Here is a 62,892-nt window from a genome sequence, read left to right on the forward strand (position 1 = left end):
CTTACGACAAGTATGGGTTGCGGAAGACCAATTCTAACCAGGATCTTCATGGCTGTACCCCGATCTTGATAATATCCAAGAATTATGTCAGTCTGTCAGTCAAAAGACATTTCAGTTCATCATGGGTATAATTATGAGGAGAGAAGGTGTCTATTTTGAACAATACTTGTTTGCTTCCTGAATACAGTGTATGAATCAACTTGATCTGCTTCACTCTGTGTCAGTATGTTGAGGAGCTGACAGAGCGTCAGACAGTTTGTTGAATCTCATGATTCCTGATTAATATGTTTAATTCAGCAGCGATTGTATATGACAGGATAAGTTTTATCATCATGAAATATGTGAACGTCTTCAGAATGATAGAAACCCAACTTTTCGCCCTGCAGTAATATGAAATAATGTTATTCAATGTGGAAAGAAAACACCTGATTAATTCAGGTTTTGGTTACCATGGTTACTGATGATTCCTCCTGTTTGGTGTTGACAGGTGAACAGCGTTCAGGGAACGCCCAAGCTGCCAACATGATCAACATCGTCACTGGAGGGGCAGGACAAGGAACACTGGGGAGAGGTGAGTGTTGATGGAGGAAGGGTCAGTAAGTGACTAGATCTTGTTCAAGACTGTTACCATTCTCAGTTTCTCAGGGACAGAATCTGTGCATACCACCATGTTGTTTCCCTGGTCCTACCTGTCACCCACATGGATTGAAATGTTTGATAGAAGAATACATCGTATATAAACTCCTGATGTATTGACATATCTTGCAAAACTAATGAATCTTGAATCATGTATCTGTATATAAAACAACTAGTACACACCCTGTGTCAATTTTGCTGTGCTTTCACAACTGATACCACAAGCTTTTGTCAGTGAATAAGCATGTTGGTGTTTTGTGTTCAGTTCAAAGTAGTCTTAAATGTGGAGTTGAAATATCACTTTCTTTGGATGAGACTTATAACAACTGAGGGATGTTCCACACACAACAGAAATAAGTGAATACTTTGTCGTTTTATGTTTACACCGAAGTCTTTGCGGGGATGGTAAAAACTTTTTTCCCCTTCACAGATAACCTTGATTTGCGCACAGATGAAGCAAGGAAGATTTTTGCTCCAACTGAAGCCTACAGAAAAGTGAAACAGAAGTTGAAGGAATTTGGTCATGTGACTATCTGTGGCGCTTCAGGAGAAGGCAAGACAACAATGGCTCTGATGCTGGGTTCACAGTATAGACAAAAGGGGTACGAGGTCGTGTTTGTGGACAGCCTTAAGAAGTTTGACTTTGACCGATGTCTTAATACTTACTCAAGAGTATTTCTGATTGTAGACGATTTGTTTGGTACAGTTGGAGTATCTGCTAATACTTCACAGGTTAAAAACTTTCTGAACAATCTTCTCCCCCATTTAGAACAAAAGCAGAGAGCAGAAGAGAAACGGTCAGAATTGAGTGAAAACAGTGATGCTGGTGAAAATTCAGAAACAAAGTGCAAAGTTTAACAGAATCTCAAACAAAGGACATTCATGTTGTCTTCACATCAAAATCTTACAATTTCCATGATGGACTTGCAAAACTGCAGTATGAGGGTTTCAAATTGTTCAAGGGTCAGACAGTAGTGGACTTAACAAAACAAGAACAATACAGGCTTTCTGACAAAGAGAAGAAATCAATATTTGAACGACATAGGCATGCTTTTGGTGACTACTCTGTGCAACATATTCCAGATTACAATGAGCTGGAAATCTCTTCCAACATCTTTGGATTTCCTCTCATTTGTAAACTTTGTTTTGAATTTTCCTCTTTCTTTAAAATGCAAAATCATTTTTCAAGGAACCACTCTTTTATCTTAGGTTAGAACTGAAGCAGTTACTTGAAGATAGAAATGATAGATCGGCCAGTTTGGTTCTGATGCTGCTGTGTGAAGACAAATTGAACCTGACCAGGTTAGACAGTGGAGATGAAGACAAGGAAATGGACAGGATGGTCAAAACTGTTCAAGACCTGATGCCAAATGCTACACGTTCAGGCATGTACAAAGCCGCTAAAAGTTTTAGAGGTACATTCTTCACAAGAGGAGACACTGTTGGCTTTTGCCCATTCTTCAATCTATGATGCTTGTGCCTGTGCCTTGTTCAATATCAGTCCAGTCTTTGTTTTGAAGAACTGTAGTGATGACTTTCTGTTTGAAAGAGTACAAGGTGAAAAGGTTGAAGAAACAAAGTTGATGACCATATCCATCTGATATATGTCTCAGATAATTATGATGACCTACTAACCACAAGGTTTGCAGATTCTATTAAACAAGGAAAGTTTTCTCAATCAGTGACACATCCTGTTCTCAAACGAGACACAACAGCTTTTAAACTGCTCAACAAACTTCAGTGTGATGGGACAAAGCACCACCATCATCATAATCAAACTGATTCTAAAGATGAACTTTGGTTTCACAGGAGAGAGAAAGGAAAATGTTTCCTGTACTGGGCTGTTCTTGGACATAATGCACATCTAGTTACAGATGTAGAACACACAACAGGTGAAGTGTTCTCTCAAAAGGAGATCAGTCAAGCTATGGAAGGGTGTGCACAAAGCAACAATGTGACAATATTGAAATGGCTCTTCACTCACTCTGAAAAACCAGTTCAACAATTGACACTGAACAGACTCTTGTTGCAAGCTGCTGAAAATGGCAGCTCCGATATTCTAGTGTATCTGCTCCAGGAAGGTGCTGACGTTAACACTAGAGACAAGAAGTTACAAAACATCTTCCATCTGGTTTGTAAGACAGGAATGGAAAAATCCCTGAAAATCCTGTTAAATAGGAAACCTGGAGATAATGTGATAAACTCTGTTGATGTGAATGGCAGAACCCCTGTCATGGTTGCAGCACTTTCAGCATCACAAGGTTGTTTTGAGTTACTATGGAAAAAATCGAACTTGTATGTGAAAGATAAATATTGCAATGGAATTATTCATCTTGCCTGTCATAGTGGCATCAAGGCTGTCGTGAAACATCTCCTCTCTCCTTCTAACATCAACAGTAGAGGGATATATGGCTGGACTCCAGCAATGTGGGCAGCTGTCAGTGGACATCAAAGTGTGTTTGACCTCCTTGTGTCCAAGCACGCTGATCTGACACTGGTGTCTACATCTGGTGATAGTTTACTTCATCTTGCCTGTCAGGGTGGGAACACTGCTATAGTACAACACCTCCTGTCTCCCTCTAACATCAACAGTAGAGGTGAGTATGGAAGGACGGCAGTCATGAAGGCAGCTTTCAGTGGAAATCAAAGTGTGTTTGACCTCCTTGTGTCCAACCAAGCTGACCTGACACTGGTGGATACATCTGGCGATAGTTTACTTCATCTTGCCTGTCTTGGTGGGAACACTGCTATAGTACAACACATCCTGTCTCCCTCTAACATCAACAGTAGTGGGAGACTTGGCTGGACTCCAGCAATGATGGCAGCTGTCAGTGGACATCAAATTGTGTTTGACCTCCTTGTGTCGAAGCAAGCTGACTTGGCACTGGTGTCTACATCTGGTGATAGTTTACTTCATCTTGCCTCTCAGGGTGGGAACACTGCTATAGTACAACACATCCTGTCTCCCTCTAACATCAACAGTAGAGGTGAGTATGGGTGGACGGCAGTCATGAAGGCAGCTGTCAGTGGACATCAAAGTGTGTTTGACCTCCTTGTGTCCAACCAAGCTGACCTGACACTGGTGGATACATCTGGTGATAGTTTACTTCATCTTGCCTGTCAGGGTGGGATTACTGCTATAGTACAACACCTCCTGTCTCCCTCTAACATCAACAGTAGAGGTGAGCATGGATGGACGGCAGTCATGAAGGCAGCTGTCAGTGGACATCAAAGTGTGTTTGACCTCCTTGTGTCCAACCAAGCTGACCTGACACTGGTGTCTACATCTGGTGATAGTTTACTTCATCTTGCCTGTCAGGGTGGGAACACTGCTATAGTACAACACCTCCTGTCTCCCTCTAACATCAACAGTAGAGGTATCCATGGACGGACAGCAGTGATGAAGGCAGCTGTCAGTGGACATCAAAGTGTGTTTGACCTCCTTGTGTCCAACCAAGCTGATCTGACACTGGTGTCTACATCTGGTGATAGTTTACTTCATCTTGCCTGTCATGGTGGGAACACTGCTATAGTACAACACCTCCTGTCTCCCTCTAACATCAACAGTAGAGGTGAACATGGATGGACAGCAATCATGACGGCAGCTGTCAGTGGACATCAAAGTGTGTTTGACCTCCTTGTGTCCAACCAAGCTGACCTGACACTGGTGGCTACATCTGGTGATAGTTTACTTCATCTTGCCTGTCAGGGTGGGAATACTGCTATAGTACAACACCTCCTGTGTCCTCCTAACATCAACAGTAGAGGTGAGTATGGGTGGACGGCAGTCATGAAGGCAGCTGTCTGTGGACATCAAAGTGTGTTTGACCTCCTTGTGTCCAACCAAGCTGACCTGACACTGGTGTCTACATCTGGTGATAGTTTACTTCATCTTGCCTGTCAGGGTGGGAACACTGCTATAGTACAACACCTCCTGTCTCCTTCTAACATCAACAGTAGAGGTGAGCACGAATGGACGGCAGTCATGAAGGCAGCTGTCAGTGGAAATCAAAGTGTGTTTGACCTCCTTGTGTCCAACCAAGCTGACCTGACACTGGTGGATACATCTGGTGAAACTTTATTTCATCTTGCCTGTCAGGGTGGGAACACTGCTATAGTACAACACATCCTGTCTCCCTCTAACATCAACAGTAGAGGTATGCATGGACGGACAGCAGTGATGAAGGCAGCTGTCAGTGGACATCAAATTGTGTTTGACCTCCTTGTGTCCAACCAAGCTGATCTGACACTGGTGGATACATCTGGTAATAGTTTACTTCATCTTGCCTGTCAGGGTGGGAATACTGCTATAGTACAACACCTCCTGTCTCCCTCTAACATCAACAGTAGAGGTGAGCATGGATGGACGGCAGTCATGAAGGCAGCTGTCAGTGGACATCAAAGTGTGTTTGACCTCCTTGTGTCCAATCCAGCTGACCTGACACTGGTGGCTACATCTGGTGATACTTTACTTCATCTTGCCTGTCAGGGTGGGAATACTGCTATAGTACAACACCTCTTGTCTCCTTCTAACATCAACAGTAGAGGGAGACATGGATTGACAGCAATCATGAAGGCAGCTGTCAGTGGAAATCAAAGTGTGTTTGACCTCCTTGTGTCCAACCATGCTGACCTGACACTGGTGGCTACATCTGGTGATAGTTTACTTCATCTTGCCTGTCAGGGTGGGAATACTGCTATAGTACAACACCTCCTGTCTCCTTCTAACATCAACAGTAGAGGGATGTATGGCTGGACTCCAGCAATGGTGGCAGCTGTCAGTGGACATCAAAGTGTGTTTGACCTCCTTGTGTCCAACCAAGCTGACCTGACACTGGTGGCTACATCTGGTGATAGTTTGCTTCATCTTGCCTGTCAGGGTGGGAACACTGCTATAGTACAACACATCCTGTCTCCCTCTAACATCAACAGTAGAGGTGAGTATGGGTGGACGGCAGTCATGAAGGCAGCTGTCAGTGGAAATCAAAGTGTGTTTGACCTCCTTGTGTCCAACCAAGCTGACCTGACACTGGTGGATACATCTGGTGATAGTTTACTTCATCTTGCCTGTCAGGGTGGGAATACTGCTATAGTACAACACCTCCTGTCTCCCTCTAACATCAACAGTAGAGGTGAGCATGGATGGACGGCAGTCATGAAGGCAGCTGTCAGTGGACATCAAAGTGTGTTTGACCTCCTTGTGTCCAACCATGCTGACCTGACACTGGTGTCTACATCTGGTGATGCTTTACTTCATCTTGCCTGTCAGGGTGGGAATACTGCTATAGTACAACACCTCCTGTCTCCTTCTAACATCAACAGTAGAGGGAGACATGGATTGACAGCAATCATGAAGGCAGCTGTCAGTGGAAATAAAAGTGTGTTTGACCTCCTTGTGTCCAAGCACACTGACCTGACACTGCTGGATACATATGGTGATAGTTTACTTCATCTTGCCTGTCAGGGTGGGAACACTGCTATAGTACAACACCTCCTGTCTCCTTCTAACATCAACAGTAGAGGTGAGCATGGATGGACGGCAGTCATGAAGGCAGCTGTCAGTGGACATCAAAGTGTGTTTGACCTCCTTGTGTCCAACCCAGCTGACCTGACACTGGTGGCTACATCTGGTGATACTTTACTTCATCTTGCCTGTCAGGGTGGGAATACTGCTATAGTACAACACCTCCTGTCTCCTTCTAACATCAACAGTAGAGGGAAACATGGATGGACTCCAGCAATGAAGGCAGCTGTCCGTGGACATGAAAGTGTGTTTGACCTCCTTGTGTCCAACCAAGCTGACCTGACACTGGTGGCTACATCTGGTGATAGTTTACTTCATCTTGCCTGTCAGGGTGGGAATACTGCTATAGTACAACACCTCCTGTCTCCCTCTAACATCAACAGTAGAGGGAGACATGGATTCACACCCGTATTGAAGGCTGCCTTCTATGGACATAAAGATGTGGTTGACCTCCTAATACAACACAAAGCTGACCTGACACTTCTGACAAACGATATCAGACGTGTAGCTGAGATGGGAGGGCATCCTTCATTAACCAGTTATCTACAAACTGTTCACCAGCCTCACTAACTACACCAATCAAACAGCACCACAGGACTGCAGTGTTTGAATTCAGGAAACAAGAGTCACAGTGATCTTCTATTCAACAACCTATTTAATGCCTAAAGGTCATTTGATATTCAAGTGGGGTTGGGCACTGGAATTTCTTGAAATACCAGATAATATGTGGAGAACAAAATCAGATATTACATATGATTGCAATGAAACTTATGTTTTTGCAGGACAAGTTCACCTTTCTTTTAGAATGTTTATTCTTCCTCATCAGACTGCTGCCACTAATGGCACAAGGCCTCCATTTTGTCTGCCACCTATGGCTGTTTGATTTCCGGTTTGCTCAAATTCTGTTTCTTGCTTTGTCAGCACGATTCCTGTACTCATGGGTTTCCCCAAAGTAGTAACATGTGCGACCTGCCTCACTTCAGGATTTCCTTCTTTTCCAACCTGACATGCCATGACATCTAGCTGATACGCCATGACATCTTGCTGACCTATATAAATTTGTACTGTCAATACCCAATATCTGTGTACCATATAAGAGCAATAACCCATTCATTCACTCACTCACTCGTTCATGATGTAACTGAATTATTGATCTAAGCTGTTTCATCTACATTCTTACGATTAATTTGCATATTCGGTGAATCAAAATTTACCCTTCATATATTTGATATGTTATCCGCAATCATTAATTCAATTAATGTTTTATTGAGGAGTGATTTTTATACTGAGTCGAAAAAGAAACTTCACATTATTTCTCCAGGGCACTAAGAGATGGTAAGATGGTTAAATTGTTATTATGTCATTGCTGAGATCTGTGTGATGTACTCGATACACTGACAGTGCCATAATCAGTTCCATTAGGCTACACCGCAGTTCCAAAACATGGGTATACAGAATGTCAAGTCACAAGAATAAAAATGCGAAATTTCTCAGTTCAATATCGTGTATGGCCGCCCCGCGCATTCACCACTGCCAAACACTGTCTCCTCATCGACTGCCAGATGCTTGTGAACACGTGGTTGGGGATTCTGCGCCATTGCTCTTGCAAGGCAGCGCCAAGTTCCTGCAAATTCTGCGGTTGGTTCCTAAGACCACGAAACCTTCTCCCAAGTGCATCCCAAACGTGCTCTATTGGATTAAGGTCAGGGGACCTCGATGGCCAGTCCATGACGTTGATTCCAGCGTTTTGAAGGAAATTTCCTGTCAACATCGCAGTATGCGGCCGAGCATTATCATGCTGGAGCTGTAGACCATGAGCCGCCATGAAAGGAACGAGTTCAGGGGTGAGCACCTGGTCGCGTTAAGCAGCAGCTGAGAGGTTTCCACGGATGACCAGAAGTCGGGAACGGTTGTTCCCACAGAAAGCATCATGCAACTTCCGCCCCCGAATCTGTCGACTTCCTGTACACAACATTGGGTATACCGTTCACGACGTCGTCTCCAGACTCTATGCCTGCCGTCCGCGAAACTGAGGGTAAACCTGGATTCATCGCTAAAGACGACTCGATTCCAGTCTCTCTAGGTCCATGGGAGGTGACGTTGGGCCCACAGCAGACGTTGACGTTGATGAAACGGCGTCAATATTGGCCCACGATATGGACGTCGAGAATGGAGATTGGCAGCCCGCAAACGATTTCGAATGGTCTGTGAGGACAGTCGACCTCTAAACATCTCAGCCCTGGTTCGTGTAGCCGGCAGAAATCTGTCACCTAGGTGACGTATGACGATTTGACGGTCTTCTGCTCGTGACGTCACACATGGACGACCCGACCTTGGGCGATCAGAAGTGGTGCCAGTTTGTTGTAGACGACCTTGCAAGTCATACACAGTACAACGGCTGCATCCCATTGCTCTTGCGACATCAGTAACTGATCTTCCCGCTTGCAACATGCCAACGGCACGTTCACGCTGCACATTTGACAATGGTGGCATTTCAAGTACCGTTAGACCTGTGGTTTAAAAGCGTTTTTTCAATTCTTGAGGGCAATGCAAGCACGTGCATATGAAGAAAACTTTGATGCGAAGATCACGTGATCGACTGCACGTGCAAAACCTGCACGATGAATGGATGGGTTTGAGTGGGTTTTGCTAACGTTTTTCTAGAGTCGAAAGATAGGGATCCCATTTCGGATACATAGATGTATCATCAGAGAAAAATTATTCTTTATTTTTCAAATTACATTTTGTGAAGTTTCTTTTTTGACTCAGTATATATTAATTTATAGATGATTTATCAAAGTGATATGAGGTATGCAAGCCAGGCAATATAACAGTCTACACTCTTGGGTATTTAATTCAACATTGATGTGGTCACTGGTCATCGGGATCAATTTGCACTGTCCACATGGTCAAGAGACAAAGAACACATTTTGTTATTGTTTCCTGAATGTAATGACTGAATCAGCTGCTGCCATGTTATTGTATTCATTACCTAATATTTGTGTAATGTACCATATTTGTCTCATAGTGGATTCATTGCTATTTGTGTCAAAAAACAACTTGAGGATTAACTTCCGCAGTTCAGTATGGATTTGTTTATATTGTACCTACAATGACTGATCACCATGATGAGACCATACAGCCTATGTTCCAGACTTTTGATACCGATTTTAAGGATCAAGACATTTTATAGATCAAGATAGACATATGCAGTGATACATGGCATTGATTTAACCATGGACCTGTAAGTTGAAATAACAAATGTTGTAATATTCAATTACCATGTGAAAGCTATTCTTAACATTGTAAGAAACATGACCCACATGCGTTCTTCTTGGACAAGCCGAACACCCACCCGTGCCCATTGGAATGATGTCATACTGGTAGATGAACATCAGATCTACTTCACACATGGAACTCTATTTGTGTTGAATTCCATCAGTAATAAGCATTGCTGGTGCACTAGAAGCTGCTACTTTAGAGATATATTAACCTGTTTTATACAATACATTTGATGATGATGATGATGATGATTTATTGATAACACGGTCAGTGTAATTATTACCAGCTGTTCACCTTATATTTGCAAATGTATTTTTCTGAATACAGTTTAATAATTGCAAATGAGATTTTTGTCTTGAATATATCATGTTAAAGATTTTTCTCAGCTGTGATGATGATGATCTGTATTTAGTCCCAAAATGGACCCACAAAAAGAAGTCATTGTGAGTTCAAGTAGTGTCTTCCAATTGCCTGAACTTGCATGTAACCTTGCTGCCAAATATACACTGTTTTTTAAGAAAGTAGTCAAATGTAATAGATTTGGGATTACACTTTCTCAGTAAAGTACAGATTCTAGTACTTTTATTGGCTTGAGTCCCATCTGGGATTCAAACCCACACTCACTCAGGCACCTAATCACCAGCACACAGTCAGCTGCCTAACCCATGTGGGGAAGCTGCAGTGGCTGGGTGGGTTAGATGGCTGACATAGTCAGCTGCCTAACCCATGTGGGGAAGCTGCAGTGGCTGGGTGGGTTAGATGGCTGACATAGTCAGCTGCCTAACCCATGTGGGGAAGCTTCAGTGGCTGGGTGGGTTAGATGGCTGACATTTGGTACATCAAAGAATATGTTCATGTTCATAAAGAAGAAAAGAACATAATCTGAATGCACAAAACAATATGTTTAATAGTAAATATACTAGAAATTGTTTAAATATCAACAAGTCATTCAATCACCCGTGCAGATCCAGGTTAGAATATTGTCGTAAGAGGCGACTAACCGGATCAGGTCAGGCTTACTGACTTCACATGTCATCGGATCCCAATTGGCTAGATCGATGCTCATGCTGTTGATCACTGAATTGTCTGGTCCAGACAACTAATTACAGACCGCCACAGAGAAAATACATGAAGCAGACTTTTTTTTATTGTCAATCATAACCATCATCATGACACTGGTGGGGACAATGACTGGTTGATTCGGAATGTAAACGTGCCAGGAATGAAGCAAGGCGTAGTCTGAGACAATTAATAACTGTAATAACACACAAGAAAACAGACTACTTTCTCTGCAAGAACAGATGAATAGTTAGCTTGTTTTTATGGCAAAGATCTTTATAAAATGTACGAGTAAACTGTCTCCGCCTACCCTTTGCTTCATTCCTGGCACTTTACATTCACGATGAGGGTTTCCAGTGGATCGAAATTTGTACGCTTCAGTGAGTCCTGAAACAGAGTTATACGCTCACAAGGGATGAATATTTCTGTGTCAAAACTGTGAAGGATCTTTATTAGTAATGTTAATTATCATTTAATCATTGAGTTTTTAAAAGAAATGAAGTTGAGTGATAAATTCTGATTTATATGTTTTGTGAATAGATCAGTGATATTTTATAATTGGTAGAATAAATTAGCAACTAAGATAGTTAGTGGCTGTATCCTCGAAGGGGGTTAAACTGCTGCAAAATGATTGTCCTCCTGAGAGGGTAGGTAAGTCCCAAAACTTTCAAAGTCAATTTAGCTCTACACACGTTTTTAATCGTAGAATATTTGTTGTTTTATTATGGCTAAATATCAGTACAATCGCCAATGGCTGAAGGGATGGTATAAATCCAGCTAGGGTCCATGCAGGTAGCCAAAGTACTGTAAGTCCCCATGGTCCCTAGAGTGGTGGTTTACCTTCAGTTGTTGACCATCCTCAGCCCTTTTTGATGTTGTATTGTCCTAATCTAAAATCCTATTTTAGAGAGAGAGATGGTAGTTTTATTTCTTGATACTGTGATTTACTAGTTGGTTTTACTGTCCTTCGTCGAAAGGTTTTAAGAGTTGTACATTTATAATGAATTATTAACTATTTTAAGTCACGATATGGCTGAAATAATGCCGCTGTGACTATAAAGTTTAACTCACTCACTCAAGAGTTAAACGCTCATGCACATCGTCACTGTTGATGCGCTCGTAAAAGTTCTGAATTTCACAAGGACTGACTTGATTCCACACAATACATAGTTTTGCTTTAGTTCGGGATTCCATATTCTTTGTCTAGGTGTGGCTTACTGGTGTGTCGATCATAATTGGATATTCTATGTGCATGTGCGTTGATTCTGGCTCTTCCCCCACACGAAATTCTGTAAAGTTACTGAGCATGCATTCATTACAAATGATAGTCAACAACATGAATACATGACACATTTATGGATAACAACTTCTTTTATATTTTACACGACGTTTCAGAGCTAATTCTTGCTCCTTCATCAGGTGAATACTGAGTCAGTACAAAGAGTGAATATATATATAGATAAAACAAGTTTACACAATGCAAGGAGGGAGAATGTACAAAGATAACAATATAATTACATAGCCAACAATATAATTACATAGCCAACAATATAATTACATAACCAACAATATAATTACATAACCAACAATATAATTACATAGCCAACAATATAATTACATAACCAACAATATAATTACATAGCCAACAATATAATTACATAGCCAACAATATAATTACGAAGCCAACAATATAATTACATAGCCAACAATATAATTACATAGCCAACAATATAATTACGTAGCCAACAATATAATTACATAGCCAACAATATAATTACATAGCCAACAATATAATTACATAGCCAACAATATAATTACATAACCAACAATATAATTACATAGCCAACAATATAATTACATAACCAACAATATAATTACATAACCAACAATATAATTACGTAGCCAACAATATAATTACATAGCCAACAATATAATTACATAGCCAACAATATAATTACGTAGCCAACAATATAATTACATAGCCAACAATATAATTACGTAGCCAACAATATAATTACATAGCCAACAATATAATTACGTAGCCAACAATATAATTACATAGCCAACAATATAATTACATAACCAACAATATAATTACATAGCCAACAATATAATTACATAGCCAACAATATAATTACGTAGCCAACAATATAATTACGAAGCCAATAATATAGGATTAATGCATAAAGAAAACAATGTATTGTGTACATAAATCCAAGAGTGGGGGTAGTGTGATGTACAAGAATAACAACATGATAGGAAACCAATTGGATAGGCCCTTCATTGGCGAAACATGTAAATGTACCTGGATTACCGTCATATAGCCTGCCGTACCAAAGTCCTTGTTTTCCCTACCAGAACTTCCTGAGCCATGTCAGCAAACGTTTATAAACAGAATAAATTACAGAATTACACTCAGTCTGTAATTCCGCTACATGTATTATATAGTAGTTGAAATATATACATCGTAGCACTTTTTTACATTGCCATATGCAGTCATCATTGAGAATCGCACCCGGGTCTTTGCCATGACGAGCAAGCACTTGTTTACACCGCACTCAGCAATAGTCTAGCTATAAATAACCGAGTGAGTGAGTTAATATTTAATGTCACATTGGCAATGTTTCAGTCATATCGTGACGAGAACAAACGTTTACAAACAATATGTATATTTTATAACCTGTCGTCAATGAACCATGGGGACTTACAGCCATGCTACCTGCATGGACCCTAGCTGGATTTACACCATCCCTTCAGCCGCTGGCGATTGGAGGAAAATTTAGCCAAAATTTAAAATAACAAAAATACTACGTTTACGGCACAAAGGGATGCTACAATTACTGAAGGGTTTACCCTGTTACACAAGGATTGGTCAGATTACTGAAGGGTTTCCCCTGTTACACAAGGATTGGTGAGATTACTGAAGGGTTTCCCCTGTTACACAAGGATTGGGAGTGAGTGAGTGAGTTTAGTTTTACGCCGCACTCAGCAATATTCCAGCTATATGGCGGCGGTCTGTTAATAATCGAGTCTGGACCAGACAATCCAGTGATCAACAGCATGAGCATCGATCTTCGCAATTGGGAACCGATGACGTGTCAACCAAGTCAGCGAAACTGACCACCCGATCCCGTTAGTCGCCTCTTACGACAAGATAGTCACTTTTTATGGCAAGCACATGGGTTGCTGAAGACCTATTCTACCCCGGATCTTCACGGGTCTCAAGGATTGGACAAATTACTGAAGGGTTTACCCTTTTACACAAGGATTGACCAAAGTACTGGAGGGTTTACCCAGTTACACAAGGATTGGACAAATTACTGAAGGGTTGGACAAATTACTGAAGGGTTTACGCTGTTACACAAGGATTGGTCAGATTACTGAAGGGTTTACCCTTTTACACAAGGATTGACCAAAGTACTGGAGGGTTTACCCAGTTACACAAGGATTGGACAAATTACTGAAGGGTTGGACAAATTACTGAAGGGTTTACGCTGTTACACAAGGGTTGGACAAATTACTGAAGGGTTTACCCAGTTACACAAGGGTTGGACAAATTACTGAAGGGTTTACCCTGTTACACAAGGATTGGACAAATTACTGGAGGGTTTACCCAGTTACACAAGGGTTGACCAATTACTGAAGGGTTTACCCTGTTACACAAGGATTGGACAAATTACTGAAGGGTTTACCCTGTCACTCAAGGATTGGCCAAATTACTGAAGGGTTTACCCTTTTACACAAGGATTGACCAAAGTACTGGAGGGTTTACCCAGTTACACAAGGATTGACCAAATTACTGGAAGGTTGTCAGTCGTATTATCCGTTTTGATTAAACATTTATATTATATGTATGTGTATACAATGGCACATTGTATTTTATCCAAATATGTGCATGTTTTTTATATCATTTTGTATGAGTTATGAGAAAAGAATCCTGTTCTGAGATGTCAGAAAACAACACAAATTCCCAAATATTAAATAATGAAATGCACACTGAAAAAGGCTGCACAAGCTCTATAAATTTCAGATAGAGTAATAGTTAAAGGGAAGCAACTCCGTATGGCTTATTCTGCATGTAAACTGCACATATTTTATGAGCGCTTCAATGGAGCAACTTGAACATGAAAGTTTGGCAAACTTACACCTAAATGACTTACGCATTTAACAAGAGTGCAAACTGTGTTTCTACAATACCTAAAGCATAAAGTACTTAAAATATCACATGCTGTCACAGAAGTCTAAGGCAATATACGCCATAAAGTGCAGTACGTGAATTATGCCTGATCGAAAGCTGAACAGCGCTACTTCTTAGATTACAATAAGAAACTTATAATCGCTTTAACATGCCTCAACTGATACTTATGCATCTAGATTTACATGAAATACAAAATAAAAGACTTAATACATACTCGCTCGTCGCTGTGTTACTCCTATATTACGCAAAATGATGAGGATTCCTTAGTCTGTTGTACAGACCCTGAAGCAAATATATCCAAGAAAGCCCACACAAGTCTAGAAAATGTGGCAAGTCTAGATTTCCTCAGCCTCTGAAAATGAAGAAAGTCTTAGGGCTCCTTCTCATTATATTTTATTTTTTTGGCTATGGACTTTTTTCAGTAAAATATGTTCATTTCAGAGACTAGTTGTTAGTCTAAGGATTCCTGAATATTCGGCCATGCCGCCTGAAACCTACAAACTGGTCCAAACCGGATAATAGTTTTTAGACTGGTCATTTATATAAATTACGCAAGAAAATAAACCACCAGCCTAGGTTTCAGATGGGTAAGAAATAAAGAGCTGTTTCACACATGAAACAGAACAGGTTAAGTCCTTTTTTGACAGGAGAACTACTTAATTTGATGAGTTTGACATGGTGTAAGAGAACTCAAAATAAAAATGCAATGCAATGAAAACAACAAAAGCCAACAAATCAAACATCCATTTCTATGAAACAATCCAGCGGACTAACTGCCTGAGTAAGGTAACTTCGTGTAATAAAATCGATTTGTTTTAAAAATGTACTTGTTTGTCATTACATTGGTTCGGCTGTAGGCGGCGTAAATAACCCAGTCTAGACCAGACACTTCAGTGATAAGCTGGTTCCCGGCTCCCTTTGCGCGCGCTAACGTTCGACAAAGCTAGGAGCCGGTATAGGCTGCCATTAAGCTGGGCCCCGTCTCGCATATCGCTCCTAGCTTTGTCGAACGTTAGCGCGCGCAAAGGGAGCCGGGAACCAGCTTAAGGCTGCCATTTAAAACGCTCTTCTCGTTTATTTGACGTCACATCCGGATTGGTCAATCTGGATTCCGTCGCGATGAAAGATCTGGGAATCATAAGACTTGAAAAGTGAACGTAGTGCGAGAATTGCGCTTACGTGGTCGTGGATCTGCGTATGGCTATAAAATTACATAGAAATGTAAACTATTAAATTTCCTATCCGTTGGTATTAAATATAAGTGGACCTACCTCGGCAGTTTGAGAAATAGACACTGTTATATGTTGTCCAAATCTTTGTTATGCGTTAAAAAGCAGTAAATATCTCCGCTTTTGATTGTGTATTGATGAAAGCACTGAGCTACGATTTTTTTAATTTGGCATCGTTACGGAAAGTGTGAGCGAAGAAAATACAGCCTGATATCTGAACGACATAAGTATATATGAAATGGGTGTGTGTGCTTATGCATAACGGTATACGCTCAATCTTAAAAATGACTCGCAATAAATGTCGAAAAAGGATTTTGTTCTATGACGTCAAACGACGACAGAGAGGCCATACACGTATAAAGATAAGGGGTCATAACTCCCACATGCTTAACACTAGGTCAATGTAACTCTGAATACTTGGAGAGAATTTTTTGTGGATATGGACGCTATATTTTCGTTATTTTTTGTTCACCATGAACCAAACTATACTAGTACAAAGTTCCACAATGTGAGCGGATATGTTTTGATAGTTGCACAATTCATAAGAAAAGATGACAAAGTACTACATGAGAAAGCACGTAATAGCGATTTGGATGGCCCTATCTGATACATAATTTGGTTCTTAGATTCCCATATTCTCCTGTTAGTGTACATGTATTTTGACTAATTTGCATCATTATTAATAGAGTACTAGCCATATCTTCAAATGTAATGAAATTACTGAAAATAGTACCACTGGATGCGGAAGTATTTTGTGACGCAGTTTCACAGGATCTGAAAAGTGAACGTTGCATTGGATCTACGGTCCTCCGACTATAACATTATGTTCAGATGTAGAATACATTTAGATCTGCTGACACTTGTCTAAAGGTACGAGGTTTTGTATACAACACCAACATTGTCAATTTCCTATTAAAAGCATGTTCAAACCAACTAATTATCAAACGTTCATAAATCTATTAAGTACACAGTATAATATCTGAATTGTGATGATTTGTTTACATTATAAAACAAGTAGAGTTTGCTGCGCCTTCGTTTTCACACCTTATCTATATTGCTCAATTTCATATAGCCACTTTGTATTGATGACAAGACCATGTTGGCTTAAAAAGCCTACCCATGTTGATTTAATCTTTGCCATTTGGTGAAAATTGATGAACAAAGAGTTTGCCGCGGTGTTGATGCATCGCCTCAAAAGTTTTCTTGTTGCTGTACTTAAGTGTCTTCAGGACACATTCAGCATTTTCTAAGTGAATAATTCAATACTTATATACCGCCACAAAATATTATAAATTCATTTACCGCCTTACTACTGATTTTGTGCCAGTGTTGGCACACCTACCCACTCTAAGACACATACCTTTCTAACGTCATCCGCAAGGAAAGTTTGAATATTTGCAATACGAGATTTAATTTGTATGCGTGTCTCGACCGATGTCCACATGCATAAATTACCTGCATATTTGTGTCGTTCATACATCAGTGATGATTTTATTCGCTCAGTTTTCTGACAAGCTTATTATAAAAATCTTTGTCGCATAGGGAAATTTGGGTGTGCATTTAAAAAGCGACGGTCCTTTCACGCTAATAAAACGTATATTTACGTTTACTATTATTTTTCGTGAATATTGATATCAAATATGTACAATAACAGAAAGTAAGATTTTGAAAAAGAAGTTTCCAGAAAATATGAACAATTTATATTTTCAAAAGTCTTTAAAGCGCCTGCATGACCGATTTTTGAAAACGATACAAAATGTGTTTTGGACGTCTTCCGATGAAGGACAGCGCGGCCGTCTAAAAATAGCAACCAATGGAAAATGACATAACATTGTCAATGTTGGCTTTTCGTAGGCCTTCTCAGCCATCGTCTCTTTGGCCTGTACCGGCTCGTATATTGCGATATGAGAGACGGGGCCCAGCTTACTTCAGTGATTGATATTATGAAGCACAGATCCACGTGCGCAAACACCATGCGATGACAGGCAAACAGCCAAGTCAGACTACCTGACCACACTACCCGCGAAGAGGTGGTGGCGTAGCCCAGTGGTTTAAGTGTTCGATCATCACGCCGAAGACTCGAGTTCGATTTCCCATATGGGTACAATGCGTGAAGCCCATTTCTTGTGTTCCCCGTCGTGATATTGCTGGAATATTGCTAAAAGTTGTGTGTAAAAGCAAACGCCCTCACCACCCGTGAAGATGCGATGAGACTAACGGGATCGGATGGTCAGGCTCTCTGACTTGGCTGACTCATGTCATCGAATCCCAATTGCGTAGATCGATGTTCATTCTGTTAATAACTGGATTGTGTGATCCAGACTGGATTTTTTACCGAGGCCGCCATATAGGTGAAAGATTGCTTTTTTATCATTTGTTTACTATCACATCCTATAACCCTGTTGCTGTTTGCCATTAAACAACAAACCAGCAGCCCATATCCCCATTAACGCAAAGATATTGCAATCAATTCTCAAATGATTCAAGCCTACCTGCTGGGTCAAACTGACATTGAAAGAAGCACATTTTAAACACAACGTTTTCCACTAACTGGATCCAGATAAAATGGAGATTTGACCGGGGGTCTTTCCCCGTTACATGACCTTTAGGATCATAGTTCTACATTCTTCCACCATGTATTGTCTCGTTTATATTCCATTACTGTAAGCAGCATTTCAAGTTGATTTAGTTAATCCAGTAGTTAGTGCTCTCATAAACAACCTTGCTTGGCAAGCAGAAGTCCATTAAAACTGCCTGATAAGCGAAAAAACTGGAAAATATCATATTGAATTCTAAACTAGTACAAGGGGTTTCATTCTCTTTTATTATAATTTAATATACTCTCTCCAAGGAATGTTATGTTCCGATGGCTTAACATAATACCATATTCAATCCAGCAAGAATCCCCAGCCTTACAGAACTTCTTATCGCCCAGTCAGATGTAACACAGAGACTATCTCTGGATGTAGCAAGCATTCCTTTTTACATTATCAAATGAAGACTAGCAAAACATATATGATTATGGTATTAAGAAACAAATATAGTGAAAATTAAAAATATAACCCAAATGAAATTAGAACTATAGTTATTTTAGCTCAATACTGACACGATGGAGCTATGCGGCACTAAGCAACAGCCAGCCAGGTTCGGCTGTAGGCGGCGTAAATAACCCAGTCTGGACCCGACACTTCAGTGATTGATATTATGAAGCACAGATCCACTTACGCAATCTCCATACGATAACATGCAATCAGCCATGTCAGGCAGTCTGACGGTGACCACACTACCCGTGAAGGGGCGGTGGGATAACCTAGTGGTTAAAGCGTTCGCTCATCACGCCGAAGACTCGAGTTCGATGTTCCATATGGGTACAATGCGTGAAGCCCATTTTTGGCCACCATTTCTCGAAACAAACTTAAGTTTTTCTCAAATTTCAAACTGAGTTTGACAATTTGAAACAGCTGAATTTTTAACTCAACTACATTTTTTAAATAAAAAAGTAATCTATCCACCAAACTCAAAGTGTCTACTAAGTTTGAGTTTAATATTGATTTCATTTTATTCTGGAAATGCATTTCCTGCGTTTTCTCAAATTTGAGTAAAAACTCTGACTTATGTTTGTTTCCAGAAATCGGGGCCTGGTGTCGTGATATTGCTGGAATATAGCTAAAACCGGCGTAAAAGCAAACGTCCTCACCACCCGTGAAGATCCGAGGCGACTACCGGGATCAGGTGGTCAGGCTTTCTGATTAGGTTGACACGCATCATATCCCAATTGCGTAGATCGATGCTCATGCTGTTAATCACTGGATTGTGTGATCCAGACTGGATTATTTACCGAACGCCCCATATAGCTGGAATACTGCTGAGTGCGGCATTAAACAACAGTCAACCAACGTGACCACAGGATCCCCAAGTCACCTCCAACGGTCGGCATGCTTACTGGTGACCAATTCCAATCTGGGTTATATCCTGATATTGAAGAATGCTTTGCTCTGATTGGTTTAAAAGCGGTATTCCTTTTGTTACTGAAAGGTCTTTAACAATCGGCCTGACATACCGCCGCTTACAGTCTGTCTCACAGTCTCTGAACCACCTTATTTTCCCTACTACATAGCCCTCTCTGCTATTTAAAACCTTAAATGAAACAAGTCTAGATTTCCTCAGGTTCAGGATGTCTGGTCTCCCTTGGTTCAGGATCTCTATATATATTCAGAGACTAAGCGTTAGTCTAACCGCCGCCATATAACTGGAATATAAATATTGCTGGGTGCGGTGTTTAACAACAAATATTTTAGTGTGGAAAAGAAAACTGACATCTCGAAAGTTGTCTTGGACCAGGACTATGCGTGTAAGTCCCCCTTCACGTCACGATTGTACACAGCCTGAAGTACTTATATGTAGTTTTCGAAAAGGGGAACGAACGAGAACCAATCGAACTGCAGTGTCACGCGGCATTTTTGGGGTATGGCGTAGATGAAGCTCCTGGAGAGGCGAGAACCAGCTTCATGGGCGGATGCAGTAATTTTGAAAGAGGGGCTTCAAGGGTCGAACCCTGAACACCCCTTGGCTCCGCCAACAAAAAAAAAATCATCAATGGAGCCTTTAGTCATTTTCAAGAGGAGGGGTGTGTCGAACACACACCACCACCACACACCACCCCCGATCCGCCTATGAGCTGAAGATTAATTGTAATAACAACCAATGGAAATTTGTTTTCTATTCGCTGCGGGACAAAACTATAAATAGCTTTGGTTTTCCCGTTTTCATACTTCCCGTTTATAAAAGCGTGCATGTAAATGGTGTAGTTACAAAATCTCACAAAATACCTTTATATATCAGGGACAGAAAGACAATCGATATGACAGGGTCATAATGAAGACGGGGCGGGAGCTCGTTTTGCTGTAGATCTACGAAGTCACTGAAAGTGAAAGTGAAAGTAGGATGACGGAAGTACTGAAAGAAGGAGTGTGCGCTAAGCTGGGCCCCGTCTCGCATATAGCAATATAGCTTTGTCGAACGTCAGCGCGCGCAAAGGGAGCCGGGAACCAGCTTAGGGTGTGCGCTCGATCGCTTCAGGTCGCCGTCCACCATGTCGCAACATTTTGAAGGCGTGCAACGTGTGCCTTGACTTCATGCGCCGTGAGTATATAGGTTCAGTGGTGTGTATGTAGTTAGCTGGTAATGTCTACAGTGTTTTTCAAATCTGTGTACCGAAGATTATGCTCTGCAGACAAACATACGCCCGAGGTGAAGCAGATCATACAGGCATGAATTAATGTTCAGTTAGTGAGTAATGTCGAGGTCAGACAGTCCCACTATAGGCTCAATTTTGTGTCCGTCCGATTGTACACCTGTAGTGATATTATCTACCTGTTTTAACCACAATGACTATTAAGCTGAAACTTTGAATGAACGATATTGATTATACAGTGTCTCTTGTTAAACGCTCACTGAATGTTCACCCAGTTTCAACATGGCTGCAATTTAAGCTCTGTTCGTCTTGTCAGAAAGTCGTTTGTGCTTCACCAATGCCTTTTCTGGAAATACACAAAGGGAGTTGAAGCTTCATGACATCCCAGTTTTATTGGTGACATGGCAGACAAACAGAAAAGACTCTTTTATGGCCATTATCATTATGATTATTCAGCCACATTTTGTGTTACCCCTACCTTGACAGGTCGAGGGTATATATAGCTGTACCCATGAACCTGTCGGTCGGGAAATATTTTTGTTCAACCAATAACAAGAGCGCTGCAAGCTTTGTGTTAGCCCGATGGGTTGCAAAGTTTTATATTTAGATAGTATTGAGGGCTTGCCCAACCTTTTTAGCAACAATCAAGTGTAAGCCAGCGCTTTTTATGTAATGGTAGCTTCTCACCTGATAACTTGAAAACTAATGGTTGGATTGTTTTCAAATTTGGTGATCACCTTCCTTGTTTGAAGGAGAGGTGCAGTGCAAATTGTGATTATAATATTCATTTTTTTAAACATTAAAATATCTGTTCAACTTGAAAAGTACTGGTCAGATTGTTTTCAAATTTGGACTAAATTGGGATCACCTTCTTAGTCTAAATGATAATGATGTTTATTTTCTAAAGACATTACAGCAATATAAGAACTTTTCTACCAACAACTTGAAAAGTATTTCTGAGAGAGGTGTCTGCAAAGCTTGGTCCTGATTTCAATTTTTTTTAAAGAATTGTATCAATTTACATATTTCAAATCCAAGAGAAGTTTTGTTCAGCCAAGAACTTGATGACATTTGAATGGAATTGTTTGCAAAATTTGGGGATCTCCATATCTATAGGAGAGATGCAGTGCAAAGTTACATTTTGATATTGTTAATGTAACGATAATCATCACAAATTACATCTCTGGAACTTGATATAAAAGTCCCACATCAAATTTGTTCAACCAACAATTTTACAATCATTTAATAAATGGGTGTTGTTCAGATTTAGGTAATGACAGAGGTGCAGTTTAAAGTTCAACTATCAACTGTAGCTTAGCCATAGTTGGGAGTCACAGTTCTGGGTTTTAGTGAGTCTTGCTCCCTTAAACACATGTTTTTGTATGATATGAAGTAGTCTTGGCCATGCTTCTAATAGTCCAGTCAAGCTGTGATGAAACCTCCCAAAACCTGGTATAGAAATGATTACAGTGTTTTCAACATGTTTAAGATATAACTAATGAGTACTAAACGGTCCTCCCTTGAAACATGATGCTAAGTCCTATTTTTTTATGTAAAAAGTTGAAAAAATTGACATTTTCAGTGAATATTTTTGAAAATCTCATATTGAGACACAAATTTACCATTTTATGTATATTTCCAAAGAGAACACAAGGTACTACTAATAAATGAGTTAGAAAAAGTCCAATAATGTTATACGAAGTCATATTTTGAGGTAAACAATTGAAAAGTTTAAATTTTCAGAGAAGAATTTTTAAAATTTAATATCGAGAAACATATGTACTTTGTATGTATATTTTAACAAAGAACAGAAGGTACTACTAATAAATGTTCTGGAAAATTCAAATTACTTTTTGTTTAGTCCTATTTTTGAATTAAAAGTAAAAAGTTGAATTTTTCAGAGAATATTTTTTTAATTTTCATAGTGACACATATGTACTTTTTGTGGATATTTTCAAAGAGAACACTGGGTACTACTAATACATGGGTTAGAAAAGTCAAATATTTATGCTAAATCCTATTATGGGGTAGAAAGTTGAAAAGTTGAAATTTTCAGAGAATAATCATATTGAGACTCAAATGTACTTTATATGTATATTTTCAAAGAGGACACAAAGAACTACTAATACATGGGCTGGAAAAATATAATTTGAACGAAACCATAGATAAATGACTTCTCAGAGCATATAATTTCTATTTTCAAGGGTAAAATAAACACAACTTCAGGAACATGCAGTTTAGTTCCTCTTCTCTTTTTGTCTCATGAATTACCTGAAAGAGAACTAAAAGCAAAAGTCATTATTCTGTTTGTCTATAAAATGTTATAAACCAGCTGTTTTACTTTTTATCAAAATGAAAAAACCCCAACAACTTTCCATGCATTTTCTTGGGGACCTCTGTGTGTGTGTGTGTGTGTGTGTGTGTGTGTGTGTGTGTGTGTGTGTGTTGGTGGTTTTTGTTTTAACGGAAGTCAGTACACACTTTATATGCATATAGAAGTATGTGTAGTCTAGTGCTAGTTATATCGGAGGAGGCCAATTGTTACATGGAGTGTTGCATGTAGTGAATACACTTTGAATACTAATATACTTGCTCCTGATTACTTTATATATACACATAATTTGAACATAGGCATATAGGTGACATAACTCAATACTGAGAATGGTACAATCTAGTGATTCATTTTATATTCTACATGAATTGTTCAAGACATCAAGCAATTTGATTTAGCAAAGTCTGAACGAATTGCTTGGCAGAGGCCCAGAAAAGCTGCGTATCCGGGTAAAATACGCATAGAAAATTCCCATTTACGCATTGAAAAATAATTGTTGCGTACTAATTACGCATTTAAAATGTTAGATACACAAAAAGTTTAAAATATATTTATAAAAATCGCTTGGATATGAAAATGACATCGATTGCTATCAAATTATACTGTTAGTATAGGGCAAGTGTTGTAGGATGAGTGATTTCCATTATATTTAAAGGTCACATGCAACCAAAAAATCAAATATAATTAAAACACAATTATCACTTCTTCATGACATATAATATGCACTGCTGATTATGAAAAAACAAATAAACAAAATTATAAGCGTATAATCGCAAATCAAAAGTGCAATATTTTGTACTTGGGTTTACCTCCCTCGAAACGAAGCAGCCGGGATACCGAACCCAGTCAGAGCGGGTGGGTGTGCACTCAAGTGTAACGGCTCATTTTTTGTGTTTAACATTTTGCAATCAACAGACATCATAACATGACATGTGTTCAAGTATCACACCTGCCTGTCTGTGTAATTACATAATGTGACAGAGACCGAACTCGGGCCATAAATCAATGCGTTTTGTTTATGGTGTATAGCCTGATTGGTGTTAAGTTCAAATTGCATGTGGTCAGTAATTTACTGTCATAACATATAAAAAAGCTCGCGCCTGTGAGATATCAACAAAACATTAGAAAAATAGCTCACACCAAAGCCTTCACCGAGTATTCACCAGACAACCCGCTTCCAAGCTGCGCGAACCTATTTACTTGCGCACGTGCTATGAGCGCAGCCCAGCTGTTGAAACCCGTTTTCCCCAGAAAAGTCTGGGGAAAATTAGTGAAACGTTTGAACTCCGATTTCGCGCGTTTTTTTTCATCGCGTTATTTTTCAACTTTATAAGTTGAATTTGCATTTTTTGACGATTTGTTTCGGTATGTCCTTACCGAAAGGTATCAGAATCTGCAAAGTTGTGTTTTACGTTGCATGTGACCTTTAAGTTGGTTTTGATTAGGTGTGACATAAGGCAGAACATACCTGCTTAGTAAACTTACTCAATGACATAATACTTAGGTGAGTAAAATGATTGAAGTAAGCACATATTAGAAAGCAGTGGGTAACAGAAAATGAAATACCCACTCAACATTCATAATACCCACTCCATAAAAATACAGTGGGTACAGTACCCACATGAGCTAAATCTTATCTGGAGCTCTGGCTTGGTAAAGGACATATGAACCCATCACATTTAGCACATCAACACCTCAGCAACCTTGGCAAACAGTCAGCTTATTGGCAGAAACGTCATCGGTATGGGTTAATCCATGTTCTCAGATTGATCTACATTATCTGTTGCAAATGGAATGAACTGACCCTGTTTACACACAATTTTGGAAGCGTTGCATTAAGCTCCTACTTCTGTAACTAGAGACAGTAATAACTGAACAAGATATTAATTAACTTCTCGGGTGGCTTGAACTGTAGTGATGGTGACCCTGAACACCAAGGGCTTGTAAAATGGGGTGACAGAGATACCCTTGGTCTCACAGTCTGTATAGCTGAATTAATTCTGAGTATCATGCTTGGTGAGAATGCTATTCCAAGCAAAACTTAACAGTAACAGAAGATATTCTGAGTGAAAGAAGTCCAATAATTTGAAGGGTTCACCTGTGTACAGGTTAACTTGAATATTTAAGATGTGGTTGGGTGAGGTGATTTGATTCAATGGTGCTTTCAATAGTTTTTTCACTAACCCATACATCGAATTGTACAGGATTTCATGACAATTACTGGCAGTGACATGTAATACCATGGGACATATAGTCATCCCTGTTGTGAATGCAGATTTTGTTTTCAATGCTAATTGCAAATTGTTTTTATAATTTTCTTTTCCAAAAGTAGTTTTCTGTCATTTAAATTATATTTCAATTATATTCTAACAAGTTATCAAAAAGCAAGAAGTAATTGCAATGGTCTTTTCATGTAATCAGTTTACATAAGAGCCTAGCAGTAAGTCTAGAGAGGAGCCAGGGCATTGTGTGGTCATGTGACCCAAAGCATGTGCAGTTCATGCAATCCAGCCACATGGCATAACAGTGGAAGGCCTCAAGGTGTACAGATGTGTGAACAGAGATGGTCTCTGGTGTGAATGACAAGAGTGTTGGAACACAAATGTAAGTTTATTTCATGTATTTGAGGTTATCTGTCAATTCTGAAGGTTTGAGTAATGACTTATTTTGAGTATAGTATTTTATCACGCTTATGGTTATTGAATAGGAATTTGACTTCTAAAGTAATGTTTGCATTTCATTGCAGAAATAATTCTATTCTCAATTCATGTTTCATTTGAATTATCATTCAGCCAAGGGAACTACTAACACAGCAGTAATTATGCCTTAAAGTTATGCTGCTGTAAGTAATTAATTGTGAGAAACTGTTTTATGGTACTGTTTGTCAAAGCATATTTAGTAAGGTATTTTTTGTTTCTTTTTTAGTTTCTGAACCTTGCCATTTAATGAACAATGGTCTATCTAAAGGCTAATGGAAGAGACCAGCTTATTACCAATTCATGGATTTGTGTAGTATTGTGCCGACAGTTTCTAACCGTCCCTTGACATGTGGACTTCAATGTCAAGGTTATATTGCCAAATTGTCACCCGTACAACCAAATGCCACAACGTTCATAAATGAACATGACGAATATGCTCTAGTGAATAAACTTTGTTAAATGGTGCGAGTTTGTCGGATTTGTAGTTCTAAGTGCATCAACACCTGGGTCAGTCAGAAATCTTTCCGTTTCCTGAGCAAACTTTTAACACGGTTGATAAACAAGCATGCACCACCTACTATTAAAGTATTTGAAATGCTTAAAGTATTTGTCCTTTAGTAATTTCAGCTTCAAAAATACTGATATTATTTCTTTTTTACTTGCACTAAAAAGGACTTCCCTGGATCTTTTAACAAGTAGCCCAGCACCCGTGAAGATCTGGGTTAGAATTGATCTTCAGTAACCCATGCTTGTCGTAAGAGGCGGCTAGAGGGATCGGGTGGTCAGGCTCGCTGACTTCATAAGCATGGATCGATGCTCATGCTGTTAATCACTGGATTGTTTTGTCCAGACTAGATTATTTACAGACCGCCGACATATGGCTGGAATATTGCTGAGTGCAGCGTAAAAGTAAATGATTTTTCCAATTTTAAGAAAAAGATTGGTTTGATTTTCATTAAAAATATGTGTTATATGTCCAGTTTATGTGAATCTATTTCAAGTTTTTTTCATGTAGATTTCAGTCCGCTTTTAAAAAGTTGCTGAGATTTCAAATCAGATAAAAAAATACCAGTTATACAATAAATATTTGCTAGGGCTCACTCAATTCTGCACACATAATAATATGTGTAAAGTTAATAGAGAACAGTGCTTATGCTCCGATCACCTTTTAAAATTGTTTTAAAACTGATAGCATAGAAAATATAAATGTTATAATATTTTCCTAATTTATCATTCTGGCATATGTTTCTTCAAGTTCTGTTAAATCTTGATATAGAATGTCCCATTTATCACCTAGGTGCGTAGTCTTACATGACCGCAGTGCATATACATCAGAGACCATATATGGTCTCTGATATACATGTAGCCCTGTTGGCTAATTATGGGAGCTGAATCACCTCAATCCTCATCTCTTTTAATTGTAGGTTTCAGCTGTCCTTTTTATCATTTATCTATTAGGCTAAATATAGTATCATCTAGTTAAGTTTAATTAAAGATAGAACCTTTTCTTCCATTCTGCTACTTCAATCTATTGTAAACGAAAGGGAGATAACTCGTTTTCTGTGCGCTGGAGTGTCCACAATCCAAGTTCAAACCTCATGTCGTAATTTTTTTTCGATTCTAATTATCATTATTGACTGTTTTGTACACCTCAGTTGTATGTTTTTCAATATTTTGTACCATTTTCTGGACTTGTTTTCAGATAGATAAAAATAATTGAAAAATACCATTTTTCATAGTTTTTACCCCCAAAAAGCCACCCACTTAGCATCAACATCCAAGGGAGGACTTTTTATATATTGTTTACATAACTATTATAAATGATATGAACACACAACCATTTCTGTACCAATATTTTGGAGGTTCAGTGATTTTTCCACTAATTTTACTGGACTATAAATGTTTTGAAACTAAGCTTCCCAGTGGACAAATAAGCTGAAACTGAACCAGCTTGGAGCAGCCATTTTGAAATACATTTGTAAAGATTAAGCCATCACTTAAAATGAAATGGAATGAAGTTAACAGCTGCAGAAGATTTGTTTTTCTACTACAGTCGAATCCTGATGAGTCGAATCTCTGGGGACCAAGTAATAAATTCGACTTATCGATGTATTTGAGACATAGGTATATCTATGAGGGTAGAAAAAAAGATGATCCAGTCCAAATTCCTCCGCCTAAGCATGTGTTTATCTAATGACTTCCCTATTACTAATTAGGGGCACCTTATCAGTTCTAGTCTGATTAGCACAGACAGTGATTTCCATCACTAATCTGCTTTTTGAAATCGCCCGTCATAGGCGAAAAGGTGTGAGCCGCGCTGGTTTGTTAATTGGATCAGTTTGCTACACCAGTCAACTTCTCATTGACTGACTTCGGCTTATGTATACAAGATTGCTGTTTGAATCTCATGGGACCAAATTTTCTTGAGTCATCGTGTGTATTTTTGAGACGAATTCGTGTAACTGGTATTCAAATGATGACAACTATAACAGGGAATGGTCGGGACTGACAGGTACTTCGAGTTATGCATAATGTTTGAGACAACAGCATTCGACTCATCGAGATTTGACTGTATTTACTTTCACCTTGATTAACATTTATGTGTTTTGACCACATTGGCCCCTCCTCTGCTTGTGTAAACATAATCACTTCCAAAACTGAGGAACCTGAACTTAGGCAAGCATGAACTTAGGCAATCCAGTGATCAACATCATGAGCATCAATCAATGCAATTGGGATACAATGACATGTCAGCGAAACTAACCACCTAATCCCGTTGTCGCCTCTTTAATAGTCAAGCATGGTTTGCTGAAGACCAGTTCTAACCCAGTTCCTCACTGGTACTTGCATTTGTTTACCAAAAGTTTTAGTTTGAGAAGATTTAAAGCATCAGCAGGGTATTCACCTTTGTCAGGCATAGCATACTATTATCATGAAAGGTTGCAGTTTTATCCAATCAAAATAGAGCGGAAGGTCGCAGGTTCAATCCCTGGTCGGCTTGGAGTCAGTATAATGTATCTGAGTGGGGTATTCAGGCTTCACTGTGGCGTGGTATTTCAGTGGGCTAGCACTATAAAACCAGCTTAAGTCTGAGCTAGTACAAGCAACCGCACATACGCATACACACGCACGTCGTCATTTGAGCGAAATAATCTCAAGCACGACGTTAAACCCAATTTCACCTCACTTTCAATCAAAATAGGATACAAATACCTTAATACAAAAAGAAAAGTCTTGGTTTAATGTACGTTTTTCCAGATAGTTTATTTAACTGTTTAGTGAATATTTCTGGGTGGCTGAATGTTTGCCTGAATTTGACTTGTATCATGGACAACCAAGACATATGATGGAATTTGACATCGCCATTATAATTCTTTCATCAGCAAACCAGTGAGTCCAGTGAGGTTGTTTGTTAAAGTTTGTATAAGGACATTCAATAATAGTGGGTGAGCTACAGAGCCCTTGGAACAGTGTTGTCAGACCAGCTTACTTATTGTCATAGCATGTTTAGATTCCTCATTATTTTCACAGACAGCACGGTGAAGTGAGGAGGTGAACTTGTGATGGCCAGTAGAGATGAAGACAGTGGACACCATCTGGTCATGGCCACTTCCAGTGAGCCATCTGAAGGTCACATGGAAACTTCCAATGAGTTTTCTGAATTTCGCGTTGCTACTTCTGGTGAGTCATCTGAAGGTCACATGGCCGCTTCCAGAGAGCAGTCTGAAAGTCACATGGACATGTTAGCTTTGAGAGGTGACTTGCCAGTTCCTGATATTGACATATCCAGTTCAGACGAACATGAAGGTCTCTTGGTACCCGCAGGTTCAGCTGAGCACAGGGAGGTCCTTGAGCTGGAGAGCAAAGCAATCACACTAAGTACAGGTGGGTGTCACTCTTGTCCTCCGGGTTGTCATCTGAGTTGACATTTATATGAAATAAAACAAACTAAGGTGTCCTGTTCATTCTTTTTAATATTCCAATTCAAATATTTTACATCAGTCAAATTTCACTCAGCTCGTCATTGTTGTACTTTTTTCCACCTGTTTGTCTCTTTGTACTGTGAACTCCACTTTGCATGTAAAAACATACAGGCCTTGTCAAAATCGCCCAATTAAAATAAAAACTATAATAAGGTATATTGCGGTTTTCAAAAATTCCAACTGGCTGACACACCCAATGTTATTCAGGTGAACAATTGACTAGCCTTTGCATGTATTTATGACAGGTGAAGCTGATAAGGCAGGATACGCCCACCTTTTCGTGACCACCTGGTATAATCACTATTTGACTCCGATTTATGAGCAGTCAGAATTGTATATCGACTGTTATAGCCTCTAGGAGGTGGAGTGAGGTGAAATTGGGTTTAACGTCGTACTTGAGAATATTCGAACCCGCGACCTTCCACTCTCCAGGCGGACGCTCTAACTACTACACAACGGAGGCGGTCTCTAGCAGATGGATGTTTTGTCACTTCAATTTAGTGGAGAATACAACTTTTAAGGCTCACACCTTTTTCAGAACTATAAGACACATTGCTCTGAAATGTTCACAGGATGTTCACAGCCTGTTTTAACATGAGGATTTGTGTTTGTGTTGTTTAATGGCACACACAGCAATATTCCAGCTAATTGGCAGTGGTCTGTGAATAGTTTGGACAAGACAATCCAGTGATCAACAGCATGAATATCAATCTACACAACTGGGATACGATGACATGTGTCAACCAAGTCAGTAAGCCTGACCCCTGAATCCTGGTAACAGTCCGAGACGTAACGTGTACGCGAGATGGACTATGATCTCTTGTACGTGAGATGGGTGCGCTCTGCGATACAACCTGAAGCGCTTGATTCAATCAACGTGTAAACACGATGCGCGATGATTAAAGCGTCCGTAAAATCCTCAAGCGTGGTGGTTACTTGACAGTCGTGAATAAACAGGTTTTTCGGGAAAGCAGAAACACCACACCCTCTCAGGTAGTCACTTGTACGAGTAATGGGGGACCGTCTCGTGTACATGTTACATCCACTACTGGTTAGTCGCCTCTTACGACAAGTATGGGTTGCGGAAGACCAATTCTAACCAGGATCTTCACGGCTGTACCCCGATCTTGATAATATCCAAGAATTATGTCAGTCTGTCATTCAAAAGACATTTCAATTCATCATGAGTATAATTATGAGGAGAGGTGTCTATTTTGAACAATACTTGTTTGCTTTCTGAATACAGTATATGAATCAGTTCTATGTCCAACTTGATCTGCTACACTCTTTGTGTCAGTCTGTTGAGGAGCTGACAGAGCATCTGCCAAGACAGTTTGTGGAATTTTATGATTCCTGATTAATATGTTTAACTCAGCAGCGATTGTTTATGACAGGATAAGTTTTATCATCATGAAAAAAGTGAACGTCTTCAGAATGATAGAAACCCAACTTTTCGCCCTGCAGTAATATGAAATAATGTTATTCAATGTGGAAAGAAAACACCTGATTAATTCAGGTTTTGATTACCATGGTTACTGATGATTCCTCCCTGGCTGGTGTTGACAGATGAACATCCTTCAGGGAACGCCCAAGCTGCCAACATGATCAACATCGTCACTGGAGGGGCAGGACAAGGAACACTGGGGAGAGGTGAGTGTTGATGGCGGAAGGGACAGTAAGTGACTAGATCTTGTTCAAGACTATTACCATTCTCAGTTTCTCAGGGACAGAATCTGTGCATACCACCATGTTGTTTCCCTGGTCCTACCTGTCACCCACATGGATTGAAATGTTTGATAGAAGAATACATCGTATATAAACTCCTGATGTATTGACATATCTTGCAAAACTAATGAATCTTGAATCATGTATCTGTATATAAAACAACTAGTACACACCCTGTGTCAATTTTGCTGTGCTTTCACAATGATACCACAAGCTTTTGTCAGTGAATAAGCATGTTGGTGTTTTGTGTTCAGTTCAAAGTAGTCTTAAATGTGGAGTTGAAATATCGCTTTCTTTGGATGAGACATAACTAAAGGATGTTCCACACACAACAGAAATAAGTGAATATTTTGTCATTTTATGTTTACGTCGAAGTCTTTGCGGGGATGGTAAACAAATGTTTCCCTTTCAGATACCCTTGATTTACGCACAGATGAAGCAAGGAAGATTTTTGCTCCAACTGAAGCCTACAGAAAAGTGAAACAGAAGTTGAAGGAATTTGGTCATGTGACTATCTGTGGCGCTTCAGGAGAAGGCAAGACAACAATGGCTCTGGTGTTGGGTTCACAGTATAGACAAAAGAGGTACGAAGTCGTGTTTGTCGACAGCCTTAAGAAGTTTGACTTTGACCGATGTCTTAATACTTACTCAAGAGTATTTCTGATTGTAGACGATTTGTTTGGTACAGTTGGAGTATCTGCTAATACTTCACAGGTTAAAAACTTTCTGAACAATCTTCTCCCCCATTTAGAACAAAAGCAGAGAGCAGAAGAGAAACGGTCGGAATTTAGTGAAAACAGTGATGCTGGTGAAAAATTCAGAAACAAAGTGCAAAGTTTAACAGAATCTCAAACAAAGGACATTCATGTTGTCTTCACATCAAAATCTTACAATTTCCATGATGGACTTGCAAAACTGCAGTATGAGGGTTTCAAATTGTTCAAGGGTCAGACAGTAGTGGACTTAACAAAACAAGAACAATACAGGCTTTCTGACAAAGAGAAGAAATCAATATTTGAACGGCATAGGCATCCTCTTGGTGACTGCTCTGTGCAACATATTCCAGATTACAATGAGCTGGAAATCTGTTCCAACATCTTTGGATTTCCTCTCATTTGTAAACTTTGTTGTGAACTTTCCCCTTTCTTTAAAAATGCAAAATCATTTGTCAAGGAACCACTCTTTTATCTCAGGTTAGAACTGAAGCAGTTACTTGAAGACAGAAATGATAGAGCTGCCATATTGGTTCTGATGCTGCTGTGTGAAGACAAATTGAACCTGACCACGTTAGACAGTGGAGATGAAGACAAGGATATGGACAGGATGGTCAAAACTGTTCAAGACCTGATGCCAAATACTACACGTTCAGGCATGTACAAAGCCGCTAAAAGTTTTAGAGGTACATTCTTCACAAGAGGAGACACTGTTGGCTTTGCCCATTCTTCAGTCTATGATGCTTGTGCCTGTGCCTTGTTCAATATCAGTCCAGTCTTTGTTTTGAAGAACTGTAATGATGACTTCCTGTTTGAGAGAGTACAAGGTGAAAAAGTTGAAGAAACAACAGTTGATGACCATCTCCATCTGATATATGTCTCAGATAATTATGATGACATACTTACCACAAGGTTTGCACATTCTATTAAACAAGGAAAGTTTTCTCAATCAGTGACACATCCTGTTCTCAAACGAGACACAACAGCTTTTAAACTGCTCAACAAACTTCAGTGTGATGGGACAAGGCAGCACCATCCGCATAATCAAACTGATTCTAAAGATGAACTTTGGTTTCACAGGAGAGAGAAAAGGAAAATGTCTTCTGTACTAAAAGGGCAAGTTCTTGGACATAATGCACATCTAGCTACAGATATAGAACACACAACTGAGAAGAGATTCTCTCAAAGAGGCGATCAGTCAAGGTATGGAAGGGTGTGCACAAAGCAACAATGTGACAGTTTTGAAATGGCTCTTCATTCGCTCTGAAAAACATGATCATCAATTGACACTGAACAGACTTCTGTTGCAGGCTGCTGAAAATGGCAGCTCTGATATTCTAGTGTATCTGCTCCAGGAAGGTGCTGATGTTAACACTAGAGACAAGAAGTTACAAAACATTTTCCATCTGATTTGTAAGACAGGAATGGAAAAATCCCTGAAATTCCTGTTAAATAGGAAACCTGGAGATAATGTTATAAACTCTGTTGATGTGAATGGCCGAACCCCTGTCATGGTTGCAGCACTTTCAGCATCAGAAGGTTGTTTTGAGTTACTATGCAAAAACTCAAACTTGTATGTGAAAGATAGGTATTGCAATAACATTATTCATCTTGCCTGTCAAGGTGGCAACAAGGCTGTCATGAAACATCTTCTGTCTCCTTCTAACATCAACATTAGAGGTGAGCATGGATGGACGGCAGTCATGAATGCAGCTGTCAGTGGACATCAAAGTGTGTTTGACCTCCTTGTGTCCAAGCAAGCCGACCTGACACTGGTGGATACATATGGTGATAGTTTACTTCATCTTGCCTGTCAGGGTGGGAACACTGCTATAGTACAACACATCCTGTCTCCCTCTAACATCAACATTAGAGGTGAGCATGGATGGACGGCAGTCATGAATGCAGCTGTCAGTGGACATCAAAGTGTGTTTGACCTCCTTGTGTCCAAGCAAGCTGACCCTGACACTGGTGGATACATATGGTGATAGTTTACTTAATCTTGCCTGTCGTGGTGGGAACACTGCTATAGTATTAACACCTCCTGTCTCCTCTCAACATCAACAGTAGAGGGAACATGGCTGACACACCAGCAATGAAGGCAGCTGTCCATGGACATCAAAGTGTGTTTGATCTCTTTGTGTCCAATCAAGCTGACCTGACACTGGTGGATAAGCATATGGTGATAGTTTACTTAATCTTGCCTGTCGTGGTGGGAACACTGCTATAGTAATACAACACCTCCTGTCTCCCTCTAACATCAACAGTAGAGGGAGACATGGATGGACGGCAGCAATGAATGCAGCTGTCAGTGGACATCAAAGTGTGTTTGATCTCCTTGTGTCCAGTCAAGCTGATCTGACACTGGTGGATACATCTGGTGATAGTTTACTTCATCTTGCCTGTCGTGGTGGGAACACTGCTATAGTACAACACCTCCTGTCTCCCTGGAACATCAACATTAGAGGTGAGCATGGATGGACGGCAGTCATGAATGCAGCTGTCCATGGACATCAAAGTGTGTTTGATCTCCTTGTGTCCAAGCAAGCTGACCTGACACTGGTGGATACATATGGTGATAGTTTACTTCATCTTGCCTGTCGTGGTGGGAACACTGCTATAGTACAACACCTCCTGTCTCCCTCTAACATCAACAGTAGAGGGAGACATGGATACACACCTGTATTGAAGGCAGCTGTCCATGGACATCAAAGTGTGTTTGATCTCCTTGTGTCCAATCAAGCTGACCTGACACTGGTGGATACATATGGTGATAGTTTACTTCATCTTGCCTGTCGTGGTGGGAACACTGCTATAGTACAACACATCCTGTCTCCCTCTAACATCAACAGTAGAGGTGAGCATGGATGGACGGCAGTCAGGAATGCAGCTGTCAGTGGACATCAAAGTGTGTTTGACCTCCTTGTGTCCAACCATGCTGACCTGACACTGGTGGATACATCTGGTGATAGTTTACTTCATCTTGCCTGTCGTGGTGGGAACACTGCTATAGTACAACACATCCTGTCTCCCTCTAACATCAACAGTAGAGGGAGACATGGATGGACACCAGCAATGAAGGCAGCTGTCCATGGACATCAAAGTGTGTTTGATCTCCTTGTGTCCAATCAAGCTGACCTGACACTGGTGGATACATCTGGTGATAGTTTACTTCATCTTGCCTGTCGTGGTGGGAACACTGCTATAGTACAACACATCCTGTCTCCCTCTAACATCAACAGTAGAGGTGAGCATGGATGGACGGCAGTCATGAATGCAGCTGTCAGTGGACATCAAAGTGTGTTTGACCTCCTTGTGTCCAACCATGCTGACCTGACACTGGTGGATACATCTGGTGATAGTTTACTTCATCTTGCCTGTCGTGGTGGGAACACTGCTATAGTACAACACCTCCTGTCTCCCTCTAACATCAACAGTAGAGGGAGACATGGATGGACGGCAGCAATGAATGCAGCTGTCAGTGGACATCAAAGTGTGTTTGACCTCCTTGTGTCCAACCATGCTGACCTGACACTGGTGGATACATATGTTGATAGTTTACTTCATCTTGCCTGTCAGGGTGGGAACACTGCTATAGTACAACACCTCCTGTCTCCCCTAACATCAACAGTAACATCACACCAGCACGCATTAGTTGTCAAGGACATGAGTTTGATGCAAGCTGGATCTCGACACTGGTGGATACAATGGTACTTCAGCTGTCAGGGGTGGACATCACAAGTGTTTTGAACTCCAGTCATGAATGTGTCCAACCATGCTTGTGTCCAACCATGCTGACCTGACACTGGTGTCTACATCTGGTGATAGTTTACTTCATCTTGCCTGTCGTGGTGGGAACACTGCTATAGTACAACGCCTCCTGTCTCCTTCTAACATCAACAGTAGAGGGAGACTTGGATACACACCTGTATTGAAGGCTGCCTTCTATGGACATAAAGATGTGGTTGACCTCCTAATACAGCACAAAGCTGACCTGACACTTCTGACAGACAGTAATGACGATATCAGACGTGTAGCTGAGATGGGAGGGCATCCTTCATTGACCAGTTATCTACAAACTGTTCACCAGCCTCACTAACTACACCAGTCAAACAGCACCACAGGATTGCAGTGGTTGAATTCAGGAAACAAGAGTCACAGTGATCTCTATTCAACAACCTATTTAATGTCTAAAGGTCATTGATATTCAAGTGGTGTTGGGCACTGGGATTTCTTGAAATACCAGTGGAGAACAAAATCAGATGTTACATATGATTGCAATGAAACTGATGTTTTGCAGGACAAGTTCACCTTTCTATTAGAATGTTTATTCTTCCTGATCAAACTGCTGCCACTAATGGCACAAGGCCTCCATTTTGTCTGCCACCTATGGCTGTTTGATTTCTGGTTTGCTCAAATTCTGTTTCTTGCTTTGTCAGCACGATTCCTGTACTCATGGGTAGTGTAGTGACATGTGCCTCACTTCAGGATTTCCTTCCTTTCACTTCCTGACATGCCATGATTTAGCTGACACACCAACCTAGCTACACGCCATGACATCTAGCTGACACGCCATGAAATCTAGCTGACACGCCATGACATCTAGCTAACACGCCATGACATCTAGCTAACACGCCATGACATCTAGCTGACCACGACATCCATGACATCATAGCTGATGAAATGACATCCAGCTGACACGCATGACGTCTAAGCTGACACACCGCCATGACATCTAGCTGACATGCCATGACATGCCATGACCATGACATCTAGCTGACATGCCTTGACATCTAGCTGACACACCATGACATCCAGCTGACATGCCATGACATCTAGCTGACACGCCACCACATCCAGCTGAACTCATGACATTAGCTGACATGATCAAGGCCATGAGATCTAGGCACTTGTAGCTGATTCACCTACGATTAACTCAATTATATTCAGTGAATCAAAACCATATCCCTTCATGAATTTGATTTGTTGTCCACATCACCGGAATTAAATATTCTTTAAATGTTTTAAAATGGAGTGTTTTTCTTAAGTTTGATTTAATTTATCAAAAAGTGATATGCAAAATGGAATGCATCCAAGCCAGGCAGGGTCGGTCAACACTCTTATGTATTAATTCATTGATGTTGTCACTGGTTATTGTCGTGATAAATTTGTACCGTCAATACCCAATATTTGTGTACCAAATAAGAGCAATAACCCATTCATTCACTCACCACTCCGCTCATGATGTAATTGAATTATTGATCTAAGCTGTTTCATCTACATTCTTACGATTAATTTGCATATTCAGTGAATCAAAATTTACCCTTCATATATTTGGTATGTTATCCGCAATCAATAATTCAATTAATGTTTTATTGAGGAGTGATTTTTTATACTGAGTCAAAAAGAAACTTCACATTATTTCTCCAGGGCACTATAAAAAGAACAAGAGATGGTAAGATGGTTAAATTGTTATTATTTCATTGCTGAGATCTGTGTGATGTACTCAATACACTGACAGTGCCATAATCAGTTCCATTAGGCTACACCACGGTTCCAAAACATGGGAATACAGAATGTCAAGTCACAAGAATAAAAATGCGAAATTTCTCAGTTCAATATCGTCTATGGCCGCCCCGCACCATTCACACCACTGCCAAACACTGCCAAAACACCGCCTCATCGACTGCCTGATGCTTGTGAACACGTGGTTGGGGATTCTGGCGCCATTGCTCTTGCAAGGGCAGCCAAGTTCCTGAAAATTCTGCGGTTGGTTCCTAAGACCACGAAGCCTTCTCCCAAGTGCATCCCAAACATGCTCTATTGGATTAAGGTCAGGGGACCTCGATGGCCAGTCCATGACATTGATTCCAGCGTTTTGAAGGAAATTTCGCGTCAACATCGTGGTATGCGGCCGAGCATTATCATGCTGGAACTGTAGACCTGGGCCATGAACCGCCATGAAAGGAACGAGTTCAGGGGTGAGCACCTGTTCGCGGTAAGCAGCAGCTGTGAGGTTTCCACGGATGACCAGAAGTCGGAACGGTTTTTCCCACATAAAGCACCCCACACCATGCAACTTCAGCCACTAATCTGTCAACTTCCTGTACACAATCATTGGGCATACCGTTCACGACGACGTCTCCAGACTCTATGCCTGCCGTCCACGAATCTGAGGGTAAACCTGGATTTATCACTAAAGACAACTCAATTCCAGTCTCTCTGGGTCCATCGGGGGTGACGTTGGGCCCACAACAGACGCTGATGTTGATGAAACGGCGTCAATATTGGCCCAGGATATGGACGTCGAGAATGGAGATTGGCAGCCCGCAACCAATTTCGAATGGTCTGGAGGACAGTCGACCTCTAAACATCTCAGCCCTGGTTCGTGTAGCCGGCAGAAATCTGTCACGTAGGTGACGATTTGACGGTCTTCTGCTCGTGACGTCACACGTGGACGACCCGATCTGGGGCGATCAAAAGTGGTGCTAGTTTGTTGTAGACGACCCCCAAGTCATACACAGTATAACGGCTGCATCCCATTGCTCTTGCGTCAATAACTGATCTTCCCGCTTGCAACATGCCAACGGCACGTTCACGTTGCACATTTGACAATCGTGGCATTTCAAGTACCATTAGAACTGTGGTTTAAAAGTGTTTTTTCAATTGTTGAGGCCAATGCAAGCACGTGCGTATGAAGTAAACTTCGATGCGAAGATCACATGATCGACTGTACGTGCAAAACCTGATTTGGCACTAACGTCATCTGCACGACGAATGGATGGGTTTGAGTGGGTTTTGCTAACGTTTTTTTTCGAAAGATCGATCCCAAGATACATAGATGTATCATCGAAAAAATTATTCATTATTTTTTCAAATTACGTTTTGAGGTTTCTTTTTGACTCGGTATATTATAATTTTTAGAAGATTTATCAAAGTGATATGAGGTATGCAAGCCAGGCAATATAACAGTCTACACTCTGTGTATTTAATTCAACATTGATGTCGTCACTGGTCATCGGGATCAATTGGCACTGTCCAAATGGTCAAGAGACAAAGAACACATTTTGTTCTTGTTTCCTGAATGTAATGACTGAATCAGCTGCTGCCATGTTATTGTGTTCATTACCTAATATTTGTGATATGCACCATATTTGTCTCATAGTGGATTCATTGCTATTTGTGCCAAAACACACAACTTGTGGATTAACTTGCGCAGTTCAGTATGGATTGTTGGTATTGTACCTCCAATGACTGATCACCATGATGAGACCATACAGCCTATGTTCCAGACTTTTGATACCGATTTTAAGGATGAAGACATTTTATAGATCAAGATAGCCACATGGAGTGATATATGACATTTATTTAACCATGGACCTGTAAGTTGGAAATAACAAATGTTGTGATATTCAATTACCATGTGAAAGCTATTCTTAACCTTGAGAAACATGACCCACATGCGTTCTTCTTGGACAAGCCGAACACCCACCCGTGCTCATTGAGATGATGTCATACTGGTGGATGAACATCAGATCTACTTCACACATGGAACTCTATTTGTGTTGAATTCCATCAGTAATAAGCATTGCAGATGCACTAGAAGCTGCTACTTTAGAGATATTGATGATGATGATTGATTGATAACATGGTCAGTGTAATTATTACCAGCTGTTCACCTTATATTTGTAAATGTATATTTCTGAATACAGTTTAATAATTGCAAATGGGATATTTGTCTTGAATATATCATATTTAAAAAAGATTCTCATCTGTGATGATGATGATGATAATGATGATCTGTATGTAGTCCCAAAATGGACCCTAAAAGAAGTCATTGTGAGTTCAACTGGTGTCTACCTATTGCCTGAACTTGCATGTAACCTTGCTGCCAAATATACACAGCTTTTAAGAAAGTAGTCAAATCTAACAGATTTGGGATTACACTTTCTTAGTAAAGTACAGATTCTAGTACTTTTGTTGGGCTGAGTCCCATTTGAGATTCCATCCCACACTCACTCAGGCACCTAACCACCAGCACACAAAGTCAGCGGCCTAACCCATGTGGGAAGCTGCAGTGGCTGGAAGTGGGTTAGATGGCTGACATTTGGTACTTTGTTCAAAGAATATGTTCATGTTCATAAAGAAGAAAAGAACATAATCTGAATGCACAAAACAGTTTTTAACAGTAAATATACTAGAAAGAGTTTGAAAATTAACAATTCATTCAATCACCCTTGCAGATCCAAGTTAGAATATTGGCCTTCAGCAAACCATGCTTGTCGTAAGAGGGACTAACCAGATCAGGTGGTCAGGCTTACTGACTTCACATGTCATCGGATCCCAATTGGCTAGATCGATGCTCATGCTGTTGATCACTGAATTGTCTGGTCCAGACAACTAATTACAGACCGCCACAGAGAAAAATACATGAAGCAGAGTTTTTTATTGTCAGCATAACCATCATCATGACACTGTTCGGGACAATGACCGGTTGATTCGGAATGCCAGGAAAAGCGCGTAGGCTGAGACAATTAATAACTGTAATAACACACAAGAAAACAGACTACTTTCTCTGCAAGAACAGATGAATAGTTAGCTTGTTTTTATGGCAAAGATCTTTATAAAATGTACGAGTAAACTGTCTCCGCCTACGCCTTGCTTCATTCCTGGCACGTTTACATTCACGATGAGGGTTTCCAGTGGAACAAAATTTGTACGCTTCAGTGAGTCCTGAAACAGAGTTATACGCTCACAAGGGATGAATATTTCTGTGTCAAAACTGTGAAGGATCTTTATTAGTAATGTTAATTATCATTTAATCACTGAGTTTTAAAAGAAATGGAGTTGATTGATCAATTTTGATTTATATGTTTTGTGAATAGATAAATGATATTATACAGTTGGTAGAATAACTTAGCAACTAAGATAGTTAGTGGCTGTATGCCTCGAAGGGGTTAAAGTACTGTAAAATGATTATCCTCCTAAGAGGGAACGTAAGTCCCAAAACTTTCAAAGTCAATTTAGCTCTACACACGTTTTTAATAATAGAATATTTGTTGTTTATTATGGCTAAATATCAGTACAATCGCCAATGATGGTATGTAAGTCCCCATGGTCCCTAGAGTGGTGATCTACCTTCAGTTGTTGGCGATCCTCAGCCCCTTTTGATGTTGTATTGTCCTAATCTAAAATCCTATTTAAGAGAGAGAGATGGTAGTTTTATTTCTTGATACTGTGATTTACTAGTTGGTTTTACTGTCATTCGTCGAAAGGTTTTAAGAGTTGTACATTTATAATGAATTATTAACTATTTTAAGTCACGATATGGCTGAAATAATGCCGCTGTGAGAATGGTTTAACTCACTCAGAGTTAAACGCCCATGTACATCGTCACTGTTGATGCGCTCGTAAAAGTTCTGAATTTCACAAGGACTGACTTGATTCCACACATTTACATAGTTTTGCTTTAGTTCGGGATTCCATACATATCTTTGTCTAGGTGTGGCTTACTGGTGTGTCGATCATAATTGGATATTCTATGTGCATGTGCGTTGATTCTGGCTCTTCCCCCACACGAAATTCTGTAAAGTTACTGAGCATGCATTCATTACAAATGATAGTCAACAACATGAATACATGACACATTTCTGGATAACAACTTCTTTTTTATATTACACGACGTTTCAGAGCTAATTCTTGCTCCTTCATCAGGTGAATACTGAGTCAGTGCAAAGAGTGATATATATAGATATAACATGTTTACACAATGCAAGGAGGGAGAATGTACAATATAAAGATACAAATATAATTACATAGCCAACAATATAATTACAGAAGCCAATAAGATAAGGATTAATGCATAAAGAAAACAATGTATTGTGTACACAAATCCAAGAGTGGGGGTAGTGTGATGTACAAGAATAACAACATGATAGGAAACCAATTGGATAGGCACTTTGCCCTTCATTGGCGAAACATGTAAATTTACCTGGATTACCGTCATATAGCCTGCCGTACCAAAGTCCTTGTTTTCCCTACCAGAACTTCCTGAGCCATGTCAGCAAACGTTTATCAACAGAATAAATTACAGAATTTCACTGTCTGTAATTCCGCTACATGTATTATATAGTAGTTGAAATATATACATCGTACCACTTTTTTACATTTGCCATATGCAGTCATCATGATCATGGAGAATCGCACCGGGTCTTTGCCGTGACGAGCAAGCACTTATTTACACCGCACTCAGCAATAGTCTAGCTATAAATAACCGAGTGAGTGAGTTAATATTTAATGTCACATTGGCAATGTTTCAGTCATATCGTGACGAGAACAAACGTTTACAAACAATATGTATATTTTATAATCTGTCATCAATGAACCATGGGGACTTACAGCCATGCTACCTGCACGGACCCTCGCTGGATTTACACCATCCCTTCAGCCGCTGGCGATTGGAGGAAAATTTAGCCAAAATTTAAAATAACAAAAATACTACGTTTACGGCATTAAGGGATGCTACAATTACTGAAGGGTTTACCCTATTACACAAGGATTGGTCAGATTACTAAAGGGTTTACCCTGTCACTCAATTATTGGCCAAATTACTGAAATAGGCTGCACAAACTCTATAAACTTCAGAGTAACAGTTAAAGGGAAGCAACTCCGTATTGCTTATTCTGCATGTAAACTGCACATATTTTATGAGCGCTTCAATAGAGCAACTTGAACATGAAACTTACACCTAAATGACTTACGCATTTAACAAGAGTGCAAACTGTGTTTCTACAATACCTAAAGCATAAAGTACTTTAAATATCACATGCTGTCACAGAAGTCTAAGGCAATATACGCCATAAAGTGCTGTACGTGAATTATGCCTGATCGAAAGCTGAACAGCCCTACTTCTTAGATTACAATAACAAACTTATAATCGCTTTAACATGCCTCAACTGATACTTATGGATCTAGATTTACATGAAATACAAAATAAAAGACTTAATACATACTCGCTCGTTGCTGTGTTACTCCTATATTACTCAAAATGATGAGGATTCCTTAGGCTGTCGTACAGACCCTGAAGCAAATATATCCAAGAAAGCCCACACAAGTCTAGAAAATGTGGCAAGTCTAGATTTCCTCAGCTTCTGAAAATGAAGAAAGTCTCAGGGCTCCTTCTCATTATATTTTGTTGTTTTTTACTATGGACTTTTTTCAGTAAAATATGTTCATTTCAGAGACTAGTTGTTAGTCTAAGGATTCCTGAATATTCGGCCATGCCGCCTGAAACCTGCGAACTGGTCCAAACCGGATAATAGTTTTTAGACTGGTCATTTATATAAATTACGCAAGAAAATAAACCACCAGACTAGGTTTAGTCTATAGATGGGTAAGAAATAAAGAGCTGTTTCGCACATGAAACAGAACAGGTTGAGTCTTTTTGACAGGAGAACTACTTAATTTGATGAGTTGGACATGGTGTAAGAGAACTCAAAATCAAAATGCAATGCAATGAAAACAACAAAAGCCAACAAATCAAACATGCATTTCTATGAAACAATCCAGCGAACTAACTGCCTGAGTGAGGTAACTTCGTGTAATAAAATCGATTTGTTTTTGGAATGTACTTGTTTGTCATTGCATTGGTTCAGCTGTAGGCGACGTAAATAACCCAGTCTGGACCCGACACTTCAGTGATTGATATTATGAAGCACAGGTCCACGTGCACAATGACCATGCGATGACAGGCAAACAGCCAAGTCAGACTACCTGACCACACTACCCGCAAAGAGGTGGTGGCGTAGCCCAGTGGTTAAAGTGTTCGATCATCACGCCGAAGACTCGAGTTCGATGTCCCATATAGGTACAATGCGTGAAGCCCATTTCTGGTGTTCCCCATCGTTATATTGCTGGAATATATAGCTAAAAGTTGTGTGTAAAAGCAAATGCCCTCACCACCCGTGAAGATGCGAGGCGACTAACGGGATCGGGTGGTCAGGCTCTCTCACCTGGCTGACTCATGTCATCGAATCCCAATTGCGTAGATCGATGTTCATTCTGTTAATCACTGGATTGTGTGATCCAGACTGGATTATTTACCGAGGCCGCCATATAGGTGAAAGATTGCTTTCTTATCATTTTTTTGCTATCACATTCTATAACCCTAGGTTGCTGTTTGGCATTAAACAACAAACCAACAGCCCATATCTCCATTAACGCAAAGATATTGCAATCAATTCTCAAATGATTCAAACCTACAGCGGCCAAGATACGTACCCCCCTGCTGGGTCAAACTGACATTGAAAGAAGCACATTTTAAACACAACGTTTTCCACTTACTGGCTCCAGATAAAATGGAGATTTGACCGGGGGGTCTTTCCCCGTTACACGACCTTTAGGATCATAGTTCTACATTCTTCCACCATGTATTGTCTTGTTTATATTCCATTACTGTAAGCAGCATTTCAAGTTGATTTAGTTGATGAAATCCAGTTCTTAGTGCTCTCATAAACAACCTTGCTTGGCAAGCAGAAGTCCATTAAAACTGCCTGGAAGCGAAAAAACTGGAAAATATCATATTGAATTCTCAAATTATTACAAGGGGTTTCATTCTCTTTTATTATAATTTAATATACTCTCTCCAAGGAATGTTATGTTCCGATGGCTAAACATAAAACCATATTCAATCCAGCAAGAATCCCCAGCCTTACAGCACTTCTTATCGCCCAGTCAGATGTAGCAAGCATTCCTTTTTACATTATCAAATGAAGACTAGCAAAACATATATGATTATGGTATTAAGAAACAAATATAGTGAAAATTAAAAATATAACCCAAATGAAATTAGAACTATAGTTATTTTAACTCAATGCTGACACGATGGAGCTATGCGGCACTAAGCAACAGCCAACCTGGTTCAGCTGTAGGCGGCGTAAATAACCCAGTCTGGACCCGACACTTCAGTGATTGATATTATGAAGCACAGATCCACTTACGCAATCTCCATACGATAACATGCAATCAGCCATGTCAGGCAGTCTGACGGTGACCACACTACCCGCGAAGGGGCGGTGGGGTAACCTAGTGGTTAAAGCGTTCGCTCATCACGCCGAAGACTCGAGTTCGATGTTCCATATGGGTACAATGCGTGAAGCCCATTTCTGGCCACCATTTCTCGAAACAAACTTAAGTTTTTCTCAAATTTTAAACTGAGTTTGACAATTTGAAACAGCTGAATTTTTAAATCAACTACATTTTTTAAATAAAAAGCTCAAACAACTTAAGTAATCTATCCATCAAACTCAAAGTGTCTACTAAGTTTGAGTTTTATATTGATTTCAGTTTATTCTGGAAATGCATTTCCTGCGTTTTCTCAAATTTGGGTAAAAACTCTGATTTAAGTCAAAACTCAGACTTAAGTTTGTTTCCAGAAATCGGGGCCTGGTGTCGTGATATTGCTGGAATATAGCTAAAACCGGCGTAAAAGCAAACGTCCTCACCACCCGTGAAGGTCCGAGGCAACTACCGGGATCAGGTGGTCAGGCTTTCTGATTAGGTTGACACGTCATCATATCCCAATTGCGTAGATCGATGCTCATGCTGTTAATCACTGGATTGTGTGATCCAGGCTGGATTATTTACCGAACGCCCCATATAGCTGGAATACTGCTGAGTGCGGCATTAAACAACAGCCAACCAACGTGACCACAGGATCCCCAAGTCACCTCCAACGGTCGGCATGCTTACTGGTCACCAATTCCAATCTGGGGTATATCATGGTATTGAAGAATGCTTTGTTCTGATTGGTTTAAAAGCGGTATTCCTTTTCCTACTGAAAGGTCTTTAACAATCAGCCTGACATACCGTAACGGAAGTACTGATAGCAGGGGTACGTGTTACCCGGGTGCTACCCGCTCGCTTCAAGTCGCCGTCCACCATCTCGCAACACTTTGAAGGGGTGCTACGTATGCCGTGACTTCTTGCGTCGTGAGTAGGTTCAGTAGTGTGTATGTAATTAGCTGGTAATGTGACTACAGTGTTTTTCAAATCTGTGTGCCGAAGATTGTGCATCTACAAACAAACGTCCCAGGTGAATTAATGGCACGAATTAATGTTCAGTTAGTGAGTAATGTCGAGGTCAGACAGTCCCACTGGACTCAATTTTGTGTCCGTCCGATTGTACACCTGTCGTCATATTATATCGACCTATTTTAAACCACAAAGAGTATAAAGCTGAAACTTTGAATACAGATTACAGTGTCTCATAATATACTCATATTAAACGCTGTATATGTTCACACAATTTCAAAATGGCTGCAATTTAAGCTCTGTTCGTCCTTGTCAGAAGGTCATTTGTGCTGACCCTGTTTTATCTACCTATGACTAGAAAGCCGAAACTTTGAATGAACGATACTGATTATACAGTGTCTCTTGTTAAACGCTCACTTTAATGTTCACCCAGGTTTCAACATGGCTGCAAGTTAAGCCCTGTTCGTCCTTGTCAGAAGGTCATTTGTGCTGACCCTGTAGTCATATTATCGACTTATTTTATCTACCTATGACTAGAAAGCCGAAACTTTGAATGAACGATACTGATTATACAGTGTCTCTTGTTAAACGCTCACTTTAATGTTCACCCAGGTTTCAACATGGCTGCAAGTTAAGCCCTGTTCGTCCTTGTCAGAAGGTCATTTGTGCTGACCCTGTAGTCATATTATCGACTTATTTTATCTACCTATGACTAGAAAGCCGAAACTTTGAATGAACGATACTGATTATACAGTGTCTCTTGTTAAAAGCTCACTTTAATGTTCACCCAGTTTCAACATGGCTGCAAGTTAAGCCCTGTTCGTCTTGTCAGAAGGTCATTTGTGCTTCACCAATGTCTTCACTGGAAATACACAAATGGAGTTGAAGCTTCATGACAGCCCAGTCTAATTGGTCATGTGGCAAGACAGACAAACTGAAAAGTCTTATTTATGGCCATTATCAATATGCTTTTTCAGCCACATTTGTTATGCACCGACCTTTAGAAGTCGAATTATTCGGGGTTACTTTATGATATAAATATATATATTAATTCACAAATGGCATGAGAAATTCTGAATGGCGATAACTGTTACAGTTACTTGTGAGAAATCATCCATTTGTACCGACATGATTCCCTTCTGCTGCATTATATAAAAACATGATCCGCGGCAGTGAACGGGCTGGACACATCGGTGAATAGCTAATTAAGTATCATAATTAATTCTGTTTCATTAATTTAACAAAAGGCGGAGTAATTTCGTAAATACCACTAAAATATGGTGATAACTGTTCGCTAGCCAGTACAGCAATATAAGAATTTGAACTTCGAAAGTTTTTCAACCGAGAACTTGAAAAGTATTTGTGTAACAGAGAGCTGTCAGCAAAGCTTGGTTCCGATTTTCAATTTTATTTTTTTTTTTTAAAATTGCTTCAATTTACATATTTCAAATCCAAGGGAAGTTTTGTTCAGCCAAGAACTTGATGACATTTGAATGGATTGTTTGCAAAATTTGGGGATCTCCATATCTACAGGAGAGATGCAGTGCAAAGTTACATTGTGATATTGTTAATGTAACGATAATCATCACAAATTGCATCTCTGGAAGTTGAGAAAAAGTCCCACATTAAATTTGTTCAACCAATAATTTTACAATCACTTAATAGATGGTTTTTTTTCAGATTTAGGTAATGACGGAGGTGCAATGCAAAGTTCAGTTATCAATTGTAACTCAGCCATAGTTGGGAGTTCTGGGTTTTAGTGAGTCCTGCTTACTTGAACACATGTTCCAATAATATGAAGTACAGTCTTGACCATGTTTCTAACTTTTCTGAAACTAAACTTCCCAATGATGTTCCAATGGACAAATAAGCTGAAACTGAACCAGCTTGGAGCGGCCATTTTGAAAGATGTTTGTGGTCATTGGACCATTACTTAAAATGAAATGGAATCTGGTTTTAACGAAGTTAACAGTTGCACTGTTACCGTTGCATTCATAAGTTAGGGTTTTCTACTATTTAATATTAGTTTCCTTGATTAACATTTGTGTTTTGGCCACATTGACACTCGTCCTCTGCTTGTGTAAACATCATCACTCCAAAACTGAGGAGACCATCGGTATGTGGTCTTGGCCTGAACTTAGGCAAGCATGTTTCTTATTTCACAAAAGATACAACCACTAATGAATTGTGACACTTCAGAAAGCTAAACACTAGATCTGTTTGTTTGTTTTTTTTGTTTTGTTTTTTTGTTGTTTCATGCCACACAGCAATATTCCAGCTACATGGTGGCAGTCTCTAAATAATTGAGTCTGGACCAGACAATCCAGTGATCAACATCATGAGCATCAATCTATGAAAAAGTTGCAGTTTCGTGCAGTCCAAAATGGATCCAAGGAACATTAAAAAAGAAAATTCTTGGTTTGATGTGGTATGAACCATCTTCCAGGTAGTTAATTTGAACTGTTGCTGGGAATAATTCTGGGTGGCTGCATGGTTACCTGACTTTGACTTACATCATAGACACCAGACATATGATGGAATTTAACTCGGCCATTATAATTCTTTCATCATCAAATATATACAAACTATGAGTCCAGTCAGGTTGTTTATGAGATATATGAGGTCATTCAATAATAGCTACAGAGCCCTGGAACAGTGTTGTCAGACCGGCTTACTTATTGTCACAGCATGTCTAGATTCCACATCATTTTGACAGACAGAGCACGTTGAAGTGAAGAGGTGAACTTGAGATGGCCAGTAGAGACAAGGACAATGGACACCATCTGGTCAAGGCCACTTCCAGTGAGTCATCTGAAAGTCACATGGCCACTTCTGGTGAGCATTCAGAATCTGATGTTGACATGGCCAGTCCAGACGAGGAACATGAAGGTCACTTGGTACCCGCAGGTTCAGCGTACGAGGAGGTTCCAGAGAGCCAAGCAATCTCAATAAGTACAGGTGGGTGTCACTGTTGTCCTCCATTTTGTCATCTGAGGTGACATTTATTTGAAATGAAACACACCAAGGGGGCCTGTTCTTCTTCTTTTTTCAAATTCCATATCAAATGTTACATCGGTGTATTTTCGCTCAGCTTGTCATTGATGTATTTATTCCTCATCATGAGAAAAGTGAAAGTCTTCTGCAGGGCTCCAGATAAGGGCCGTATCGGCGTATGTACGGATAAAACATATGCACGATACGGTAGGAAATAATTTAGAAAACGTAGCAGATACGCCTCACAGCAATGGTGTATGGTCTTTGTATCATTTACAGATGTATTTATCTGAAAAAGTATTATTGTATTGTTTATTGCCCCATTTACACAAGAGCAGCAATGTTGTGGTGCATATATGAAACGAAACACAAGATCACTGATACTGCATTAAATTCCATTCAGTACTTGAAATGTACTCTTAAGGTTTTCTTAAGGAGTACGTACTCCTGATGTTGAAAAATTATCTGGAGCCCTGCTTCTGAATGATAGAAACCCGACTCTTTTGCACAGCAAACCCGTGAAGGTCCGGGTATGAATCTTCAGTAGTCCATGCTTGTCATAAGAGGCGACGACCAGGATCGGGTGGTCAGGCTCGCTGGTTTGATTTACACATCTCATCGGTTCCCTATTGCGCAGATCGATGCTCATGCTGTTGATCACTGGATTGTCTGGTCCAGACTCAGTTATTTACAGACCGCCACCATACAGCTGGAATATTGCAGAGTGCGACGTAAAACTAAACTCACTCACTTTCACACTGCAATTATCTGAAATAATGTTATTCCATGTGGAAAGGAAACAACTGATCAATTATGGTTTTGGTAACCATGGTTACTGATGATTCTTCCTCCTGGTTGATGTTGACAGGTGAACAGCGTTCAGGGAACGCCCAAGTTGCCAACACTCTCAACATTGTCACTGGAGGGGCAGGACAAGGAACACTGGGGAGAGGTGAGTGTCGATGGCGGAAGGGTCAGTAAGTGACCAGATCTTGTTCAAGACTGTTACCATTCTCAGAGAGAAGATCATCATCCCTGGTCCCACCTGTCACCCTTATGGATTGAAATGGGTGATAGAAGAAAATGTTGTATACAAACTCCTGATGTATTGACAGCAGTATTTTGCAAAACTAATGAATCTCGAATGATGTATCTGTGTAAAAAACAACTGTTACACACCTTGTGTCAATTGTGGTATGCTTGCACACACAATAGAAATAAGTGAATAGTTTGTCGTCTTCTGTTTACATCGAAGTCTTTGCTGGGATGTTAAATATTTTTTTTCCTACACAGATACCCTTGATTTACGCACAGATGAAGCGAGGAAGATTTTTTGCTCCAACTGAAGCCTACAGAAAAGTGAAACAGAAATTGAAGGAATTTGGTCATGTGACTATCTGTGGCGCTTCAGGAGAAGGCAAGACAACTATGGCTCTGATGCTGGGTTCACAGTATAGACAAAAGGGGTACGAGGTCGTGTTTGTGGACAGCCTTAAGAAGTTTGACTTTGACCGCTGTCTTAGTACCTACTCAAGAGTATTTCTCATTGTTGATGATTTGTTTGGTACTGTTGGAGTATCTGCTAATACTTCACATGTTAAAAACTTTCTGAACAATCTTCTCCCCCATTTAGAACAAAAGCAGAGAGCAGAAGAGAAAGGGTCAGAATTGAGGGAAAACAGTGATGCTGGTGAAAAATCCAGAAACAAAGTGCAAAGTTTAACAGAATCTCAAACAAAGGACATTCATGTTATCTTCACATCAAAATCATACAATTTCCATGATGGACTTGCAAAACTGCAGTATGAGGGTTTCAAATTGTTCAAGGGTCAGACAGTAGTGGACTTAACAAAACAAGATAAATACAGGCTTTCTGATAAAGAGAAAAAGTCAATATTTCAACGACATAAACATGCTTTTGGTGACTGCTCTGTGCAACATATTCCAGATTACAATGAGCTGGAAATCTGTTCCAACATCTTTGGATTTCCTCTCATTTGTAAACTTTGTTTTGAATTTTCCTCTTTCTTTAAAAATGCAAAATCATTTTTCAAGGAACCACTGTTTTATCTTAGATTAGAACTAAAGCAGTTACTTGAAGATAGAAATGATAGATCTGCCAGTTTGGTTCTGATGCTGCTGTGTGAAGACAAATTGAACCTAACCAGGTTAGACAGTAGAGATGAAGACAAGGAAATGGACAGGGTGGTCAAAACTGTTCAAGACCTGATGCCGAATGCTACACGTTCAGGCATGTACAAAGCCGCTAAAAGTTTTAGAGGTACATTCTTCTCAAGAGGAGACACTGTTGGCTTTGCCCATTCTTCAATTTATGATGCTTGTGCCTGTGCCTTGTTCAATATCAGTCCAGTCTTTGTTTTGAAGAACTGTAGTGATGACTTTCTGTTTGAAAGAGTACAAGGTGAAAAGGTTGAAGAAACTAAAATTGATGATCATCTCCATCTGATATATGTCTCAGATAATTATGATGACCTACTTACCACAAGGTTTGCACATTCTATTAAACAAGGAAAGTTTTCTCAATCAGTGACACATCCAGTTTTCAAACGAGACACAACAGCTTTCAAACTGCTCAACAAACTTCAGTGTGATGGGACAAAGCACCCCCATCAGCATAATCAAACTGATTCTACAGAAGAACTTTGGTTTCACAGAAGAGAGAAAGGAAAATGTTTTCTGTACTGGGCTGTTCTTGGACATAATGCACATCTAGTTACAGAAATAGAACACACAACTGGAGGAGAATTCTCTCAAGAGGCGATCAGTCAAGCTATAGGAGGGTGTGCACAAAGCAACAATGTAACAGTATTGAAATGGCTCTTCACTCGCTCCGAAAAACATGATCATCAATTGACACTGAACAGACTCTTGTTGCAAGCTGCTGAAAATGGCAGCTCCGATATTCTAGTGTATCTGCTCCAGGAAGGTGCTGATGTTAACACTAGAGACAAGAAGTTACAAAACATCTTCCATCTGGTTTGTAAGACAGGAATGGAAAAATCGTTGAAAACCTTGTTAATTAGGAAACCTGGAGATAATGTTATAAACTCTGTTGATGTGAATGGCAGAACCCCTGTCATGGCTGCAGCACTTTCAGCATCAGAAGGTTGTTTTGAGTTACTACAGAAAATATCAAACTTGAATCTGAAAGATAAATATGGTACTACAATTATTCATCTTGCCTGTCAAGGTGGCAACAAGACTGTCGTGAAACATCTCCTGTCTCCCTCTAACATCAACAGTAGAGGGAGACATGGCTGGACACCAGCAATGAATGCAGCTGTCAGTGGACATCAAAGTGTGTTTGACCTCCTTGTGTCCAAGCAAGCTGACCTGACACTGGTGGGTACATCTGGTGATAGTTTACTTCATCTTGCTTGTCAGGGTGGGAACACTGCTATAGTACAATACCTCCTGTCACCCTCTAACATCAACAGCAGAGGAGAACATGGCTGGACACCAGCAATGGTAGCAGCTGTCAGTGGACATCAAAGTGTGTTTGACCTCCTTGTGACCAACCAAACTGACCTGACACTGGTGTCTACATCTGGTGATAGTTTACTTCATCTTGCCTGTTGTGGTGGGAACACTGCTATAGTACAACATCTCCTGTCTCCCTCTAACATCAACAGTAGAGGGCAATATGGCACGACACCAGCAATGAGGGCAGCTGTCAGTGGACATCAAAGTGTGTTTGACCTCCTTGTGTCCAAGCAAGCTGACCTGACACTGGTGGCTACATCTGGTGATAGTTTACTTCATGCTGCCTGTTGTGGTGGGAACACTGCTATAGTACAACACCTCCTGTCTCCCTCTAACATCAACAGTAGAGGGCAACATGGCACGACACCAGCAATGAGGGCAGCTGTCAGCGGACATCAAAGTGTGTTTGACCTCCTTGTGTCCAAGCACACTGACCTGACACTGGTGGCTACATTTGGTGATAGTTTACTTCATCTTGCCTGTCGTGGTGGGAACACTGCTATAGTACAACACCTCATGTCTCCCTCTAACATCAACAGTAGAGGGATGTATGGCTGGACACCAGCAATGGTAGCAGCTGTCCATGGACAACAAAGTGTGTTTGACCTCCTTGTGTCCAACAAAGCTGACCTGACACTGCTGGATACAGCTGGTGATAGTTTACTTCATCTTGCCTGTTGTGGTGGGAACACTGCTATACTACATCACCTCCTGTCTCCCTCTAACATCAACAGTAGAGGGAGACATGGCTGGACACCAGCAATGGTAGCAGCTGTCGATGGACATCAAAGTGTGTTTGACCTCCTTGTGTCCAAGCAAGCTGACCTGACACTGCTGGATACATCTAGTGATAGTTTACTTCATCTTGCCTGTCAGGGTGGGAACACTGCTATAGTACAATACCTCCTGTCACCCTCTAACATCAACAGTAGAGGAGACCATGGCTGGACACCAGCAATGGCAGCAGCTGTCAATGGACATCAAAGTGTGTTTGACCTCCTTGTGTCCAAGCAAGCTGACCTGACACTGCTGGATACATCTGGTGATAGTTTACTTCATCTTGCCCGTCAGGGTGGGAACACTGCTATAATACATCACCTCCTGTCTCCCTCTAACATCAACAGTAGAGGGAGACGTGGTTGGACGGCAGTGATGAAGGCAGCTGTCAAAGGACATCAAAGTGTGTTTGACCTCCTTGTGTCCAAGCAAGCTGACCTGACACTGGTGTGTACATCTGGTGATAGTTTACTTCATCTTGCCTGTCAGGGTGGGAACACTGCTATAGTACATCAACTCCTGTCTCCCTCTAACATCAACAGTAGAGGGAGACATGGTTGGACGGCAGTGATGAAGGCAGCTGTCAATGGACATCAAAGTGTGTTTGACCTCCTTGTGTCCAAGCAAGCTGACCTGACACTGGTGTCTACATCTGGTGATAGTTTACTTCATCTTGCCTGTCAGGGTGGGAACACTGCTATAGTACATCACCTCCTGTCTCCCTCTAACATCAACAGTAGAGGGAGCCTTGGTTGGACGGCAGTGATGGAGGCAGCTGTCAAAGGACATCAAAGTGTGTTTGACCTCCTTGTGTCTAAACAAACTGACCTGACACTTATGGATACATATGGTGATAGTTTACTTCATCTTGCCTGTCAGGGTGGGAACACTGCTATAGTACAACACCTCCTGTCTCCCTCTAACATCAACAGTAGAGGGAGACATGGTTGGACGGCAGTGATGAAGGCAGCTGTCAATGGACATCAAAGTGTGTTTGACCTCCTTGTGTCCAAGCAAGCTGACCTGACACTGGTGTCTACATCTGGTAATAGTTTACTTCATCTTGCCTGTCAGGGTGGGAACACTGCTATAGTACAACACCTCCTGTCTCCCTCTAACATCAACAGTAGAGGGAGCCATGGTTGGACGGCAGTGATGAAGGCAGCTGTCAGTGGACATCAAAGTGTGTTTGACCTCCTTGAGTCCAAACAAACTGACCTGACACTGCTGGATACATATGGTGATAGTTTACTTCATCTTGCCTGTCAGGGTGGGAACACTGCTATAGTACAACACCTCCTGTCTCCCTCGAACATCAACAGTAGAGGGAGACATGGTTGGACGGCAGTGATGAAGGCAGCTGTCAGTGGACATCAAAGTGTGTTTGACCTCCTTGTGTCCAAGCAAGCTGACCTGACACTGCTGGATACATATGGTGATAGTTTACTTCATCTTGCCTGTCAGGGTGGGAACACTGCTATAGTACAACACCTCCTGTCTCCTTCTAACATCAACAGTAGAGGGCTTTATGGCTGGACACCAGCAATGGTGGCAGCTGTCAGTGGACATCAGAGTGTGTTTGACCTCCTTGTGTCAAAGCACGCTGACCTGACAGTGCGGCTACATCTGGTGATAGTTTACTTCATCTTGCCTGTCAGGGTGGGAACACTGCTATAGTACAACACCTCGTATCTCCCTCTAACATCAACAGTAGAGGGAGACTTGGATACACGCCTGTATTGAAGGCTGCCTTCAGCGGACATAAAGGTGTGGTTGACTTCCTAATACAGCACAAAGCTGACCTGACACTTCTGACAGAGAGTAATGAGGACATCAGACGTGTAGCTGAGATAGGAGGGCATCTTTCATTGACCAGTTATCTACAAACTGTTCACCAACCTCACTAACTACATCTATCAAACAACACCACAGGACTGTAGCGGTGGAATTCAGGCTAGAAGAGTCACAGTGATCTTCTATTCAACCAGTTATTTAATATCAATACAGGTCAAATGTAAGTCATTTGATATTTAAGTGGGGTTGGGACCTGGAATTTGTTGAAATACCTGATAATATATGAGAACAAAATCAGATGTTACATATGATTGCAATGAAACTTATTTTTTTGCAGGACAAGTTCACCTTTCTTTTAGAATGTTTATTCTTCCTGATTTAACTGCTGCCACTAATGGCACAAGGCCTCCATTTTGTCTGTAACCTATGTGTGTTTGATTTCCGGTTTGCTCAAATTATGTTTCTTGCTTTGTCAGCACGATTCCTGTACTCATGGGTTTCCCCAAAGTAGTAACATGTGTGACCTACAGCACTTCAGGCTTTCCTTCCACATCTAACTGACACACCACGACATAACTCAATTACTGATAAAAGCCATGTGATCTAGCCATGAGATCAAACCATATGCCTTCATTGTCCCCCGCCGCAACGCGGAACGGGGGATTATGTATTCATGCACTGTTGTACCCAATTTCTTCAAGTTTGGTGACAGCCTACATTAGGGGATAACGCAGACAACTGTAGATATTGGTGACCTTGACCTCATTTTCAAGGTCACACTTTTCAAACTCTTGTTAACACGATATCCAATGAACTGTTGTACCCAATGCCTTCAAATCTGGTGACAGCCTACCTTTGGGGATTACGCAGACACCAGTCGATGTTGGTGATCTTAACCTTATTTTCAAGGTCACACTTTTTAAACTCTTGTTAACGCAATACCTCATGAACTATTGTACCCAATGTTTTCAAATTTGGTGACAGCCTACATTTGGGGATTACACAGACACCAGTCGATTTTGGTGACCTTGGCCTGATTTTCAAGGTCACCACGCCACTTTGACCACTTTTCTTACTCTTGTTAACGCAATATCTCATTAATTCATAAACCCAACCAATGTCTTCAATTATGTTGACAGCCTACATTGGGTGATTATACAGACACCAGTCATTTCAGGCATCTTTTATATGACAAAAATTAAAAAGTAGTAAATATGTTATGAATATTTCGTTCTTCTTTAGCGACGGGGGACATTACCATTTTAGTGGCAAACACTTGTGAATTTTGATTTGTTATCCACAATCACCAGAATTGAATATTCTTAAATGTTTTAAAAGGGAGTGTTTTTCTCAAGTTTGATTTAATTTATCAAAAAGTGACATGCAAAATGGAATGCATCCAAGCCAGGCCGGGTCGTGGTCAACACTCTTATGTATTAATTCATTGATGTGGTCATTGGTCATCGAGATCAATTTGCACCGTGCACATGGTCAAGAGACAAAGAACACATTTTGTTATTGTTTCCTGAATGTAATGACTGAATCAGTTGCTGCCATGTTATTGTATTCATTACCTAATATTTGTGTAATGTACCATATTCGTCTCATAGTGGATTCATTGCTATTTGTGTCAAAACACAACTTGAGGATTACCTTGCGCAGTTCAGTATGGATTTGTTGATATTGTACCTCCAATGACTGATCACCATGATGAGACCATACAGCCTATGTTCCAGACTTTTGATACCGATTTTAAGGATCAAGACATTTTATAGTTCAAGATAGCCACATGCAGTGATATATGACATTTATTTAACCATGGACCTGTAAGTTGAAATAATAAATGTTGTAATATTCAGTTACCATGTGAAAGCTATTCTTAACCTTGTAAGAAACATGACCCACATGCGTTCTTCTTGGACAAGCCGAACACCCACCCGTGCCCATTGGAATGATGTCATACTGGTGGATGAACATCAGATCTATTTCACACATGGAACTCTATTTGTGTTGAATTCCATCAGTAATAAGCATTGCTGATGCACTAGAAGCTGCTACTTTAGAGATATATTAACCTGTTTTATACAATACATTTGATGATGATGATGATGATTTATTGATAACACGGTCAGTGTAATTATTACCAGCTGTTCACCTTATATTTGTAAGTGTATATTTCTGAATATAGTGTAATAATTGCAAATGGGATTTTGGTCTTGAATTTATCATATTAAAGATTTTTCTCAGCTGGGATGAGGATGAGGATGATGATCTGCATTCCCAAAATGGACCCACAAAAAGAAGATTTCATGGAGAGTTCAATTATGGAGATTGAGTGTATGCGGTGTCTACCAAATGCCTGAACTTGCATGTAACCTTGCAGCCAAATACACATTGCCTTTTAAGAAAGCAGTCAAATGTAACACATTTGGGATTACACTTTCTCAGTAAAGTACAGATTCTAGTACTTTTGTTGGGTTGAGTAACATCTAGGATTCAAACCCACACTCAGTCAGGCTCCTAATCACCAGCAAACAAAGTCAGCTGCCTAACCCCTCGGTATGAAACTCCCTAAAATTTCAGCCAGACCACAAAGCTGGTTAGATGAAAACCTTGCCAGCTCTGACCAAAACTTACCTGCCCCAAAAATATCTTCGTATATACATATCTAAATTTTAACCCGATCATAGGACAGGTGAATTTGATAATCTTGCAGTCCGTGTTGAAAATAACCCGTCCCAGGCAGACAGGTATTTCAAACACTACTAACCCATCTGGGGTAAGGTGTGTGGGTTAGATGGCTGACATTGTGCTTTGTTCAAAGGATAAGTTCATTTTCATTTAGAACAAAAGCACATGATCTCAATGCACAACAATATGTTTAATAGTAAATATACTAGAAATTGTTTAAATATCAACAAGTCAGTCAATCACCCGTGAAGATCCGAGTTAGAATTGGTCTTCACCAACACATGCTCGTCGTAAAAGGCAACTAAGGAGTAGTCAGACTCACTGACTTGATTGACACGTCATCGTATCCCAATTGCGTAGATCGATGCTCATGATGTTGATCCCTGGGTTGTCTGGTCCAGACTCAGAGACCGCCTATAGCTGGAACAAAGCTGGGTGTCTCACGAACTGCATCATTTGCCCTTCTGTCCAGGCCTTTCTGCAATGCTGTAGCTCTCTGTATGTAGCAAGTCTAGATATTCTGAGGTTCAGGTTCTGAATCTCTCACCTCCTTTTCAGTTGAGACAACATTATTTGTTTCTATTTAAATAGTATATACATGTATTCAGAGACGAAGGTGAATGTTGTGTGTCCCTCGTGCAGATGTCCTACAGTGCATGGCACATGGCACTCCATTTATCCACCTCTTGCATGTTTTGAATGAGTTTAGTTTTATGCCACTATAAGCAATATTCCAGCAATATCATGGCGTGGGACATCAGAAATGGGCTTCACACATTGTACCCATTTGGGGAATCGCACCCGGGTCTTCAGCGTCATGCTTACACCACTAGGCTACCACCCCGCATGTTTCGAGAACATGACGACTGGGTGAATTCTGAGAGCCCAAAACACGGAGATACAGTTCTCCTGTTTTTAAGCCTTTCTCACCACAGGTGAATTGCAAAAAAAATGTAGAATTCAACATTGTAACTTGCAAAGGCGTGTGCTCAAGAATTCCCAACAAGGGTACCATTGTGTGAATCCCATTCCATGTGCTATTGTTTAAATATTGTGAAAGCAGGTAAAACCTATACTTGCTCACTGGTTATACTAATCCAGACTTATACTTGTTCTATAGTGCTAGCCTAACCAGATATCAAGCATCTTGTTGAAGCAAAACATGGATACTTCTTTCACACGCAGTATACTAATTGTGCTTTGGAGGTCGCCTTCGCCGGTTGGCATGTCGGCAGTTTTCAAGATGACCAGCTTGTTATATCCCAACGCCAGGCATCAGGCAGGGTAACAAAAAGTACCATCTTCCAGGGGGCTTTGAGCCTCGGACCTTCCACTCCCTGGCCAGGCACAAGGCAACATACTGTCACAATGAGTGAGTTTAGTTTTACGCTGCTTTTAGCAGTATGCCAGCAATATCATGGCGGGAACGCCAGAAATGGGCTTCACACAATGTAACTATTTGGGGAATTGAACCCAGGTCTTCAGTGTGACGAGCAGACACTTTAACCACTAGGCTTCCCCACAGTGACATGGGTAACAATGTAATACATTATGTTTTAAATATTTTACACTTTAAGAATATTTTGAAATATGTAGGTGTTTGAGTGTGATGCCAAAGACTGAGTGCAGTTCCCAGTGTTTGACTTCAATTATGGTATCTGTGGGTGTTACTGCCGGAACATGGCTGTAACAACAAACAATAAACATACTGGTTCACAAAATGACAAACATAAACAGCCAATTCTCTGAAACTACCTCCAATGCAAATTCTCTGTGAATCTGGCTACTCAACAAGTAACTCAGTGAAAAGACAAACAGCCTGTTGGAATTGTGGTCAGATTTATTTGCCCCGGATGAACATAATTATTCATGGCACGATTTACTTACAAATATTTACATATGTACATACAAGGTATTTAAATACACACTGGTGCATCACACACCTGACATGCACAACAAAACATTCTCTCTGTATCATACATGTGAGCATCATCAAAAACATCGACATTTGATTTGATAAAAACAGGAATAAAAATGTGCAACTCCATTGTTTCCGTCTTAACATGCAGTGATACGTCACTCCAGATCCCCTCCAGACATTCATATTCCTATTCAATGATACAAGTCAAAAATATCCATTGCAGATTGGCAGTGTTCAAAAAGACTTACTGTGCAGCTTGTGAACTGGACATTTGGACGATTCCAGTCAGTAGTCGTCATGATTAACAGGGTTCTATTATGAATGCACCTGGAACTATCACTACAGTACCAGTTAACAGCAAGAGGAGTGTAAAATCATTCTGTTTCAGATTAAAGGGAATCTTGCCTAACATAGTTTATTAGGGAACAGTGGGTGTATTAAGGTTGGCATTTGGTGTTACCTCTTTTGGTTTAAAATGGACCAAACACCAGACAGAAACAAATTGTTACCTTTCCAAAAATCCAATGAAATGGTTCAAATCTTTGCAACTGTGACATTCTTGAGTTTCATTCTTTGGCAATAACTCCCAAAGGTTTTCGATTTTGATTTTTAATTATATTTTTATTTCTTTGGGAAAAGATACAAAATAAAAATAAATAAATGAATAAATCGGGCCTACTTACGATGCCCATTGCAATAACCATGATCACTCATAGATGATACAAACATGTGACACTTTTTATCAACAAATTTCAACATTCACACCAAAACCTGATATACTATGGAATGAGTATCAAACAATGAAAGGGTGATGTAATTTAATTCAAACCTGTAAGTTCCATCAAATTTTGATATCACATGTAGACAGGTTGTTATTTACAAGATAAATCCAATCAGCTTAATATATTGCACAAACTGTTGCCCTATTGCATGGTTTGTAGACCTGACAACTTTAGTGGTAGAGTTACATCCCTTTGAATACAATTTGAGGCAGGGTTGTGTCCCTTTGAGTGCAATCTCAGTAAGTCCTTCAGTTTTAGAGATCAATGTAAACAATACAAATCTTGTACAATTTTTCTCTGCAACAAAATCAGAAAGTGAAACAAAGCAAGACAGTTGACAAGATACTGCAGATTAATGGCAGAATGGAAGAAACTATTAATTGGATGAAGCCAAGCCATTTATCTGTACTGAAGAGTAGTGGTGTATTCTGTATCACAATGATTGACATACCGTCGATGCTTCACATTAGGACAGCCTCGACCCTTTGATCCGCACAACCGACACAGCTGTCTGGTGAATTATGCCACCTGTACGTTTCTATGACGATACCTGTCAGTCAAGGCTGACAGCTTGAGATAGTGTTCATATCACACGAACAGTGCATGATGGTCCATCAGCAGAGATAAGTCACTGAGTTGGTCATCAGGAGAATTTAAACCTCACGAGATTCCGGACAACAGTTCACTCTTCCTTTTGTTTGCTGTCATCCTGAAATGAATGAATGAATTCTTTATGTTCCACAACTGGAGTAATAAAACAGTAGCAGCATCAGAAACAGACACAAATGGGAACTTATCCATGGTATCAATGTTATCTCTTCAAGTGCCGCTTTTAGCAATATTCCACAATATCATAGCTGGGAACACCAGAAATGGGCTTCACACACAATACCTATGCAGGGAATCAAACCGAGGTCTTCAGCATGATGAGTGAACCTCAAACCACTGTTTTACTATACTGCCCCTATCTTTTAACAGGGGTGGTGGTTAAAGCCTTCGCTCATCACACCGAAGACCTTGCTTCGATTCCCCACATGGGCAAAATGTGTAAAGCCCATTTGTAAAGCCCCCCGCCATGATAAAACCAAATTCATTCACTCCCAATCTCTTCAAAAAATCGACACTAAAGGAAAGTCATTCCCTGCGTTAACAGTTTAGCATAAAAACACAACTTACTGGTTATTTGAAAAAAAAATCAGATAGAATTATTTAAGTTTGGATATAAATATACAATTTATAGTAGAATTTCCAATTTTTTAAACTTATCCTATCTCACGGTATACATTATCCCACGGTTGGCTGGTGGGCCGCAGATTACCCTGTGTCAACTCTACAAACGTAAGGTCGCATAACACAAGGCGGCCAGGAGAAAGCACCAACTCCCGATATGCTAACTCCGAACTTGTGATGGGTTGCTTCGAATAACCCCTTAGCTTACACAGCACAAAAACTCTAGGGAGTGGGCGGTCCCGAATTAACGTGGTTTTCAGCCGCAACATTTGACAAGCCAAAGGACTCAGTTTGGCAAGTGGATCCCACCACCCGCGATTTATCAAGTGACCCCAGTGAATTAAAGTCGAAGACCTTAATCTGGACAGTCCCTGCTTCGAAACTACTCCCCACAGACACGCTGGAAGGCGGTAAAAGAGGGAATAACCCGGTTGCTCAACTTGTTTAAAGTTCAGTACCAATCCCCCTAACTTACCGAAGGTGAGAAAGGACTTAGGAGCGCAACGCTTCGAAAAACACGCAGGTAATCTGAAATCAACACTTCACTGACGTAATTGCTCAGAGAGTAGAGGTCAGTAAGCGGAGTGTCGGCCA

General features: G+C 40.3%; 3 protein-coding genes across 5 annotated transcripts in view; all 3 read left to right on the plus strand.

The window, feature by feature from the left end:
• LOC124255141 overlaps positions 1 to 1,628 on the plus strand; it is a 3,205-nt gene extending 1,577 nt beyond the window's left edge. For all 3 annotated transcript variants that reach the window (XM_046688981.1, XM_046688983.1, XM_046688982.1), the window contains one exon: positions 488 to 1,628. In XM_046688981.1, the coding sequence (XP_046544937.1) occupies positions 488 to 582 (95 nt within the window). In that variant the 3' untranslated portion in view covers positions 583 to 1,628. The remainder of the gene's footprint in view (positions 1 to 487) is intronic.
• A 19,281-nt stretch (positions 1,629 to 20,909) lies between these two features.
• On the plus strand, positions 20,910 to 33,915 carry LOC124255133. The gene is made up of 5 exons (XM_046688972.1): positions 20,910 to 21,070; positions 29,685 to 30,038; positions 31,703 to 31,786; positions 32,274 to 33,777; positions 33,885 to 33,915. Exons 2-5 carry the CDS (start codon positions 29,717 to 29,719, stop codon positions 33,913 to 33,915), a joined length of 1,941 nt encoding a protein of 646 aa, XP_046544928.1. The 5' UTR covers positions 20,910 to 21,070; positions 29,685 to 29,716.
• A 12,533-nt stretch (positions 33,916 to 46,448) lies between these two features.
• LOC124255134 lies at positions 46,449 to 50,945 on the plus strand. Its single transcript, XM_046688973.1, has 4 exons — positions 46,449 to 46,563; positions 49,322 to 49,563; positions 50,468 to 50,551; positions 50,893 to 50,945. Exons 2-4 carry the CDS (start codon positions 49,356 to 49,358, stop codon positions 50,943 to 50,945), a joined length of 345 nt encoding a protein of 114 aa, XP_046544929.1. The 5' UTR covers positions 46,449 to 46,563; positions 49,322 to 49,355.
• The last annotated feature ends 11,947 nt before the right edge of the window (positions 50,946 to 62,892 follow it).

Source organism: Haliotis rubra, unplaced genomic scaffold, assembly GCF_003918875.1.
Source record: "Haliotis rubra isolate DU_JTF1 unplaced genomic scaffold, ASM391887v1 Scf594, whole genome shotgun sequence".
Classification (NCBI taxonomy): Eukaryota; Metazoa; Mollusca; class Gastropoda; order Lepetellida; family Haliotidae; genus Haliotis; species Haliotis rubra.

Coding starts and splice junctions, on each gene's coding strand:
- LOC124255133 (XM_046688972.1), top strand. CDS start 29,717: ATGGCCAGTAGAGATGAAGACAGTGGACACCATCTGGTCATGGCCACT. Junction 30,039..31,702: donor AGCAATCACACTAAGTACAG/GTGGGTGTCACT, acceptor TGGTGTTGACAG/ATGAACATCCTTCAGGGAAC. Junction 31,787..32,273: donor ACAAGGAACACTGGGGAGAG/GTGAGTGTTGAT, acceptor TTTCCCTTTCAG/ATACCCTTGATTTACGCACA.
- LOC124255134 (XM_046688973.1), top strand. CDS start 49,356: ATGGCCAGTAGAGACAAGGACAATGGACACCATCTGGTCAAGGCCACT. Junction 49,564..50,467: donor AGCAATCTCAATAAGTACAG/GTGGGTGTCACT, acceptor TGATGTTGACAG/GTGAACAGCGTTCAGGGAAC. Junction 50,552..50,892: donor ACAAGGAACACTGGGGAGAG/GTGAGTGTCGAT, acceptor TTTCCTACACAG/ATACCCTTGATTTACGCACA.